Below are 72,089 nucleotides of genomic sequence, written 5' to 3' on the forward strand. Positions count from 1 at the left end.
CCCCTGTTAAAAATACGAATGACAGTTGGTTTTCTGATGACAGTAGTTTTCATAGAAAGAATAAGAAAAGCTAGGTGTGCCATAGTGCTCACTTGCACTTTGCAATTGCCAAGTTTGGAGCTATTTGGAAGAAAGGGGATTGCTATCAAGCCATAAATCCCCAATCAAATATGGGCCTAAGTTTCAAAACCCTCCTTATCGCTATACTAAGGATGGCATATACTAAGGATGGCATCTGAGATACATATCTGTGGCTTACACCCACGATTGGACAGCTCAGTCAGAAGGCAGTTTTATGCTGGGAACAAAGGAATCATACGAGTGGTATTGGGCAAATAACACACGATGTCTAGGATGGCTCACTAGAAATGTGTCCCCAAATAATAGTACTTCAGGCTACTGACTGGTTTGCTACTGACTGGGCAAGGCGACCTGGCATCAGATGGCCAGCTCCAAACGGAACCCACTGGATATGTGGAACCAACTTGTGGCCCTGGCTTCCTCCAGGGTAGATAGGTCGCTGTACTTTAGGATTTCCCTGAATTCATGGGTGCATTACTAAAACCATTACAACCCCAGCTAATCTCCCCAACTTGAAATAAAGATGGACGCGATCTGTTTTTAAATGGTATGATCACTTAGCATCCATTTTTGTTCCATCTGCGGGACTAGAGGATGTCATGTGTCATGTAGAAGCCTTTAATAAATATACTACAAAGGCACTCAATGATTCACTAAATGGCATCTCCCTACTTAATACCGAATTGTCACAGATACGCAAGGCAGTCCTACAAAATAGGATGGCCTTAGATGTCCTGAAAGCAGCCCAGGGTGGCACATGTGCAATTATCAAGACAGAATGTTGTTTGTACATCCCAGACTATCACAAAAGTATCACAGGACTAATTAAGGATATGAATGCCCAGATTAAGGCTCTACAAGGTCCCTCTCTCTCTTTTAGTGATTGGTTAAGTTCCTGGCTTGGAGGAGGGCTATGGCCAAATCTCCTTTTCGGGCTTCTTATTCTTATCGCCTTATTAACCTTAATATGTTGCTTTGTTCCATCTTTCTCTACTTGGTGCCGAGACTCCATTGCTGCAATGACTACACCACGACAGACGATCCTTATTGCACGCGAGGACGCCTCTTCACTGTCAGCGCTGGATTCAGCTGCCTCCACCTTTCGTAACTCCCTTATACATTCCTACCCTGATCAATATTGACCCCAGTAGGTAGGGACAGCTCTACGCCCCCATTCAGCACGAAGAAGTTACAGAAGATGAGACCTTCCACCTTCAACCCCCTTAAAGATTTAAGGGTCAAAATTGTTCAGGGGGGAATGAAGGAGCAGGAGGCTGGCTGAGGACAAAGCAAAAGCTGGCGCCTTGCACCCCCCCTTCACCCGCTCCCCTCCATATGTGTAGCATTCCTCAGGCACCCCTGACTGCCATAAAATGATAAATAGTTAACTTGCAGAAATCACAGTCCTGCAGGGTAGGAGTCTCCCTAGGTTTGCAAATGTCCTTGAAATTTACAACAAAGAAGTTACCTTACCTTTGATAGCCGGAATGTAACATTTCACCAGGAGACTCCCAATTGTCTTTATGTTAGTGCCTCATTAGAGGGAAAGTGGCCTTGGCTTGATAGTAACCAGGCCTTCAATATCCTGATAGTGCTTTTTTTTCCGCATGCGTGGGCTAACCGGCCGGTTCTGCTTCTGTAAGATTGCTTTGTCTGCTTTCGCGTGCGGGTCCCCTGACCCAATCCACTGACGCCAAGTATGCCTGTTCAAACTATCAATCAATCAGCTCAGCCCCACCCGAAACTTGTTTGTATCTGTCTATAAAAATTCTGCACCGACCCAGCTCCGGACCTCTCGGCGTTATTGGCAACGAGCAGCGCAGAGGTCAGGTTCGAACCTGCAATAAACGACACTTGTTGCTTGGCTTTGACTCACGTCTCTGGTGGTCTTTTAAATGGGGGTAATATTCAGTTGGCATTACACCCCCTCTCAAACATTGTTTATTTCTGTGAATGCTTTTCCTAGTTGGTTTCAGGGCAAGAGCACTCTTCATGGGGAAGGGGGGAAGGGCAGGACCCGAAGAGAGACCTAGTGGACTCTGACCTGAACCGAGAGCTAGCCTCAGGGCTCAATCTCAAGAGCCTGAGATCAACCCCTGAGCCAGAACCCAGAGTTGGGCACTTCACTGAAGGTGCCGCCCAGGTGCTCCTCAGCTGTTGTTGACCCATTTCTGGAGACGGGCACCTGCGTGGCTCGGTTAGTTCATCGACTGCCTTGGGATCAGGTCATGACCCCGGGCAGGCAGGATCTCCTACCACCTCCGGCTCCCAGATCCTTGGGGAGTCGGCTTCTCCCACTGACCATCTCCTCTCTCATGCTCTCTCTCACTCATTCTCTCTCCATGAAAGAAAGACAAGCTTTCCAAAGTGTCTGGAGCCTTGTTGGATGGGCTTGAATGTGGTGGATCTCAGGGAGTTTTCTCATCGCATGCAGACACCTTGAGGATAGCCATGTCTTTCTAAAAGGATCCCTTGTTGTTCTGCAATGGTTTCTTTCTCTGTTCACGGATCGGGTGTCTTTCCATTGTCTCTTCTCAAGACCTCGGAAAAGCAGCCTTTGAGGATTCCTTTGGGTACATACGGACTAGCCCTTTTCATCCTTTCTCTTTCCACAAAATCTATACTAGCCTCTGCATCCCCCTATGTAGAGTTTATTTTTCACTGACCTATCCAGGTCTTTTCTTTCAATAGAATTTCAGTCGTTCATTCTGAAGGTCATTGTTGAAAAGTTAAAGATGAAGTCTACTAACTCGCTAGGCGTATTTTCTTTTTCCCATCTATTCCTTCCTCCCTTTCTATCTATACACATAGATATATATAGGAATACATATACACACACACACGTGTGTGTGTGTGTGTGTGTGTGTGTGTGTGTGTGTATGTGTTTATGCATATGAAGTATCCCAGTCCTAAACCCCAGCACCTGGGAGCATGACCTTATTTGGAAATAGGGTCCCTGGAGATGTCACTAGCTAGGATGAGGTCATATTTTTGTAGACTGGGCCTCCAATTCGGGAGGACTTGTGCACTTCTAAGAAGGGAGAGTGCGGATACACAGATATGCACTGAGGGAGAAGGCCCGGTGAAGAAGTCCAAAGCCAGAGCAACGCTTCAAGCTGGAAAAGGGGCCTGGAGTAGATCCATCCACAATACCTACAAAAGGAGCATGTTCTACCAACAATGTAGCCTCTAGAAATGTGACACTGTCCACTTCTGTGGTTTCAGCCTCCAGGCTTCTGGTATCTTGAAATAGCAACCCTAGAAAACTTATATATATATGTATATATATACATATATATATATACATTTATTTATTCATTCTTTTACCTAATAAAATATTTTTTCAGAATCTCAGTCTTCCTTCCTTTCAATAGAATGTTATTCACATTCTTTTGGTGCCTCCTGAACAATTCGACCACGTCTACCTCTTCAATTTGCATGAAAGTTATTCATACCTAACGTCGTGTGCCATTTCTTTAAAAACAGTTGGCACCTTTTTTCAGTTTCCAGTGTTTTTGGTTTGAGTATCTGTTTATAGGCTGATAAAGGTAACTTTCATCCTACTCTTTCCTTCTGTGTTTATTTCTTTCTAGGAAAGTATATTTTCTACTCTTTAAAAAGAAGGACCTAGAAAAGCAAAATGGTTCTTCTTTGTATGTCTACATTCCCTTTCCCCATTTTTTGTTACCTCTCTTTAATGTCTCCCCCTGCTCTGAGGCACTGCATGTTCTAAGCAGCCTCAGGCAGGCATATCTCTTTCTGAACGTCAGACTGACGCTGAGTACACATACGGAATAAGGCATATTTTGAGTCTTTGTATAGAATCGTTCCTCTATTGCTTTGCAATGAATTACCCCCAAACTTAGCAGCCCAACCTATATATTTAAGTACTTATGATCTCACACCGTTTCTGAAGGTCAGGCACCTGGAAGCTGTCGAGCTATGTGTTTCTGCCTTGAGGTATCTCATGAGATTGCCATCAAATAGCCGGCTGCAGCTGTTTGAAGGACATGTGATGATGGACAGACCTCAATTCTGTGCAGGTGGCAGGTGTGGAGGGCTTCAGTTCCTTGCCACCCGGGTATCTACAGGGATACCTGCGTTTCCACAAGAGCTAATGATAAATGAGAAAGAGAGAGAAAGGGAGGGAGTGAGAGGGAAGGAAAGGGGGAATAGAAGAAGAAAGGAGAGAGAGAGAGAGAGAAAAGAAAGAGAGGAAAAGAGACAGAGAACAAAACAGAAGCCTCAGTGTCTTTCATAACCTAATTCTGTAACTGATTTACCCCCAATTCTGCTATATCCTGTTAGTCACACCAGATGTGGGAGGGTACAACACACATGCAGATACTGGGATTTGGAAATCTTCATGGTCCTCCCCGAGGCTGGCTAGCACACTGACTTGTGCTTTTCCCCCCACACAATCTAACATCTTTGAAATTGGGATACATCTTACAATCAAAGGTATAGCATGGTTTGAAAGGCAAAATTCCCATTTAACAGCATTTAAATCGTCGTAAGCCTTATCATCATGATTTGAGAATATGCTATCCTGGGATATTCGGGCTTTCAGGAGGCTTCCTGGCTCCTGGCAGCTTGCCTTGACCCCAGTTTCTCACGGCCCCACCGTGACAGTCCACTTGCCACCTGCCAGATGTGCTCGGCTCCTGTCCTGTGCCCTTGCTCACCACACCACCCCTTGTGATGTGCCCTTTTCACGACTAAATGATCACACCAGGTACTGAAGCCTCCAGAAGATTTCCTGGACCATCCGGAAGCATCACAGTCTTCTCTTGCTATAGGATTGTCTATAGTCCTAGCTACTGCTTCCATCCATTCATCAGTACTTATGCTTCTGGTCTTGTAGACTTGCTGCACTTTCTGTGTAATAAATGTGGCTGCATTTAGCCTTAAAAGCAGAATTTCTGGACTCTTCATAAAACATAAAGTCTTCCTTCCTCAGGTGAAACTGTAAAACTAATCCGGCACACATCAGTAATGGACAGCTATCCAAGAATGCACAAGCTCACTGTTATAAACCGAAGCTGCAAAGACCACTGTTTCCAACGTTCATCAAACTGATGAACATTCTGTTCCCTACAACTTCAACATTCTAAGATTTGCTTAGACAAGGCTTTGAAGTGCACCATCGCATAGGATGGGGAAGGGGTGCCTGCTCTTTTTTACTCGCAAAAATAGGGGTTCTGTCCAGTCACTGTGTTAAGAATAAAAGGTCAGTACTTCGTGACACTCTTGTAAGTGGCTTAATTTGTTGCCCTTTTTTTTTTTTCAGGTTTAATTCCAACAGGTTAATTGATGTTCTCTATAGAAAGCAGGTTGAAAAGGGGGAGTGGATAAAATGCATGAACTTCCATTGAAACCCAGTAGACAAGATTGTTAAATTTGAGGATTTTCTTTCAGTTATTTGACTGCTCTGAAGGAAAGCTGTGCTGGACCATTGCCAGGAAACAGTAGGAAAGACCCAGGCCCATTCTTTTTGGCGGCAGGCTGGAAAGCATTTCTATCATTGCATGTATGTATGGGAAAACAAATCATCACTCTTGCCTCACATTATATCCAAAAATTAACTGGAAATAGATTGTAGACTTAAATGTAAAGGCTAAAACCATAAAACTTTCAAAAGAAAATGCAGGCGGAAATCTTCATATTCTTGGGGTAAGCATGGCTGGATCGGGCCAGGTACACTATTCCCTGAGCACCATTTTTCAATTCAGGGCACAGGAAGATTCAAGACTCTTTTGGTCTTGAATCTAAGCCATGCTGACTCACCTAGCCCTCAATACCTATCACATTTGATTGAACTCGGTTCTTATCTGTTGTCAGTCTAGGTTAGAACCCAGAAGGATGATTCATTGACACCTTCCCTGATCTCTAAGAGCACAGAGTCTAATATTCTTCAGTTTTCCCAGACTTGGGAATAAGTGCCTTGCGGGGACATTGCAAAAAGGTGGATGAGAGGTTGTCTACAAAACACCCAGGTCTCTAGGAGGAAGACACCTCAGATTCACAAGGGTCCACTAGCATACCACTTTTTCCCAAGAATATGTTCTGACCTGTTGCCAAGAACCTGTCTTTGATCTGTCTCAGGATGTCTGTGTTTAGTTGTCTGTGTTTAAACGCCCAGAGTTAATGATTGGGTTGGTGGTTGACATGAGGGGATGGTCACTGAACAAAGGCACCCCACCTATCTTCTACTCTCTGACTTCCTCCCTCTTCTCCAGGTCCCTTATAGCATGTGACAAGCAGAATTAGCTCACATAAAGCTATCAAAGAACTCTCTCATTAACTTAGCCCCCAGGTGTCAAAAGAAACAGCTTAAGTCCCTGAAACATGAAATGAAGATGTGTCCCCACCTTAACGATGTAACACCCCTTCCCTCACATGATGCACACCGTGGGAAGCTCTAATCACATCCATTAGGGACCAAGTTGCTGAGCATATATCAAAGGAATAGGACAGAAGTGAGGAAAGATAATTATGTTTAACAAATGAATTAAAACAATTATACAACCACCCACTGAGTACAGAGCTTTTTGAGCTCTGCTTCAAATAGGATATGAAAAGAATCAGCTGAGAAATCGTATTGCAATCAAAACTGGTCAGCACTTTCAGAGAACTTTTTTCTGCAGGATCAGAATGCAGATATTATTGGTTAGAGAAATCTAAAAGGTGCTCTCTTATCAGATATCTTGTGAACCTACAGTAAATGATTCCCAGTAACATTAAAACCCAATAATAACTGTTTCAAGACATTAAAACCCCACTTCTGATGGTCAGTGGTATCGTTTGTCCTGTTTGTTGTAATTTGAAACAGCCAGCATCCTTTGGACACTCTTCCTACCTCTGAGGAATTTTCCCATGTTGACTTTCTACCCCAAGAGAAGCCAGAAATTACTTTGCAAATGATACAAGGTCTGCCCATCAGATGCACCCACATGAGGCTCTGATGGGAGAAGAAGAAGCAAGCACCAAGTAGGTAGGATCTGTTTCTAAGGATGGATGCAAAAGACTGGAGTTCTCTGAGCAGCCATGCCCACGGTTCCATCCAGGGTCAACTGTTGGGGTATCACTGCACTATCTCCCCTGGGCAGTCCTGTGGTGGTACAGCCCCAGAACCTGGCATTGCCCTCCGGGAATTCTTCAAGGCCCTTGATAATGTTCAATAAAGTTCTTTTCTCTTCAAACTAATTACATCATTGGCTGATACACATTTTGCTTTTCAGAAGTAAAGAATAGGGGAAGAACTCATAAGTGCTTTGAAAACTGTAAAAGACTGTACCGATCTACGGGAGCAACTACAGTGCTTGGCTTTTAAAGGCAAGAAGCAGCAACCTAAGCTTGCAAATAAATAGACCACTCACAAGCTTGTTGAATGTTTGGAATTCTACAAAGTAAAACATGGGTCATGGGATTAATGTTGTAGATGTCCCTTCATAGCCAGATGGATGATGAGTTGGGTTTTCAGAAGTTTCCAAAGCTACTCTTCGTGTAGGAACTAACTGAGGCTATTTCTGTCCCCATGCTCTGACACTGGACATTGTCCTTTGGGGGGCAGATAGCAGGAAACCCCAAGTTGGTGGGACGATGCAGGTTTTCAGTCCGGGCCTGGCTTAGGTCCCAGCCAAGAGCCAGCATGGCCCACCAGGGACATCACCCACACTCCTACCTTTGTTAAGCTGAATAATCTTCCATTGTAATTTATTTATTTATTGCATTGCAATTTTATTTATTTATTTATTTATTTATTTATTGCATTTCATTTATTGATATAATAATATAGCATTATAATAATATTTCATATATTATATGTAATATATCATATCATTGGCTCTCTCCCGTCCCTTCTCATAAGGGCACTAATCCCATTGTTAGGGCCCCACCACCATGACCTAATAATCTCTTAAAGGCCTTATCTGTAAATGTCATTACACTTGGCACTTGGATTAGGGTTCCAACATATGACTTTTTTTTTTAAGATTTTATTTATTTATTTGACAGATAGAGATCACAAGTAGGGAGAGAGTCAGGCAGAGAGAGGGAGGGAAGCGGGCTCCCTGCTGAGCAAAAAGCTCGATGCAGGGCTCGATCCCAGGACCCTGGGATCATGACCTGAGCCAAAGGCAGAGGCTTAGCCCACTGAGCCACCCAGGCGTCCCTCCAACATATGACTTTTGAGAGGGGACACAAACATTCGGACTATAGAAGAGCTATATTTTTTTAAATTATTTTTTAAGAAACAGGAATAATTAACCAAAAACCATTAATGTAAAAAAATGATAAAAGTACATTGTATTACTGTAGACTTATTTTGTAACTGCTAATATTCACTTAATATAATCAATCACCTGGGATGATTAAAAAATGTGGACTCAACAGCCCTGGCTGACAATTTGAGTCGGCATCTAAACTGTATCTGTGTTTTATTTTGTGTGTACGTGTATTTTGTGTCTTGAGAAAAATCTGATTACAGAGATAAGTAACTGTAGATAAAGGCTGACTCGGACAATTTGCCTTAAAATCTCAGAGCACCCCTTAATTTAACCCAAAGTCTTGAAGAAAAGATGAAAAAAGTCTTTGCTTCAAAGTTGAATCACTAAGAAGGTCAAATACGTGTTCAGATTCCCAAACAGAAACATGCACATTTTATTATGGCAGCAGAAATTTACACAGTGATGGGTTAGTCCCTCACTTGCTATTGTATAACACTATCAGGTCCCGGAGGAAATCCCAGGGAGGAACATGAATCAAGCTACACCCATTGGGGCAAAATAGTGCACATTCAGCATCTTCGCCTGACCTTTTAAGGGTTACCAGAAGGAGACACTTTGGGCTAAAAACCAACCTGTGCTTTGCTCCCCAAGCAGTCTCCACAGCACACAGCTGCAACCGTGCAAAGGATGGTGCTTCTTTTCCTAATCCACACCCAGGCACCATACAAAGATAATAAGGCACCATACATTCATCAGTGGGAGGGGTCCTTGTGTAATCAGGCATATTGTTTTGATTTTCTATGCACGGATATTTACAAGCCTCAATTTCTTAAAAGAGCAGTCAGAGTTTAAATTTTCCTGGTTAATTGTGTATTTGGAAGGTCGAAGATAGGCACAATAATGCAGAGAAAAAAACGTATTCAATAATCAGTATGAGGATGAATGAACAATGGCTCTATAAGTGAATGTGATGGTGGAAATTCAGGATATATAGCACACCTCGAGTTTTGTTGTCATCATTTTAATAAAAAAATATGAATAAAAACATTTTTAAGACACGTGAGTAAAGACTAGAAGTGCAGTCTTACAGGCTACCCACATCAAATGAGGTCACACATCCATTACATCGAAATTAAAATGGCTTCAAGTTCTCACCCTCTTCCCTCAAAGGAATCTGAAGGTTGAACATTGCTATGCTATCACTTGGGATGCCATTGTTGGCGCTGTCACCTTGCAAGGACAGAAATATGCACTGGTTATTATGGGATCAGAAGGAAGAATCACAGAAACCTGATTTAGGGGAAGAGGGTGAAAAAAATATCAGGGAAGAATAATTGAACTCTGCATTAGAAACTATTGATACACTTTACATTAACTAAATGAATTTAAATAAAATAAGTTTAAAAAGAAAAAAATCAGGGAAGATGAGTAACCGTCCTTTATTTTCCATATTTTGATACTTTGACCATCATGAGTGCTTGCTGAAGCTGGAAGGACTGCCCCTCCAGGGTTGGTCAGCTCCTAGAGAGAGTTACCCCTCAGCTGGGAGTGAGGTTTTTAAATGCAAAGCAATGAATCTAGAGTCTGAATTCCTGACCACCTTCTCTGTGGAACTGTTACTCAGGGTCCGAATCACACCAGGGCCAAGTACCAGACAACCAGGGACAGCCGTTATACCCCAGCTCCTGCTGAAAGTGTCCAAATCAGCCAGTCACAACTTACCATCCCTACTTCCCCCATTCCTTCCTACAGAAACCACAATAAAGGCTCTTATCCTCAGTCCCATCCTGACGGAACCCGGTGCTCCCCTTTGTCCTCCCCCACCCCTCCCTGGTGGCTGCGCCAGCCCCCTCCTTCTGGGATCTGTGAGTAACCAATTGTCTTTTCAATGGCAGTGATCTCCTGGTCTGTTGGCCTTACTATCCCTAAATGACAATAAAACCCCTAAGTCCAAACAAAGACTTCCTGGAGGAGGTGATTTATGAGGTGTATGATGTGTGAAGAATATCTGGAAGTATTATCTTTGTATAACAAGCCAGAAAATAGGGTTTTAGGCACAGAGAGCAGCAGGTGTGGCCAGATGCAGGTAAGAGAAAGCCAAAGCCATCCACGAATTCACAGGGGCTCATTGTGGTTCAAGCACAGAACCTGCGGAAGGAGCAGGGAAAAGTGGAATCGAAGAGATCATGTAAATGGTGGAAACTGTGGGCTATGTGTTGTGCCTGACCGCTGTACTTCCTCATCTTCCTCTTTCTGGGTACACCAAGCCGTTCACTCTGGATAATTTCCCCTGTGCTTCACAGTATGAAGGTTCCTCAAAGAGGAAAATAGAGTTACCCTAGGACCCAGCAATCCCACTACTGGGTATTTACCTAAAGATACAAATGTAGTGATCCAAAGGGGCCTGTGAACCTGAATGTTTACAGCAGCAATGTCCACAATAGCAAAACTATGGAAAGAACCTAGATGTTCATCAACAGAGGAATGGACAAAGAAGATGTAATAAAAACACACACACACACACACACACACACACACACACACACACACACACACACAGGAATACTATGCAGCCATCAAAAATGAAATCTTACCATTTGAAATGACTTGGATGGAACTAGAGGGTATTATGCTAAGTGAAGTAAGTCAATCAGAGAAAGGCAATTATCATATGATCTCTCTGATATGAGGAATTTGAAAGGCAGGGTAGGGGGTCATGGGAGGTAGGGAGGGAAAAAATGAAACAAGATGGGATGGGGAGAGAGACAAACCATAACAGACTTAATCTCACAAAACAAACTGAGGTTTGCGGGGATGGAGGGGGTATGGAGAGGGTGGCTGGGTTATGAACATTGGGGAGGGTATGTGATATGGTGAGTTCTGTGAAATGTTTAACACAGATGAATCACAGACCTGCACCCTTGGGGCAAATAATACATTATATGGTAATTTAAAAAAAATTACACCGGTGCTTTATGCAGTCTGGGGGAGGATGGGCACACATATAAACCCATATAGTGATTGGTCCACCTGACACCAATAGGACGAATCAGAGTCTCCCTGGGATTGATATGTAAATGACAGGAAGACAAGGTTCTCTCTTTAGGCGAGTGACTGGCCTTGCTGGATGGGATTCAGGAGATGGCAATGGCCATCTTCCTGGACACTTGAAGAGTCTGACCAGAGAAGAAAGCAGCCATATGGAGACAAGTAAACATGAGACATGGACAAAGAGAAAAGTGTTTTGCCGGTTTCCAGTCCCTAGTTCTTGATTCTGAAATTTTAGTTCTGTAGCTCTTCTTTTGATTTTTTTAAAAAGATTTTTTCTTTATTTATCTGACAGAGATCACAAGTAGGCAGAGAGGCAGGCAGAGAGAGAGGAGGAAGCAGGCTACCTGCAGAGCAGGTAGGACTCGATCCCAGGACCCTGGGATCATGACCTGAGCCGAAGGCAGAGGCTTAACCCATTGAGCCACCCAGGTGCCCCGTCTTCTTTTGGATTTTTATGAACTTCTGTGGTATCCACCCCTACAGGAACCTGGACATTCCTTTGTTTTTTGTTTGTTTGCTTGCTTTTCCCTTTTGGTTCCTCCAGTTTTCTTTGGATTGCTGCCACTTGCAAGCAAAGGGTCTTGTAAAAATACCACACCAAGGAAATTCACACGTCCTTAGGAGCTATTGAGTAAGTTCCTGTAGGGGAAGGACACAATGAGATGCACATTTTAGAGTGATCATCTTTGAATAAGTTTAGAGGATGAATTGGTGTGAGGATGGGAGGGAAAGGGGCATATTCCTGAAGATGAGATGACAGGTTGGAAGGCCGTTATGGTCATTCTGTCAAAGTATGGTGAGTGCCTGAAACAGAAGAGAAAAGGGGGCTGAGGAAAGTATACAAGGTGAGAAGACTAATGAGACTTTATGAAATCTGAGTTTGTGAAATAGGAGATTGCTAGGCTTTTAGCACACTTACTTTGGGATCTAATCTTCAAAAATATTTAAATATCTCTGGTGGTGACAACACCATCATCTTTCCAGTGATTAAGAACTCTGAAATCTTAATCTGGCCTGGGCTGTAGAATGTCAGCTGCGGCTTGAGCACAACGAAAAGCCGTTGAAGGGTTTTACACTAGTGGGTGGAGCGTGGTCGTGGGATTCCTTTTGCATTCTTAAAATGTCATTTTTGGCCGCTGTGTAAAAAATGGATAGAGAAAAGGCAAAAATAGAAACAAATCATTCTCCAATATTTACGGAACATCTACTATGTGTCAGGTACTGTTCTAAACCCTAAAGACAGAATAGTTAACAAGAAACAAAATGAATTTGATGTCCTCTTAGAGTTTTCATTTTAGTTGTTGAGTGAGAAATGAAGCAAATAAATATACATACATATCAGGGGTTGATGTGGGGTAGGAAGGAATCTAAGCTGAGTGAGTGGACATGGGGTGTGAGTGTTTAGGGGAGCAGGTTGGAATTTTCTATGGGACTGTGTCAGGGAAGTCTCCCTCATTTGAGGAAAGACCTGGAGGAAATTAAGGAGCGAGCAGTTGTGCTGTTTGAAGAGCATCCCACACAAAGCAAACAGTAAGCCCAAGGTGGGAGCACATCTGGTGTGTTAAAAGAATGACACGGCGACCAATAATGCTGGGCAAAAATGAGCAAGACAGAAAGTGGTAGGAGGTAGGTAAGGAAGGTAGTGGGGTCAGATCACATAAAGTCTTGAAGGCCATTGTAAGGGATTTGCCTTTAACTTTGTGCCAGATGAGAAGAGCTTGGATGGTTTTGAAGAGGCTTGACTTGATTTAGATTAGAAAAGGATCGGGGTGCCTGGGTGGCTCAGTGTGTTAAGCCTCTGCCATCAGTCAGGTCATGGTCTCAGGGTCCTGGCATCGAGCCCTGCATTGGGCTCTCTGCTCATCAGGGAGCCTTATTCTCCCTTTCCCACTGCCTGCCTCTCTGCCTACATGGATCTCTCTCTCGATCTGTCAAATAAATAAATAAAATCATAAAGAGAAAAGAAAAGAATCACTCAGGCTGCTGTGTGCAGAACAGACTTGCGGGGTTGTGGGGTGGGGATGCTACTTGCATTAATGTAGACTGAGATTTCTATACTGCTGGCATTTGGGGCCACATTAATTTTTGCTATGGGGAGCTGTCCTGTGCACTGACCACTAGATCGCAGGAACGCCTTTCCCAATCCCAAGTTGTGACAACGAAAAGTGTGTCCAGGCCCTGTCAAAATCTCCTGGGGGAGAGCAGGTGCACAAAACTCTCCTGGTTGAGGACCACTGATCTAGGTGAGAGGGGGTATTGGCCCAGACCAGAGCAGTAGATGCAGGGGTGGGGAGAAGGGGGGAGATTCTGGGTGTATATTGAAGACAAAACACGCAGGATTTGTTAATATATTAAGTGTGGAGTGTGCGGAAAAGATAAGAGTTGGGATGATTTTACAATTTGGGGGGCCCGAGGCCCTAGAACAGTGACATTACCACTTGCTAAGATGGGAAAGACGACGGGAGAAGCAAGTTTGATGGGCAACAGGTGTTTGTTTCTGGAGATGGTGGCTGAATCCACATGGGGATGCCCAACCAGCAGCTGAACACACGAGTCTGGCATTCATGGGTGAGGTCCAGGCTGGAGGCACAAATATGAGCACCGTTAGGACATAGGGTTCAAGCTGTGAGAAGAAGTGGGCTTACCTACACAGTGAGTATGGACAGAGGTGTGTTTGGCAACATGATAAGTCAGCTTCGTGATATCTGTCCCCCGGTGTTTGTCCTGTGAGTATGGATGGGAGTGTGTATGGGACTTAGGACTTGCTTTTAACCAGTAGAATTTGGCAAGGTAAGAAGATGTCACTATTATGATCTCATTATATTAAATCAGACTGTTTTACGGATTGGAGTGAGAGGCTATCCTGGACTTGAAGAAGCAAAGAGCCAAGTTCGGAATCACCTGTGGAGAGAGTTATATGGCAGGAAACTGCAAGCAGACTCTGGGGGCTGAGGATGGTTTCCAGTTAACAGCCTGGAGAATCTCCCTGGCCCGCCCCAGCATGGGCTGCCCCCCAAATCACACAGCTACAAGGAAATGAGTTCTGCCAACACCCGAGTGAGTTTGGAAGCAGAGCCTTCCATAGTGGAACCTGCAGGTGAGAACACAGCTTGGTGGGCGCCTTCTCTCCTCCTTTGAGTGAGACCCAGAGCCGAGGACCCTGGTTAAGCTGTGTCTGGCCTCCTGACAGCTAGAGATGGTAGGATAGTAAACTGAGCTATTTAAAGTTACTAAACTTGTTATTATTTGTTATGAAGTAACTATTAAAAACAAAACAAGAGGCCCAAAATGGAGTTGCTTATGCTAAGCCCCATGTCCCCCAAATCAGACTTAATTATGATTTCAGCTGTCCCAGAAATGGAATCTGAGCTCAGGCAAGCAGACACCACCTGATCCCCACTCCCTCGGACCCCTGCCATCCTCAGAAGCCAAGTCACCTGGCCATAAACAACCTGCTTTGTTTGCCTGACGTGACTTCCTTGCTCCTCTTCTCTCCTGCCTATAAAAGTCTTTCATTTTGTACTGCTCCTCCGAGTTCCTTTCACTCTGCAAGCAGGATGCTGCCCATTTCGTGAATCATTGAATAAAGCCAATAGGTTCTTTAAAATGTACTCAGCTGAATTTTTTATTTTAACACAACAGAAAACTCAAGCAGAAGTTCCGAGTCCCAGAGCACAGGACTGATGTCTAAAGGTCAGGAAGTTCAAGAAAACCCAGGCAGGAAAGGAGCCATCATCACTGACCAGTGTGGAAGAGGAAGGGAGAGCCAACATCACGATGAAAAAGATAGAATATTTCCAGAGAAGTCGAGGGACTTCTATGTCTATAGGACTGACAGTTTGAGTTATTTGGATCTGAGGGTTAATCATTGGATTTGGCAACTTGGTGGTGATTAGCGATCTTGGAAAATATCTGTGTAGGTGTAGTCATGGGACCAATGACTGTTAACAGTGTCTGAAGTGCAAAAAAAATTTCAGGGTTTGGATTCAAATGGGAGCAGTGGATATAAAGAGCAGTGAGCAAGTCTGACTTCTGTTTTGGAGATCAAATCAGTTGGTTTTGCTGATGGATTAGATACGAGAAAAGGGAAAAGGGGGAATTTATCCCAGGGGCTGAGGCTTTAGCCAGTAGGAGGTGGGGATGCTGTTTACTAAGATGGGGAGACTGGGACAGGAGAAGGTTGAGGAGGGAGCAGGATAGAAATCATGGTGAAAATAAGACTCCTGTTACATATTCATTGAGAAATATGCTGCAGGCAGCTGGCCATGTGAATCTCAGCTCCAAGGGCGGGTTAGGATTAAAGACGTTCACTTCAGAGCCTTCAGCTTCTACAAAGAACTTAAATCAATGATGCTGAATGGAATCGGTTAAAGCAGTGGTTTTTAAACTGGGGCTGGGAGGCAAGGAGTTTTGCTCCCAGGGCCGACTGAACAATATCTGGCAACATTTTTGGTGGTCACCACTTGGGGGGTGCTGCTGGCATCTAGTGGCTAGAGACCAGAGATGCTGCTAACTGTCCTGCAGGGCACAGGACAGCCCCACAGCAGAGAATCACCCACCAGGTATCAATAGTGCTAGGTTGCGAAAGCCTGATCGAGGGAGAGAGAGAGAGAGAGAGAGCGAAAGCATAGCTACAGAAGACCCAGAATCAAGCTCTTCAAAGGGGCGGAGATGAAATAGAGAAGCAAATTGAGAATACAGGTCCAGGATGGTAGGAAGAGAAACCAAGTGATTAAGAGGGCACTAAGGAAGCGGGAACCTAGAGACACCGAGTACATCCACGTTTGCTAGTGATAGGCGTGTATGGTGCATGGACCGCCTATGAGAATTCATACACCTTGCACATTTTTAAGTGGGCATCTGAAACTTTTTAATCATAAACTTTTCATCACAATATATGTATATTTTATTAACTAGGTGTTGAAAATATTAAACATTTAAAAAATGAGATAGAGGGCACCTGGGTGGCTCAGTCACTAAGCAGCAGCCTTTGGCTCAAGTCATGATCCCAGGGGCCTGGGATGAAGGCCCACATTCCTGATCAGCAGGAAGCCTGCTTCTCCCTCCCTGGCTCTCCCTACTTGTGTTGTGTGTGTGTGTGTGTGTGTGTGTGTGTTTGTGTGTGTGTGTCTCTCTCTCTCTACCAAATAAATAAATAAATCTTTAAAAAGAAAATGAGATAGGAAAGGATCGACTTCATTGGAATAACATTTGCTTGCTACAAGTTGATTTTTTTTAAGCAGAACAGTCTCATTTTTTGTTATTTTATTTCCCAAAAGACACTGGAATGGAATGAAACCATTAAAATCCTTACTTGTGCCTTTCCCTATTATGTCCCTAAAAATATGTAGTTTAATTTAAATATGAAGGAATGAGTGTCACTAACCAAAACTGATTGTTATTCTGATGTCAGAGCACTTCCAACATCTGCCCAAATCCCCTTTCCGATGTTAACCTTTACCCTAATAAGGAGAGGAAGCCCTAAAAGCAGAGCCCCAGGACTGCCCACAGAAGGGCATTATTTGAAACAAAACTGGTATTTCAACTTTGGTATCAGCCCAAGTCCTACACTCTAATAAGATCTGAGAGGAGTGTCTTGATCTTCCAGGAAGGAGAGGAGTATCCTGATATCAGACCCAAGAATGGGCATATCATCGATCCTACAGAGCACACATGGAGTTTGGATCTGGAAATGGACTCCCTTAAAATGATCTGCACATAAGGATTCTTTATAGAGATTTTTCAACTACCCTTGGGGACATGGTACCCTACACCCACAGGTGTAGACAAATATTTTACAAGCTATGCTGGGAATGAGGTGGGGAGAGAAATATGGAGGTTGTTATAGGAAGATAGAAGGTTAAAGGAAGTTTTTGTTTTGGGTTTTTTCCTTTTGTTTTTAAGAAAAAGGTCATTTGTCTTCTGACTGGAAGGATCCATTGGAACGAGAACTTGATATTGACCCTGGGAGTGGAGTCCTGGAGAGGGCTGGAGGGAACAAATCCCAGACACAAGGAAGAACAAACCCAATCTGGGGATGTCTGCTCTTCTCAATAAACCTGCTCTGTCTTCAACTCTTTCTGTGTTTCTTGTACATTTCTCCAATTACCATGTAAATTCCATGATGCCAGGGACTTTTCTGTGTCGTTCGCCACAGATTTACAAACACTCAGGGCAGTGTGTAGCACTGACTAAATATTTGTTGAGTAAATGTCTAAAAACAAATTAAAAATGGATACAAATGTAGGTATAGATTTGATTGGGTGGTGGTAAGATAAGGGAATTCCTACACAAAGGGCTTTTATTTTCTTGAAGTGTGACACTAGTCATGAAGTTTTGGAACACAGGTGAGGTTTGGTGGGGTGAGGTCCAGAGCCGATGACCAAGAAAGGATTCTTGAGACGTCTTAGGTGCAAATGGTGGTTTTATTAAAACACAGGGACAGGACCCAAGGGCAGAAAGAGCTGCTCAGACAGAGGCATGGTTGCCTGGGAGATGAGGAAGGTGAGGACAGAGGGGGTGTCCAGAAGGACTGTCATATGCTAAAGAAGAATTTCAGGATAAGGGAGACCTGGTTATTGTAAAGTCAAGGCTGTTTTTGCCTCTAATGAGGGAAAGCATGAAGACAGTCGGGAGTTTCCTGGAGATATGTTACATTCCTCCTATCACACATCCTTGTCAGTGGGCTTTGGGCTTAGAAGAAATTCAGTTTTATTACACTTCCCTCCCCCTTAGCCTCCCAGAATTTTATGGAGGGGAGGGTGATGGTGATGTTAGGGCTTCCAGAAACTGAGGTATGGGTCTCTGGAAGTCAGGGTATTGATGAGAAAGCTTCTTCCTTCCTTGTAAGTCGCTAGGACATTCGTATATGGAGGGAGACTCCTGTCCTGCAGGACTGGGATCTCTATCAGTTAAGCATCGTTTTTCCTTTAGGGCAGCCAGGAGTGCATGAGGAATGTTACACATATGGCATGGGGAGAGGGTGTAGGGTGCCAGTTTCTGCTTTGTCCTAAGCTTGCCTTCTGCTCCCTCATCCCTAGGACAGGAGCTGGGAGTGAGGTGACATAGTTCAGAAGAAGTGGGGGTAGGAATTGTTGAGGCAAGTCTTGAAGGTGTGAAACGGTCATCCATTAGAGGGAAAGCAAACTCACCAGAGAGACAAGGGAATTTGAAGCCAGGGTTGAGTATCCACTGGAGAATTGTGGTCAAGTGTTTTAAAGTACAGCAGGTTGGCTCAGCTGTATGATTCCTTCCTGGTTTCTGGTGCATGCCGCTGGCATTGGTAGAATCATTTCTAAAGAAACAAAGCAAAAGAGGATAAGCCTTTCTTTCACAAACGATGATGAATCAAGTTTTGAACATGCTGGGTTTTGAGGCACAGGTGGGACATCAGTGAAATAGCATGAGTAGGTAGTCAGTTACATGGGCCTGGTGGGTAGGAAAGAAACAGATGGTCATATATCAGTGGGAGAGATGTTGGCTAGGGAATGGGAGCTGAAACCAAGGGCACAGTTGATATCACTACAAGAGAGGGTAGCTTGGAAGAGAAAGGTTAACTGAACCCCCGGGGAGACCCTGATGGGAATGTCACATGCATTTCTCAGGCATGCCAATGTTGACACAGATTACTGTAACTCCTGGGGGCCAGAAGCCATGTCTTTGAGATTCATTCATTCTCTGCCTCTGGCATAGCGTGGGCCACATTGAAGGTAATTCTAAAATTCATTCCGATTTGATTTCATTGCACTTTTCATTTACCAGAATCTTGTCATGGTTTGCTAGTGTATCATTTTCTCGAAAAGATTAAATAAGGACCATTTTACAAATATGAGATGGATGCCTGAAGGGATTTTGTTTAATTCATTCATTAGCTCGGGAACCACTAAGATGTTACCACCACTTCAAGCAAGAATCTCAAGGCAGACACATATACAATCAGTAATACTTAAACGAATTTGCTTTGATAGATGCAAATAGATATGCAAATAGAATGCAAATGGATGCAAAACTGCCTTCTACCAAAGGAAAGGGGGTCAACTGTACTTCCAGTGGACAAAATTCATTTACATATAGCTAGACAAGATCATCTGCATCCACATCAATTATGTACAATCTATAGAGTTGCAAAATAGCTCAAAGACAAGAAAGGCACAGAATATCCCATAGAATTGGTCAGCCCAGAAGGGTACATGAGACAACACCTGTTTTCCCTTGGAAGACACTATAATCTTTTAGGTTCATTTCAATGTCTTTCGTGATTTTGCCTATGCTTTAAAAGAAAAAAAAGTTACCCTTATCATTCTTATTAGTTTGAAAAAAAACTAATAAAATACTAGTCTGTTATAAAATACACATGGAAGAATGTTCTGGCACTATCATACCCAATTTGGGGTACTAATTGATTAGGAAGATGAGGCAGAATTTGGGAGCCCCTAGAATGAGTCTGTTTCCGGTTGGAATGGGAAACATTTAAGAATCAAACTAAATGATCTCAAATCCACTCTGGAATGAAACAGGTTATAAGGAAAATACAGAATATGTTGAAATGGACCTGTTGGCTCATTGTGAGCTTTGCTGGTCAAATGGAGACCTCTACCATGATGCTTGTCCTCCATGTCCCACCCATCCCATACCTGCTATCCTGGCACCAAAGGGCCACCAGACTTTAGGCTCGGTCTTCAGTTCCAAATGGAAACCCTCTGTTCCCACAGTAGTGGACAGGATGACTCTGGTTGCTGGTGGAAGCGTCAGCTGCTTTAGTCCAACAGTTCAAGAGAGGATCAGAAGAGCATAAGGACGATATTGGAAAAAAATGCTCAGAAGAATTTCCAGAACACAATATTTCTCTTTGCAATTTTTGAGTGTTCTGTAGCCAACCTGCCAAAAAAAAAAAAAAGTGAAAACTATAAATAGAGAGGAGTGGGAAGAAGAAATGAGGACCTGTCACAGTGCCAGCAAAAATAGGGAACTGAGAATTTTCCAGAGATTCAGAGTCAAAGGGGGTTAATATTTATTTAGAAAAGAAGTCGTGGGCACAAGCTCTAGGATGAAATGAAGGCAAGAGAGGCAAGTTAGGGAATCGAGAGAGAGAGAGAGACTTCAAGATAAAAAAAAGTCAACTTAAAGTCTCATTCCTCATTAAGGAAAGTACAGATCAGAGAAGAGGGGAGAGACTGGGATATAGTTGATCGCCGATTGTGTCTGGCTCTGATTAGAAGCTTTGTATCCACTTTTTAATTTCATCTTCCAGCCTGTTTCCTGGATTCCAGCTTCTATTTCCTATGAAATAGGTACCATCACCAAAGACGAGAGTCAAACATGTAACAGTAGTCAAATCTTTAACAGCGCGGACAACTAACTAACCAAAAGCTAGCCCGGGGACCCCTGCAGAGTCAAGTGTTACATGCCCAGTGCCTGGATCGCGAGGCCATGGTAGGGTCCAGGGTAGGGAGACACACAGCAGGTTCTGGCCAGAGGCTAGTCACCAAACTTTGTGTGGCTGAAGGGGTGTGTACCAGCTGAATGTCAGCTCCCAGATGAAACTGAGAGAAATGTCCTTTGGGAAGGTTTACGCTGACTCTCTGCCTTTCCTTCATCCTCCCCAGGGTGTTCCATTAGCATTTGGGGTCTGGGGTCTTGCCTGTTGCTCCTGGCTTTTGTGGGCCACGCCACTGCCACAGCCAGGGCTCCAAGGGGCAGTGCACTGTATGGGCTCTTGACTGTTCCCTCCTGACTCTCGGAAGGAGAACAGGCAGCAGGGGTTTTCATTCTTTGTTGGCATCTACTCTCTTCAGCAACCCCAAGATCAGTACCCCAGGCTGCACAAGCTCAGGTTCATGTCTTTACCAAAGGCCAGCAATAATTTCAGAAAGGAATGACAATGAAGGTAAAAAACAGTTCAACTACTCGCTCATCTGGACTTCTAGAGCAGGTGGGGTTCCCAGACAACTTTGTTCCATCGGTCTGGCACCCTTGCCCCCCCTCTCGGTGCCTTGGTGATGAGTGTGGACCTTGCTGTTTGTGCTGCCTGAATTTGCCCTTGTCGCTTATTAGCACTGTGGCCCTAAAAGTCTGAGAGGCTAAAAGTCATGCCTCTCAGAGCCAATCGGAATAGCTTATTAGACCTATTGATTCTGGCATAGTGGGCCTGTGTGGAAATCTCTCTTCTTCATCCCTCCTCCTTCTCAGTCTTCCCCTCCTCCACCTCTTCCTCCTTCTTCTTTGATGTGTAATCCAAGGTATTTGGGGAGCAGGGAATGATGTGATGTTTGGGATTTACTTTAAAATATATTCCAGACCTCCCCTCTCCCCAAAAAACAAAAATACAGGCACTTTGGGGGCAGTAGAAGGAGGAGGGCCTATGAAACAGTTGGGGAAGCAGAGTGATAAGTACGCGGAAGGGCCGGGATCCTTCTGCTCTACACACTTTGGTGTATGCTTGAGAATTTTCATAATAAGAGTAAACAAACAAAGACCAAATAATGAGGCTTTCATTCTCTACATCCAAATGACCACAACAGGGCATAGAATGCACTTTCATAGTTGCTCCCCTGGCAATTTTTTCTGATTCTCCAAATAAGATTCCAGCTCTCATCCTACCTGTCATAGTCTCTGGATATTGACTGGGCACGTTTTCCTCAACAAGGCCTTGCCAGGCCCACTGCTAGGGAATGTATTGTTTCAGATTCTGTACTCAGGTTTTAAAGATTTTTATTTATTTATTTATCAGAGAGAGAGGGGGGAGAGAGCGAGCACAGGCAGACAGAATGGCAGGCAAAGGCAGAGGGAGAAACAGGCTCCCTGCTGAGCAAGGAGCCTGATGTGGGACTCGATCTGAGGACCCTGTTATCATGACCTGAGCCGAAGGCAGCTGCTTAACCAAGTGAGCCACCCAGGCGTCCCTGTACTTTCGTTTAAAAAAAAAAAGTGACCAGTTTCCCGTTTGGAGTGACTCGAATGCAAGACTCACAGTAAGCCATTGTCTTGCTGTGTCCCATCCCTTTCTAAGGACTGCTCCTGCTATCTCTGGGAGATCACAGCATTCGGAGGGGCAGCCCAGTCCTGGGCCATTACAGCAAAGCTGCAGCCTGAAGGGCACGGGTGAGATCTGTGGTTTGAGCTGTCCGAGTCTCACAGAGAAAAAAAAAAGAGAAATTAATCATCATTTGACCATGACATTCCCACTAAAAAGGAGGACTGTGGGAGAAAGAGCAAGGGAAGAGGAAAGAAAAATCTCAAAATAAAAGTGGGGTGGATGGCAGGAGGAGGAGAGGGTCTCGGAAATTGGGGGCGGTGTGGCGATCGAACCAACGCTAGCCACAAACACAGGATTCCGCCCATTAGTCTAGAGCGGACTGGACATAAACATGCTCGCACATCTACTTGTCGGCTGCGTTTTGTCGGCCGGCCCGGTAGCGAAGTGATTCTTTAAGAGCTCTGAGAACCCAAACTTGTGGCCGCCCCGCAGCTGAGCTGAAGTGGAGCTGGGAGCTGCCCAGACGACCCGAGGCTGCCAGCTGACCACCTTCCTCCCTAGAGATTGCTGGAGCCAAACTCAGCGGGGGAGAAGCCACACTCGCGGGTGGGTCCCGGGGCTAAGGGCGGAAGCCGGGTTCCCACAGAGGCCTCCGCGCCCAGGTGGCTGCAGCGGCGGCGCCCGGGACCATAGGCCTGACACCCGGACGCGCCCCCCTCTCTGGACAACCGGCCGCAAAAGTAAAAGGCCAGCATCCCGCCACGGCTAAGCAATCTCGGGAGAAGGTCCTGGAAGAGGTTCGCAGGCCGATTTTCCGAGGGAAAGGGCGAGGTGGGGAAGGAGGGCCCCTGACCCTCCCCGCCCTCCCTTCTCCCGCTCACCCGGCATCAACAGCGGCGGGGCTGCCCTGCAGAAACGTAGGCGAGGTTGTAGTGTCGCCCTCCGCCGCTCGGGGGCAGGACCACCTGCTGGCTCGACCGCAGCGGCCCGCAGGAGAAGCCGGAGGAGAGGCGCCGGAGGGCCAAGGAGGCAGGCGGAGGCAGGCAGAGGCGAGGCTGCGGCGTCCTCTTTCATTGGCCCGGCGGGGGCGCTGCCATGTTGGAGCAAGCGGTGCCTTCTGTGCGGTGGAAACGCCATGGCTTCACCGGTACCGTCCGGGAGCGCAGCCTCCTACCTTTCCTCCTCGCTCGAGTGTTGGTACTGAGAGGCGGCGGCCGGCGGGATGGAGAGAAGTAAGATGAACCTGCCCAAGGGGCCGGACACGCTCTGCTTCGACAAGGACGAGTTCATGAAGGTGCACGCCTGGGCTCTGCTCCCCGGAGCCGGGCCGTGGGTGGCCTGCCCTCCTTGGCCCTCCAGGGCCTCTCCTCGGGCTTCTCCTGCGGGCTTCCTGGGCTGTCCCCGCCCCGGACGGGTCCTCGGCGGGGACCTCACTGCACTTCGCAGTGAGTCTCTTGGCCTCGGGTGGGCTAGGTGCAGCCTGGAGAAAGCACTCCTGTGAAATCGTGCACATTGAATGAAAAGGCCTGAAAGTTCAGGGCAAAACGCATCTCTGAACACACGTACTTACCAGGAATTGGGTCAAAATGCACTTAACCTAACGTTTATGCCTGACTTTCGTCTTAAGCTCCCGGAATGAGAAATCTGAAAGACTGTACTGTCCTTACTGGTTCTGGTCCAGTACTACAAAGCATACCAAGCTCCTTTTCTAAAGTTGCCCTACTTCTCTTGGTGAGGTCAGCCTGAAGTTGGCAGCAGATAACTGTAGGACATAAACTTACAGAATAGAAATTTAAACTGAAAAGACTTTACTGACAGGAAAGGTTCATCAGACATAGCCTTGAAAATGTCCCAAGATTTGAATTAGAGCCAGGAGGAGCTTTATCTGTTTTCTGTATCCCTCTGGGTCTGTACTTAAACTATCAAAACGTATATGTTTAATTTCTAAGGATTGGGATTTAGTAGCTGGTTTCAGTGTTAAAAAGTTTTGGCTTTGTAGGTACCTAAAATTATGAAAAGAGTTTGAATTTCTTACTTTTTTATGGCTTCAAGTCACAATATGTTTTTTTCTTTTTTGGGTTAACCAGCTAGTTCCTTTTTGATATTTGCATTCAGATCACATCTCCCAAACTCTGGCTTTAAAAGTGCTTATGTCTGGATCCTCTGCGGTGTGGCCATATCATTTTTAATATGTAGGGATGTCTAGACGAAGGTATATTGTACTCTTGTTCTTGTATGGTGATGTTAAGCCACTGTAATAAAAGGTGTAAATTGAATGGAGTGTCTGAAGGAGAGCACAGAGTGAATTCTCTGATCCAGAAACCTCTTGTTAATGAAGGACACGTGATGAGGAGAGAGGTCATTGGAAGAAGAAAAGGCACACACACAGACTTAAAGAATGTCAAATTACGGAAGTCTCTTTAGCTTGTCTGTCTTTGGACTTCGTCAGGCTTTCTTTGGGCCTAACACTAGCATTTTCTCGCACTTCCTCGCCCCGCCATCTTTCTCACTCTGAGCTGACAGAATGCCTTTGGTCAAAGCAGCTTTGAAAATAGAAATCTCAAAATAGCAGTTATAAAGTAGGACTTAGAGGTAGGAAGAGAGCAAACTGGGAAAGTGGCTAGAATGCCAGCAATTCCATATTCTTTCAAGGCTCTGACATTTCAGAATATAATGTATAATTTGTAGTGTTAATGAACGTGACCCCTTCATACATAGAAGGAAAATACATGGAACAGCTGTTCTGTGTAAAGTGGTATTGATCTTCTATGTGGGAGCTGGAGATAAAGGTTATATGCAATTTGTGTTTCCGTCAGAGAGATGTTAAGTTACAGTTCCGAGGCAGAAATGAGTGAAGAGCTTGCTGTCGGGGTTGTATTTCTACATAGGTGTCTTGTTTGGCACATTTTGGAATGAGACTGGGATGGTAGAAAGGGAGATGGGGTGGGGCTGCGGGTTGCACCTTGGACACTGCATACATTGAGGGGTCCACGTTGATGCAGTCTTCATGGTAGAGCTGCAGTCAGGTTTACAGCAGGAAGTTGCATGTTCATATCTGTTGAGTTTGAGCTGACTGGTGGCAAGAGACTACTTAAAAAGTCATGTTTATGAGATCTAATGAGAAATAGAAGGGGAAAGGTATGCAAAAGAGGTAGGTGATCAAAGTGCAGGAATGGCAGATGGGGAAGGGTCACCTGGGGCAGAGGCACTGGCAACATCATACTTTGTCGGCTTAGAAATACGAAAATCCTTTGGGTTGACAGCCAAATAATAGATGAGCAGGACATAAGGTATTGGTAGTAGGGGGAGAAAGTGGCATAACAGATAAATTAGACCATTTACATGGGTGTGCTATTGACATCACATGTAGCCTTCCTCTTCCATCTCAACATATGACTTCATCTCCAGTCGTACAGAAAAATTAGCAGCCATCCCACGGGACCTCCTCCATCCTGCTGATCATGAGCCCATTCTTGTATTTGTCCCCTTCTCCTCCTCGCCTGGTACGGGGAGGGGCTCTCCTTCCTCCTCGGGTTCAGTCTCCACTCTGGCACGGAGTCCATGCCCTCCCACCCTTCCAGGAGCCTGCGAGGATCCTCTCCCCTGCACTCCTTCCCATCATGCGCTCCTGTTTGTTTCTCTCCCACTTGACTGCCCCACCTCTAGGTATTGCCCTGTCACTGTCGTGCATCACAGCCAGTGCTCAGGGGTTGACTTGACTTTCCCACCTTCCACCATTCAGGCCCTGTCATTCCACTAAAGAGTTCTTACCAAAACTGTTTCTAAGTCAGCACACCCGACCTTTCTCTGTCTCCTTACTCGACATCGCAGTAGACCAAATGCTCTGCATTGTTTCCTGTCTTTCTTCTACCTGTCTGATGTGTCTCCTGTGCAAAGTCATGCTCCTGGTAGCCACTGAATGCTAATTATGGGCTCAGCCCCGTGTTCCTTTCTTTCCCTAGATGACCTTTTGTGCAGCTTCATGACCACCTATCAGCAGGTAAGGCAGATTCCTGTCTCTGGCCCACACGCCTCCTGAGCACCAGTTCTGTGTATCGGACTTGCTGACCTTTCTTCTCGGATGTGTCTGTGGCCCCTCAGACTCATCAGGTTCAAGAAGGAATTCATGAGCACCTCCTCCACTGAAAACCACCTTTCTTATTCTATTGCCTCTCTCAGTAAACACTTCATCCGTTTAGCCTGGAGTCGGGAAACCAGAAGTCAACTCCTACTCTGTCACCTTTCCAAAATCTAGTCTGTCACACCAAGTCCTGTGGATTTCGCTTCCTAAACCTCTTGAGTCCATATACTTCTTTCCATCTCTTCTTGTACCTTTGCAGTGCGCCCTTGCCATCACACCGTAGAAGCTTCTCACCCAGTCTCCATGCACCTTCCTTGTCTTCCTGGCCCCTAGTCTACACTGCAGGCAAGCCACTCTTGTCAGAATGCGGATGTGATCTTGTATGTACCAGGTGACTGGTCAGTCCACCAGCTCTTGAAAAACCATTTTCCCACGCACTCGAACGTATTTCAAAGAGAATCAGTCCCCCATGGGGTAGTTTTCCTTGGTAGACAGTTTGTTTCTGTGCTGAGCCAGTCTGCCTCCTTCGAACTTCTCTGTGTCAGTTACTCTCTGGAACCTGTGGCTTCGTAGGCACATGAAGACCTTTTCCATGAGAAGTGAAGGCAGGAGCCCTCTGGACGGTGAATGTATGTACCCTCATGTTCCATAGGTAAAAGAACCGTGTGTGGGGGTTGGGGGGTAAGTCCTTGAGGCTCCTCTGTGTTCTAATTGGGTGAACTGGGAATTTTGAGACAGGCAGCAGGTCCTGTGTGTCCTTGTTTGCAGGGAGCATGCATTCTGATGGACAAAACGGAAAAGGGGAAGAATGAGCAGCTGCTCAGATCTGTTTGTACTGTGCTGGCTGATTAGCTGTGACCTGCAGATGTGGGTCCCATCCTCGGCTCTGCTCTTTGCCTGCTTATGTCTGACTTGGGGCAAATCACTCGCCTCCGGCCTTCTGTTTGCTTGTTAGTATAATGAGGTGGTGCTTATCTATGTGATCTTTGCCGGCTCCTCTGAAAAGACTCCAGTCCATCCTGGCTTGCAGATAAGGAAACTGAGGCCTGAGGTGTGATGACTTCCTTTAAAGCCACACAGCTACTTGGGGCCAATCACAGGCCATATCTCCTGACCCCCCACGCATCAGTCCTTGGAAATCCTACTGTAATATGTTCCTATCCAGAGGCCACAGGTGGGAACTGAGGGAAGTGGGACAATCAAAACATTAAGAATAGCGCAGAAGATGGCACAATGTCCGCATGCCTTGGCACCTGCATTTCACCAATAGGGCCACCTCTTACCTTAGAAGAAGTTCCCACAGGGCTGGTGATCTGGATGCCTGGCCTGGAGCTTAGCTACGGTAAATGGGACCAGAGGGAAGTGATGGCTGTTTGAGGTGGACTTTGTTGACGGCGGCTGGAGATAGCAGCTGACTAGCAGCTGACAGAGGAGGAAGAGGGAAGAGTAACAGACAGCAGATAGCCGCAGGCCCGCATGTCAGCTACTGTTGCCCAGGGCCGCCCATCCCCAGGAGCTGTCTTCGTATCACAGGAGCTGAGTGCTTACCCTGTGGGTTCTTAGTTTGATGTCACGTCTTGATGACAAGATTCCATTCTCTCCTGCATCAGTTTGAGACAGACATCGTAATGAAATTCTAATTAGCCAAATATGGAATGTAAGCGTGGAACTCATTTTATAGAGAAATTTTCTTATGTGAACTACTTTCCCTGATGATAGAGGGGTTGTGACGATGTAACATCAGATATAGTTTATCTGATTGGCACTTGTAAGAAGGGTTCCCGGCAAAAAAGAACTGTTTTTTTGTTGTTGTTGTCCTCCCGTTTGATCTTTCCTTTCCATTCCTTTTTTTTTTTTTTTTTTTTTTTTTTGTGAGCGGTCATCTGATTTATAAAAAGATGCAACAAAAAGTAAAATGGTACAAGATAATCAGTTTCAAAACATAAAAAAATGAGTGTCTTTAGCCATAGCTCAGAACAGAGGAACTGGGTAAGGAGAATTGCTTGTATGAACTGGCAACAGGAAAAGTTGGTAACGGAGAGCTGAGGAACTCTATTAAGATATAGGAGTGAGGGGCTCCATCCTCATCTGGCATTTGCTCAGTGTCATCTATATGGTTAGAGATGTCCATGATGGGAACTCCAGCAATCTTCTGGGTCTGGGTCAGCTGATGCCACAGTGTAACACTCTGAATTTCTTCCATACTGAGCAGTCATCTGCATAGTTTGTCTTGTGTGTACGTGGTAATCATTTGAATATTGGCTCTTTCTCAATCCTTAGAGCCTCTTGATACTTTCACCCCGGTTTCTCAGTTTCAGCCATTACACAGTCAGTTGTACAACTGGTACACTTGGCACACAGCCCGTCCATCATTGACCGGTCAAGTTTGGCTTAAATAGAAAAGTTGATAAAGTCAGTACCAACCAGGATGTGGTAAGTCGGCCCAGCTGTGTGTTTATATTGGAAAAAGCAGGAGGGATGTTGGGGGACTTCTCTTTCCTTGAGTGCATGGGATCCTTCTTTTCTTTCTTTTTAGGTTTTAATCTGTCTTTCTCTCAGAGAAGGATCTCAGAGCTAAGCATTCGCTTCCCGGTCACATACTTTCTTGCTTTCTCTTGCTTCCCCGTGTTCACACCATGCCCATTTATCCTTGCTTTTGATTTTCTAATTCAGTCTTTGTAGTACCATAAAACTTATTTAAATAAAATGTTGGCCTACTAAGTTATTGATTATTAGTAAGTTCTTTGTTCAAAATTTGAGAGCAAGAAGTATTATGTAAATACATCTTTTTGTTATTTAACTAGTCTTACAACATTTAGCATCAAATTTCTTGAAACATTTAAACAAATTAATCACAAACTGGGGCTTGGGCTCGCTCTTTCTTTCTTTTTTTTTTAAGTAATCTCTATACCCAACATGGGACTTGAACTCACAACCCTGAGATCAAGACCTGCACGCTCCAGTGACTGAATGAGCCAGGTGCCCTTTGGGCTTTTTGTTTTTAAGTTCCTCAGGTGAGGGGCTGCCTTAGTGGCTCAGAGGGTTAAGCTTCTGTCTTCAGCTCAGGTCATGGTCTCAGGGTCCTGGGATCGAGCCCTGCATGGGACACTCTGCTCAGCATGGAGCATGATTCCCTCCCTCTCTGCCTACTTGTGATCTCTCTGTGTGTCAAATAAATAAATAATATCTTAAAAAAAAAAAGTTCCTTAAGTGATTCTAATGTGTGACCAGTGTCGAGAACTCTAGCACTGGATAATTCCTTTAAATAGCTCAAGAAATTAATTTTGAAAAGCGAACTAAAAGCCTACATAGATTATGATTGGTGTTAAATTGAGGGGAAAAAAGAGATAAAGAGAAGACATCAGCTGGAACAGAGTGTAATTAGGTACTCAAATATTTGTTAGATGGATAAATACATTTACGGAATGTAGGGTTTTTTTTTTTTTGTCTCTTCATAAATATGTCAAATGGGTATATAAATTCAACAAAGGAGTTTGATATAAAATTGATTAAAATGTTAGAACAGAAGTTTTTTAGAATTTCAGTGTTACTATTTCATGATGCTTTTAAGATGATCTCTCTGTAGATGGTGGGAAGATCTTGTTAGCATATGTTTTTAATTTCTCAAGCTTGAATAATTTAGTCACCGAACAAAGATTTAGAATGAGTTTTGGAAGACACAAGTCCTAGATTATGTCCCCACCTAGCTGGGTCAGAGATTTGAGAGCAGGGGCTGGAGGGATGAGCTCCAAGGACATTTTTGTATACATGCTGATACCTTGGGCGGGAACACTCTTCCCACACTTCCTGTGGCTAGCTCCTTTGTGTCATTTGGATTCAACTCATTGTTCTATATTTCCTGGTTCATCCAAGTTAAAATACATCCCATTTGTCACTCAGACCTTTACTATGTCCTGTTTTCTTTTTAGCTGTGATCACTATTCATTAATCACTATTTGATCACTGTTCATTAATATAATGTTTGTTTACATATTTATTTTCTCATTTCTGCATTAGAATATCTGCTCCTTAAAAGCAGAGACCTTGTCTTTTCTTTTCATGACTGTGTCCCCAGGTCTTAGAGCAGAGCTGGAGTTGCATGATAAATATTTGAGGAATATTTATGGGATATACAGGGACATTTATTCATCTCTGTTGTCCATTGTTTTTCAAGAATGGTTGGAAACACACACATACGTGAGCTCGCACAAACTTTCTATGTCTTTCAACCCCTATGTAGTGTGCAGATTAGTGCTTAACTATTTGGTTTTTTGTCTCGATGAAATGGGACATGTTTCAGGGAAGAGCTCATAAATTTCATATGCCCTCTTAGTACTTCTCATCATTACAGAGTGATGGTTCTGGGGGATTCTGCTTCTCGTGGAGATAGTATATAGTGATTTTATAAGTCCATGTATCTGGGAAGGAGTGTTTTACTTCTTGGCAGCTTAGAGAACTTCAATCTTTCCAAATTCCATGTAATTTTCATAGCATTAAAGCTACTAATTTCAGATTATTGGTAAGTTTTAAATGATTAATTCCCAGGTTACTTTGAATTAGTCTTTGTTTGCCATCCCTGATTGCAGCTAGTTAGTAAAGTAGCTAAAGTTTTAAACTCTACTTGGTTTTAATTTTGAGTGATGTCACTGCTTCTCTCATGGTTAATGGTTCTTAATTACCTGCAGCTTGTCTGGTTAGCTCATTTATTTTCCTGTGTTCCAACATCTCTTGTGATCTCCCAACTTCTGGCCTTTTGGGGGATTTGTACTTGAACTGGGTTCAGATAGGAAATACCCCTGAGTACAAAGAGAAGATATCTTTTCTTCAAGACTTTGGGTTAAATTAAGGGGTGCTCTGAGATTTTAAGGCAAATTGTCACGAGTCAGCCTTTATCTACAGTTACTTATCTCTGTAATCAGATTTTTCTCAAGACACAAAATACACGTACACACAAAATAAAACACAGATACAGTTTAGATGCCGACTCAAATTGTCAGCCAGGGCTGTTGAGTCCACATTTTTTAATCATCCCAGGTGATTGATTATATTAAGTGAATATTAGCAGTTACAAAATAAGTCTACAGTAATACAATGTACTTTTATCATTTTTTTTTACATTAATGGTTTTTGGTTAATTATTCCTGTTTCTTAAAAAATAATTTAAAAATGAAACAAGATGGGATTGGGAGGGAGACAAACCATAAGTGACTCTTAATCTCACAAAACAAACTGAGGGTAGCCGGGGGGAGGGGGTTTGGGAGAAGGGGGTGGGATTATGGAAATTGGGGAGGGTATGTGATTTGGTGAGTGCTGTGAAGTGTGTAAACCTGGTGATTCACAGACCTGTACCCCTGGGAATAAAAATATATGTTTATAAAAAATAAAAAATTAAAAAAAAATAATAATTTAAAAAAATATAGCTCTTCTGTAGTCCAAATGTTTGTGTCCCCTCTCAAAAGTCATATATTGGAGGGACGCCTGGGTGGCTCAGTTGGCTAAGCCTCTGCCTTTGGCTCAGGTCATGATCCCAGGGTCCTGGGATCGAGCCCTGCATCGAGCTTTTTGCTCAGCAGGGAGCCCGCTTCCCTCCCTCTCTCTGCCTGACTCTCTCCCTACTTGTGATCTCTATCTGTCAAATAAATAAATAAAATCTTAAAAAAAAAAGTCATATGTTGGAACCCTAATCCAAGTGCCAAGTGTAATGACATTTACAGATAAGGCCTTTAAGAGATTATTAGGTCATGGTGGTGGGGCCCTAACAATGGGATTAGTGCCCTTATGAGAAGAGACGGGAGAGAGCCAATGATATGATATATTACATATAATATATAAAATATTATTATAATGCTATATTATTATATCAATAAATGAAATGCAATAAATAAATAAATAAAATTGCAATGCAATAAATAAATAAATTACAATGGAAGATTATTCAGCTTAACAAAGGAAGGAGTGTGGGTGATGTCCCTGGTGGGCCATGCTGGCTCTTGGCTGGGACCTAAGCCAGGCCCGGACTGAAAACCTGCATCGTCCCACCAACTTGGGGTTTCCTGCTATCTGCCCCCCAAAGGACAATGTCCAGTGTCAGAGCATGGGGACAGAAATAGCCTCAGTTAGTTCCTACACGAAGAGTAGCTTTGGAAACTTCTGAAAACCCAACTCATCATCCATCTGTCTATGAAGGGACATCTACAACATTAATCCCATGACGCATGTTTTACTTTGTAGAATTCCAAACATTCAACAAGCTTGTGAGTGGTCTATTTATTTGCAAGCTTAGGTTGCTGCTTCTTGCCTTTAAAAGCCAAGCACTGTAGTTGCTCCCGTAGATCGGTACAGTCTTTTACAGTTTTCAAAGCACTTATGAGTTCTTCCCCTATTCTTTACTTCTGAAAAGCAAAATGTGTATCAGCCAATGATGTAATTAGTTTGAAGAGAAAAGAACTTTATTGAACATTATCAAGGGCCTTGAAGAATGCCCGGAGGGCCAATGCCAGGTTCTGGGGCTGTACCACCGCAGGACTGCCCAGGGGAGATAGTGCAGTGATACCCCAACAGTTGACCCTGGATGGAACCGTGGGCATGGCTGCTCAGAGAACTCCAGTCTTTTGCATCCATCCTTAGAAACAGATCCTACCTACTTGGTGCTTGCTTCTTCTTCTCCCATCAGAGCCTCATGTGGGTGCATCTGATGGGCAGACCTTGTATCATTTGCAAAGTAATTTCTGGCTTCTCTTGGGGTAGAAAGTCAACATGGGAAAATTCCTCAGAGGTAGGAAGAGTGTCCAAAGGATGCTGGCTGTTTCAAATTACAACAAACAGGACAAACGATACCACTGACCATCAGAAGTGGGGTTTTAATGTCTTGAAACAGTTATTATTGGGTTTTAATGTTACTGGGAATCATTTACTGTAGGTTCACAAGATATCTGATAAGAGAGCACCTTTTAGATTTCTCTAACCAATAATATCTGCATTCTGATCCTGCAGAAAAAAGTTCTCTGAAAGTGCTGACCAGTTTTGATTGCAATACGATTTCTCAGCTGATTCTTTTCATATCCTATTTGAAGCAGAGCTCAAAAAGCTCTGTACTCAGTGGGTGGTTGTATAATTGTTTTAATTCATTTGTTAAACATAATTATCTTTCCTCACTTCTGTCCTATTCCTTTGATATATGCTCAGCAACTTGGTCCCTAATGGATGTGATTAGAGCTTCCCACGGTGTGCATCATGTGAGGGAAGGGGTGTTACATCGTTAAGGTGGGGACACATCTTCATTTCATGTTTCAGGGACTTAAGCTGTTTCTTTTGACACCTGGGGGCTAAGTTAATGAGAGAGTTCTTTGATAGCTTTATGTGAGCTAATTCTGCTTGTCACATGCTATAAGGGACCTGGAGAAGAGGGAGGAAGTCAGAGAGTAGAAGATAGGTGGGGTGCCTTTGTTCAGTGACCATCCCCTCATGTCAACCACCAACCCAATCATTAACTCTGGGCGTTTAAACACAGACAACTAAACACAGACATCCTGAGACAGATCAAAGACAGGTTCTTGGCAACAGGTCAGAACATATTCTTGGGAAAAAGAGGTATGCTAGTGGACCCTTGTGAATCTGAGGTGTCTTCCTCCTAGAGACCTGGGTGTTTTGTAGACAACCTCTCATCCACCTTTTTGCAATGTCCCCGCAAGGCACTTATTCCCAAGTCTGGGAAAACTGAAGAATATTAGACTCTGTGCTCTTAGAGATCAGGGAAGGTGTCAATGAATCATCCTTCTGGGTTCTAACCTAGACTGACAACAGATAAGAACCGAGTTCAATCAAATGTGATAGGTATTGAGGGCTAGGTGAGTCAGCATGGCTTAGATTCAAGACCAAAAGAGTCTTGAATCTTCCTGTGCCCTGAATTGAAAAATGGTGCTCAGGGAATAGTGTACCTGGCCCGATCCAGCCATGCTTACCCCAAGAATATGAAGATTTCCGCCTGCATTTTCTTTTGAAAGTTTTATGGTTTTAGCCTTTACATTTAAGTCTACAATCTATTTCCAGTTAATTTTTGGATATAATGTGAGGCAAGAGTGATGATTTGTTTTCCCATACATACATGCAATGATAGAAATGCTTTCCAGCCTGCCGCCAAAAAGAATGGGCCTGGGTCTTTCCTACTGTTTCCTGGCAATGGTCCAGCACAGCTTTCCTTCAGAGCAGTCAAATAACTGAAAGAAAATCCTCAAATTTAACAATCTTGTCTACTGGGTTTCAATGGAAGTTCATGCATTTTATCCACTCCCCCTTTTCAACCTGCTTTCTATAGAGAACATCAATTCACCTGTTGGAATTAAACCTGAAAAAAAAAAAAAAAGGGCAACAAATTAAGCCACTTACAAGAGTGTCACGAAGTACTGACCTTTTATTCTTAACACAGTGACTGGACAGAACCCCTATTTTTGCGAGTAAAAAAGAGCAGGCACCCCTTCCCCATCCTATGCGATGGTGCACTTCAAAGCCTTGTCTAAGCAAATCTTAGAATGTTGAAGTTGTAGGGAACAGAATGTTCATCAGTTTGATGAACGTTGGAAACAGTGGTCTTTGCAGCTTCGGTTTATAACAGTGAGCTTGTGCATTCTTGGATAGCTGTCCATTACTGATGTGTGCCGGATTAGTTTTACAGTTTCACCTGAGGAAGGAAGACTTTATGTTTTATGAAGAGTCCAGAAATTCTGCTTTTAAGGCTAAATGCATACAGCCACATTTATTACACAGAAAGTGCAGCAAGTCTACAAGACCAGAAGCATAAGTACTGATGAATGGATGGAAGCAGTAGCTAGGACTATAGACAATCCTATAGCAAGAGAAGACTGTGATGCTTCCGGATGGTCCAGGAAATCTTCTGGAGGCTTCAGTACCTGGTGTGATCATTTAGTCGTGAAAAGGGCACATCAGAAGGGGTGGTGTGGTGAGCAAGGGCACAGGACAGGAGCCGAGCACATCTGGCAGGTGGCAAGTGGACTGTCACGGTGGGGCCGTGAGAGACTGGGGTCAAGGCAAGCTGCCAGGAGCCAGGAAGCCTCCTGAAAGCCCGAATATCCCAGGATAGCATATTCTCAAATCATGATGATAAGGCTTACGACGATTTAAATGCTGTTAAATGGGAATTTTGCCTTTCAAACCATGCTATACCTTTGATTGTAAGATGTATCCCAATTTCAAAGATGTTAGATTGTGTGGGGGGAAAAGCACAAGTCAGTGTGCTAGCCAGCCTCGGGGAGGACCACGAAGATTTCCACATCCCAGTATCTGCATGTGTGTTGTACCCTCCCACATCTGGTGTGACTAACAGGATATAGCAGAATTGGGGGTAAATCAGTTACAGAATTAGGTTATGAAAGACACTGAGGCTTCTGTTTTGTTCTCTCTCTCTTTTCCTCTCTTTCTTTTCTCTCTCTCTCTCTCTCCTTTCTTCTTCTATTCCCCCTTTCCTTCCCTCTCACTCCCACCCTTTCTCTCTCTTTCTCATTTATCATTAGCTCTTGTGGAAACGCAGGTATCCCTGTAGATACCCGGGTGGCAAGGAACTGAAGCCCTCCACACCTGCCACCTGCACAGAATTGAGGTCTGTCCATCATCACTTGTCCTTCAAACAGCTGCAGCCGGCTATTTGATGGCAATCTCATGAGATACCTCAAGGCAGAAACACATAGCTCGACAGCTTCCAGGTGCCTGACCTCAGAAACGGTGTGAGATCATAAGTACTTAAATATATAGGTTGGGCTGCTAAGTTTGGGGGTAATTCATTGCAAAGCAATAGAGGAACGATTCTATACAAAGACTCAAAATATGCCTTATTCCGTATGTGTACTCAGCGTCAGTCTGACGTTCAGAAAGAGATATGCCTGCCTGAGGCTGCTTAGAACATGCAGTGCCTCAGAGCAGGGGGAGACATTAAAGAGAGTTAACAAAAAATGGGGAAAGGGAATGTAGACATACAAAGAAGAACCATTTTGCTTTTCTAGGTCCTTCTTTTTAAAGAGTAGAAAATATAATTTCCTAGAAAGAAATAAACACAGAAGGAAAGAGTAGGATGAAAGTTACCTTTATCAGCCTATAAACAGATACTCAAACCAAAAACACTGGAAACTGAAAAAAGGTGCCAACTGTTTTTAAAGAAATGGCACACGACGTTAGGTATGAATAACTTTCATGCAAATTGAAGAGGTAGACGTGGTCGAATTGTTCAGGAGGCACCAAAAGAATGTGAATAACATTCTATTGAAAGGAAGGAAGACTGAGATTCTGAAAAAATATTTTATTAGGTAAAAGAATGAATAAATAAATGTATATATATATGTATATATATACATATATATAAGTTTTCTAGGGTTGCTATTTCAAGATACCAGAAGCCTGGAGGCTGAAACCACAGAAGTGGACAGTGTCACATTTCTAGAGGCTACAGTGTTGGTAGAACATGCTCCTTTTGTAGGTATTGTGGATGGATCTACTCCAGGCCCCTTTTCCAGCTTGAAGCGTTGCTCTGGCTTTGGACTTCTTCACCGGGCCTTCTCCCTCAGTGCATATCTGTGTATCCGCACTCTCCCTTCTTAGAAGTGCACAAGTCCTCCCGAATTGGAGGCCCAGTCTACAAAAATATGACCTCATCCTAGCTAGTGACATCTCCAGGGACCCTATTTCCAAATAAGGTCATGCTCCCAGGTGCTGGGGTTTAGGACTGGGATACTTCATATGCATAAACACATACACACACACACACACACACACACACACACGTGTGTGTGTGTAGATGTATTCCTATATATATCTATGTGTATAGATAGAAAGGGAGGAAGGAATAGATGGGAAAAAGAAAATACGCCTAGCGAGTTAGTAGACTTCATCTTTAACTTTTCAACAATGACCTTCAGAATGAACGACTGAAATTCTATTGAAAGAAAAGACCTGGATAGGTCAGTGAAAAATAAACTCTACATAGGGGGATGCAGAGGCTAGTATAGATTTTGTGGAAAGAGAAAGGATGAAAAGGGCTAGTCCGTATGTACCCAAAGGAATCCTCAAAGGCTGCTTTTCCGAGGTCTTGAGAAGAGACAATGGAAAGACACCCGATCCGTGAACAGAGAAAGAAACCATTGCAGAACAACAAGGGATCCTTTTAGAAAGACATGGCTATCCTCAAGGTGTCTGCATGCGATGAGAAAACTCCCTGAGATCCACCACATTCAAGCCCATCCAACAAGGCTCCAGACACTTTGGAAAGCTTGTCTTTCTTTCATGGAGAGAGAATGAGTGAGAGAGAGCATGAGAGAGGAGATGGTCAGTGGGAGAAGCCGACTCCCCAAGGATCTGGGAGCGGGAGGTGGTAGGAGATCCTGCCTGCCCGGGGTCATGACCTGATCCCAAGGCAGTCGATGAACTAACCGAGCCACGCAGGCGCCCGTCTCCAGAAATGGGTCAACAACAGCTGAGGAGCACCTGGGCGGCACCTTCAGTGAAGTGCCCAACTCTGGGTTCTGGCTCAGGGGTTGATCTCAGGCTCTTGAGATTGAGCCCTGAGGCTAGCTCTCGGTTCAGGTCAGAGTCCACTAGGTCTCTCTTCGGGTCCTGCCCTTCCCCCCTTCCCCATGAAGAGTGCTCTTGCCCTGAAACCAACTAGGAAAAGCATTCACAGAAATAAACAATGTTTGAGAGGGGGTGTAATGCCAACTGAATATTACCCCCATTTAAAAGACCACCAGAGACGTGAGTCAAAGCCAAGCAACAAGTGTCGTTTATTGCAGGTTCGAACCTGACCTCTGCGCTGCTCCTTGCCAATAACGCCGAGAGGTCCGGAGCTGGGTCGGTGCAGGATTTTTATAGACAGATACAAACAAGTTTCGGGTGGGGCTGAGCTGATTGATTGATAGTTTGAACAGGCATACTTGGCGTCAGTGGATTGGGTCAGGGGACCCGCACGCGAAAGCAGACAAAGCAATCTTACAGAAGCAGAACCGGCCGGTTAGCCCACGCATGCGGAAAAAAAAGCACTATCAGGATATTGAAGGCCTGGTTACTATCAAGCCAAGGCCACTTTCCCTCTAATGAGGCACTAACATAAAGACAATTGGGAGTCTCCTGGTGAAATGTTACATTCCGGCTATCAAAGGTAAGGTAACTTCTTTGTTGTAAATTTCAAGGACATTTGCAAACCTAGGGAGACTCCTACCCTGCAGGACTGTGATTTCTGCAAGTTAACTATTTATCATTTTATGGCAGTCAGGGGTGCCTGAGGAATGCTACACATATGGAGGGGAGCGGGTGAAGGGGGGGTGCAAGGCGCCAGCTTTTGCTTTGTCCTCAGCCAGCCTCCTGCTCCTTCATTCCCCCCTGAACAATTTTGACCCTTAAATCTTTAAGGGGGTTGAAGGTGGAAGGTCTCATCTTCTGTAACTTCTTCGTGCTGAATGGGGGCGTAGAGCTGTCCCTACCTACTGGGGTCAATATTGATCAGGGTAGGAATGTATAAGGGAGTTACGAAAGGTGGAGGCAGCTGAATCCAGCGCTGACAGTGAAGAGGCGTCCTCGCGTGCAATAAGGATCGTCTGTCGTGGTGTAGTCATTGCAGCAATGGAGTCTCGGCACCAAGTAGAGAAAGATGGAACAAAGCAACATATTAAGGTTAATAAGGCGATAAGAATAAGAAGCCCGAAAAGGAGATTTGGCCATAGCCCTCCTCCAAGCCAGGAACTTAACCAATCACTAAAAGAGAGAGAGGGACCTTGTAGAGCCTTAATCTGGGCATTCATATCCTTAATTAGTCCTGTGATACTTTTGTGATAGTCTGGGATGTACAAACAACATTCTGTCTTGATAATTGCACATGTGCCACCCTGGGCTGCTTTCAGGACATCTAAGGCCATCCTATTTTGTAGGACTGCCTTGCGTATCTGTGACAATTCGGTATTAAGTAGGGAGATGCCATTTAGTGAATCATTGAGTGCCTTTGTAGTATATTTATTAAAGGCTTCTACATGACACATGACATCCTCTAGTCCCGCAGATGGAACAAAAATGGATGCTAAGTGATCATACCATTTAAAAACAGATCGCGTCCATCTTTATTTCAAGTTGGGGAGATTAGCTGGGGTTGTAATGGTTTTAGTAATGCACCCATGAATTCAGGGAAATCCTAAAGTACAGCGACCTATCTACCCTGGAGGAAGCCAGGGCCACAAGTTGGTTCCACATATCCAGTGGGTTCCGTTTGGAGCTGGCCATCTGATGCCAGGTCGCCTTGCCCAGTCAGTAGCAAACCAGTCAGTAGCCTGAAGTACTATTATTTGGGGACACATTTCTAGTGAGCCATCCTAGACATCGTGTGTTATTTGCCCAATACCACTCGTATGATTCCTTTGTTCCCAGCATAAAACTGCCTTCTGACTGAGCTGTCCAATCGTGGGTGTAAGCCACAGATATGTATCTCAGATGCCATCCTTAGTATATGCCATCCTTAGTATAGCGATAAGGAGGGTTTTGAAACTTAGGCCCATATTTGATTGGGGATTTATGGCTTGATAGCAATCCCCTTTCTTCCAAATAGCTCCATGGGCATGTAGCATATTTGGAGTCAGTATAAATGTTAATTCTTAGGCTTTGGCAATTGCAAAGTGCAAGTGAGCACTATGGCACACCTAGCTTTTCTTATTCTTTCTATGAAAACTACTGTCATCAGAAAACCAACTGTCATTCGTATTTTTAACAGGGGCATCTTAAATCTGGACAAATAGAGTAAGTAAGATCAATAACCTCTGAACATTTTTGCTCTATAGAGAAAGAAGTACAATGGTCAAGTTCAGGCATACAGGTAACTAGGTTTAAAGTTTGACAAATTTTAAGTATTATTTCTGGCATATCTATAAGCATAGTCCAATATTTAATTAGATGGCCTCTATAATCCATTGGTGGCCTTTGGCTTCTAAGACAAATCTGGACCTGATGTGAAGTTATTACAGTCAGGGACTGTTCCATAGTGAGCTTTGAGGTGCCTTTTATGAGGGCTGTTCTATGCTTAGCTAAAGCATCTGTTTGCAATCGCACCTCAACAGAGGTGGCCTCTAGGATAAATATGACTAAGGGATGAAACCAATAAGAAGACCTTTGAGTGGTCCAGCCTTAACAATATCCTGATTACAGAGGATCACTGGCAAGTGAGAATACTTGTCAAGAGATAAGGGGAGTCCCCCATGCATCATACAATCCACTCATAAACAAAGTGGGGTCATCCATTGTCTCCACAAGTCCATAATTAATCCTATGGAGTGCAATAGGCTGGCTTTTAGGCAATTTCATTATCCCAGCCACACATAAGGTGTTAGTTAAGTTATACAATTGTAAGGGAATCAATCCCATTTTCCAGTTGTTTAATCATGTGTGAGGGGGTTCTACTAATATCCCCACAAAATAAAAAAGCAAGAAGATCATCTAAATGAGCTATTGTGTAACTTCTCTGAAATTTACCGCAAATTGTTTAGCTTAGGTAAACAAACATTTAAAGACAATCAAATCTAGAATTTAACATCCATAAAGATGTGTTACTAAAACAATTTTTCTCTCTAAAATAACCCTCATTTACAGAGATAGCCAAATCAGGACTAATACACTTGTGAAACATGTCCAGTTTTAACAAACTTGGCCCATTATTTACATAAGCTCCGCAAGAACAGTTGAGTGTGATCATATAGATCTTTTAGAATCTGCTTTGCTGGAACTTCTTATAAGGAATCTCTGGGTTGAACTTTTAGTAGCCTCTCCGGGCCAGAAGCCAAGCCCTGTACTTGCCATCAGGCATGCCTGCAATACCTGTTGATTTGGGCGAGTTCCTCTTCTGAGTTTCCGCACCTACCAAAGAGTGACATTCTTTACTCACCTGGTGAGGCTGCTGGGAACTCTGTAAGCAAGGTATCAGGCCAACAGTCCCAAGGGGCTTTATGGCTCCAGGTTTCATAAAGTCAACGTTAGTTCCTTAAAGCTGTCTGGTCATATCTGAGTCTATGCATGTCTTTCTCAAATATGACATTCCAGTCAAAGCCTTGGTAAAATAACCAGTTCTCAATGGTGTCCTGTTAAAGGAGAGCAGATTCTTATTGAACTTATGCAAATGACTGATTGCCATGGAAGAAAGAATACTTACTGAGACCTTTTGGTTTCAGAGGGTTCATATAGAGAGAAAATTTGAATGCCTTGAGCACTTTTACAACTCTATAAGTTACAGATAACTTAAGAAAAAGTATCCCTAGTCTGGAAGAGCAAACATTAGAGAGAACCAGCAATGTTTAAAGTAAGACAAAACATTAAGAGACACAACATTATAATCTTTTAGTTCATTTAGTCCCATGTTACTAAATCTGGTGAATGCGGCTTTAGTTAGTTTTGGAAATTCTTACCCATTTCAGTTTTAGGATTTTCAAGTATATCAAATATCTGTATTTGTCCTGAAAGTCCTTTATAGGAATCTCCTTGAAGATAAAACTCATTTTACAAGAGAATTAAAACAATTATAAATGACAAAAACTCAGAATGGATATGGTTAGATCTAAAGAGACACGGGAGTTTACAATTTAGCTGCAAGTAAATCAGGTTATTTCTGTGATACATAACATTTCCATAATTACAATATCAAGCGATGATCTCTCTAAACATTAAAACTTTAGGAAGTGCATAGAATCTCTAGAATAGTTATAGTATTTTCCCAAATGTAATCCAAGGTTTATCATTGGTTCAGTAGTATTTCACGATAAACTTCACATACCAAGGAAAAGCCCGAGTTAAAGAGATTTACAATTTAAATCTTGTCAACATTTGCTAAAATCTTAGAAAGTTTTGAAGCAAATGCCTAAATATAATTAGGGATGTTAAACACCTGATAAAACAAAACATAGAAACTGCTTTTTCTGGGCAGGCAAAGAGAAAATCACTTACATTCTCGTAACAGGAGATCAATTAATCTAATAAAACTTTATCCTTTGAACAGAGAATTTCAGTCTTGTACTAATGTAATGTACCTTTAAAACCCATTCATTTAGGACAAAATTACCTTCCCTTACCTTCAACAAAATGTATTCCCATTCCTTAAATCTTTCTTACATATCTGCAACTTTCTTACATACAGAGTTTCCCTTATTTCCATCAGTCTTAGTTACACTAAGCAGAACTTTGTATTCTTAGAAACACCTTTAGTTATTAACCAATTGTGAACTGTTACACAACAGAATTCTTCAGGTGGCAAATTTATGAATCAGTTAAGTGGCAAACATGTTTACCAACAGATTTAAATACTCTTAGTTTCTTTGCAGTAAGAAGTCAAAAGCACAAACCTACATCCAATAATTAACGACTTAGCATTTTATCCTGTTTGGTAAAGACCTAGATGTCCACAATTTAATTCCATTTGTCATCCAAGCAAAACTTTAAAACTTTCAGATTACCAAAGACTTTGAAAGCTACTTCAGCAATTACCCATTAGAACTTTGAGACAGACAATTAACCTTCAGTTTAGTTATTTCTTTGCTAACAAATTTTAATAAATAACATGAGCTTATTTGACCTTCAGTAAACCTCGAAGTTTCACATTTACTGCTGATAACTTAAAAGACAGGTCTTATCTTAATTAAACCAACAAACTTAACTTAGTTCCAACACTGATTTACTTTCCACCTGGGCCCACTCCACTTTGAATGTTTACCTGAGACATGCGTGGGAAGATCTGGAGTGGGGCGTGTTAGGTCCAGGGGGTGCTCTTCTTGCTCCTTGACACTGAAGAGAGAAGGAGCTGTGGTGCATGATCTAGAGGCCAGTCATGCAGGCTGCACACACGTTGGTACAGAAACACGTAAGGGGGAAACAGAAGAAACAAAGCGCTGCCAGGAGGCAGAGAAAAGATTCCCGGTTTTAGAGCTCATAAGGCCCAACAGAGGAGAAGACACCATGCTTTCCCATCAGCCAGGGGGGAGGGGTTAGGCAGTCCAAGTCAGGCCAGAGAACACAGGGAAACTTCCCCGAAACAAAGAGAGTTTCGGCAGCTGCTTGGGAATATTCCTTATAGTCTCTGTCTCGAGTTAGACCAACCCCAGTTGGCTCCAGTTATAGCCATTAACATGGGAAGTGAGTGAGGGAGAAGCCCCCACATCTATTAGGAGTAACAGAGAGAAATAAATCCAGAGTCCCCTTTGCTAGGGATGGCCCAGCAACCTGGGTTTACTAGAAGAAGGCTTATTTACATAATTATCATCCAATATGTCAGGAGGAAACTTACTAGCTGACTCATTGAATCTGGTTTTAGCTCTTAATACCTATCTCTTATATTCCCTCCCGATATGTACGATGTTGCAGACAAGGGGAGAGGGATCTTTCAGGTGCTGTCCTGCTCGCGTCCCTCGCGGGAACTTAGGAGCGTCTTAGCTAAGGTCTATCTGTATAAACCCCGGACCAGGCTACTCCATGGAGTAGATGACCGTTATGCTGTATGACGCTCCACGAGACTCAGGGTGCTGTCCACTCAGACTCCGAAGCCGAAGGCGGTGGAGCCACACAAACACATTCATACAGTCAGGCATTCCTCAGATTCAAATGGGTTAGACACCCTCCCGTTAAACAGAATGTAACCTTCATGACCAGTACAAGGAACATATATCCACATTTAAAGACATAACATGGAGACATACATGAAGACATACATTGTTGGCCTCCGAGGTGGGGCTCGAACCCACGATCTCTGCGAGGCCCTCCTGGCCCCCGAGGTGGGACTCGAACCCACGATCTCTGAGAAGCCATTCCCGCCGGGCACGAGGGACGCCTCCCCATTGGCCCACTGGCAACCCTATAGTGCATCCGCCAGGGTGTATTTGCCAGCCACCGTCCTGGGACTCTAACCCAGGTCCTGGGACTCTAACCCAGGAAAAATCACAGAAAGGACAAGACACACAAGACATACATAAGAACAAAGCATACGAAAAACATAGAGACAAAAGACAAAGCCCGCTTTCTTACCGATCGGTTGCAGTGACCCATTGACCAGTTGTCTGGTGGGCTTGAAGGGGAGATCTCGGTGGGACCTCCAAATGTATTGCCAACTGAATATTACCCCCACCTTAAAAGACCACCAGAGACATGAGTCAAAGCCAAGCAGCAAGGGTCGTTTATTGCAGGTTCGAACCTGGACTTCTGCGCCGCTCGTTGCCGATAACGCCGAGAGGTCCGGAGCTGGGTCACTGCAGGATTTTTATAGACAGATACAAACAAGTTTCGGGTGGGGCTGAGCTGATTGATTGATAGTTTGAACAGGCATACTTGGCGTCCGTGGATTGGGTCAGGGGACACGCGTGCGAAAGCAGACAAAGCAATCTTACAGAAGCAGAACTGGCCGGTTAGCCCACGCATGCGAAAAAAAAAGCACTATCAGGATATTGAAGGCCTGGTTACTATCAAGCCAAGGCCACTTTCCCTCTAATGAGGCACTAACATAAAGACAATTGGGAGTCTCCTGGTGAAATGTTACATTCCAGCTATCAAAGGTAAGGTAACTTCTTTGTTGTAAATCTCAAGGACATTTGCAAACCAAGGAAGATTCCTACCCTGCAAGACTGTGATTTTTGCAAGTTAACTATTTATCATTTTATGGCAGTCAGGGGTGCCTGAGGAATGCTACACATATGGAGGGGAGCGGGTGAAGGGGGCGGTGCAAGGCGCCAGCTTTTGCTTTGTACTCAGGCAGTCTCCTGCTCCTTCACTTCACATCAGCACCTACTGCTCTCCTCTCCTGGTGGTCTCTCGGGAAGGGGTCTTCTCTAGGTCTTCTAGCAGGAGATGGGCACTTCCCCTCTACCCCTGTTGCCGGACCAACCTTAACTATCCTGCAGGGTCAGGTCGGACTGGCCTTCTTTTATCTGTTGTTCTCTTCTGAATGGTTAGTTTTTCATAGATACCATGCTTTGCTTTTGTCAGGATTTACCCTGGACTATCAAAACCCTTTTCTTGTGCCAGTGAAGCCTAAGAAACACCCTGATGAGAGAACCAGGAACTCGAACAGATCATATTTATCCTGAATGTTCCATCCAAAATGAAAAATACATTTCTGAGGAGCCTCAGGATCTCTGAGAAGGGAAGTTTCACCAACTCTGTCATGTAGGGGCATCAATTCCGATTCTGTGTCAGTTTTCCTACTTTCCCAGCTAGTAATTCTCTACCTCAGAAAGCCCACTCTCAACCGTTTCCTCTCTCAAAGGCAGTTGCTCTTAGAGTCTGCACATGGCACTTGGGGCCTGCTGGTCGTTGGCTACTGCCCTCTGTACCTTGGGTCTAACAGCTGCGGGGCATCAAGATGAGAACGTCTCTTGTTCTAAGACTTAATATAGTTTGGGGCACATGGTAAGCAATAATCTCTCTTTTGGTTGATCCAAGTGTTCGACCTTTCTTAATTATTCTAGTACCACAGTTTACTTGTTCTAAGAGTTGTCCTCCCCCAGCAATTTTAATATCTCTTAAGGTGGCACTCACCTTGCACTTGATGACATATCCTAGTTTAACTGACAGCATTTCTCTTTCTTAGTCGAGCATAAACTATAGTGCATGTTACCCTTGATGAAAGCTAGGATGCAATTAAATCCTCTATTATGGTTACGATTCTGATATTTGAAATCCTCTGGTAGCTCCCTGTGCCCCCACAGTGTAGTACCTCACCTCCTAGGCATAGTGTACAAACCATCTCACCCCCAGTGTTAACCCCGGGGCTCAGCCTCCATCCTCAGGTGATGCTGCCAGATCAGCTGTCGGTTGTCAGGAACTTGCTGTAGTTTCCTGAATGCACTGTGCTGCCTCCTGGCACTTTGAAACTTGACACACTCATCCTCATTCTTCGCTTTGCCCTTGTCTATCAGCTCCCCTGAAAATCTGTTCCTAAGTGGCTTTTCCCAGCTCCAACCTACCCTTGGCAGTCTTTTCTCTCCCTGTGGTAAAGCCTGTCACACTGCACCATGGACATGCCGGTTGTCCTCCTGAGAAGAGAAAGGGGACAGTGAGGTTCCCCCAGCATTTGCAGCTCTAGTGCAGAGCCCCATGCCTGGCTTGCAGGAAATGCCAAATCATGAAGACAAACGGAGATCATCCTCTGGCTAAAACCAGCTCTTCTTTGCCTACCGCAGGATCTGGATCAATAAAGAGCAGCCAGTTATTATTGCTGTTTTTCTAGGGATTTTTTCCCCATATATTTCCCAGGTCTTTACTCTTTTTATAGCACTTTAATTCAGGTTTCAACCACTTCCTAGTCAGATCAGGTGAAATCATTTTCCTTCCCATACCCTCGATGCATTTCACACCTAGTAATTCTTTTTTTAAAGATCTTATTTACCCATTTGACAGACAGATCACAAGTAGGTAGAGAGGCAGACAGAAAGAGAGGGGGTAAGCAGGCTCGCCACTGAGCAGAGAGCCCAATGTGGGGATCCATCGCAGGACGCTGAAATCATGAACTGAGCCGAAGGCAGAAGCCTAAACCACTGAGCCACCCAGGAGCCCCATATCTGGTAATTTTTAATCAACGTGGATTTGCTGCATCAAATAGTTCCTCCTTCTTTAAATATAAATATATAAATATATTGATCAAATCACACGCATGTCTTAGGAGAATGTCATACCTTTAGTAGCAAACTTGAAATCTTGGCCATTGGTTTTGATTTTTGTTTTGGTTTGATTTGGTTCGGTTTTTGTAATTTTAAAAATCGTTCCAGCCCTTGGCTCTGTCTGACCTGATTGCTTTCAGCTGTTTCTGCCACAAATTTATCCCGGCAGCGAAAGCTCTCATTGTTTACAGTGGCGTCCCCTTCTGAACACTTTGTTAATAAAAAACTTTTTTTTCTTTTTTCTTTTTTTTCTTTTTTTTTTTTTTTGGCTATGGTAAAGTGGAACAACAATGAGGTATTTCAAAGAGGTGAACCACAGATAAATTTCTCTAAGGGTGGGATGAGGGTTACTCAAAAGGAACTTGACAAGGCTTTTAAAGATATCGACAATCAGCAACATCTTCCTAGGAACAACGCAAAAGGCAAGGGAAGCAAAGGAAAAAATGAACTATTGGGATTTCATCAAGATCAAAAGCTTTTGCACAGCAAAGGAAACAGTTAACAAAATCAAAAGACAACTGACAGAATGGGAGAAGATATTTGCAAACGACATATCAGATAAAGGACTAGTGTCCAGAATCTATAAAGAACTTAGCAAACTCAACACCCAAAGAACAAATAATCCAATCAAGAAATGGGCAGAGGACATGAACAGACATTTCTGCAAAGAAGACATCCAGATGGCCAACAGACACATGAAAAAGTGCTCCATATCACTCGGCATCAGGGAAATACAAATCAAAACCACAATGCGATATCACCTCACACCAGTCAGAATGGCTAAAATCAACAAGTCAGGAAATGACAGATGCTGGCGAGGATGCGGAGAAAGGGGAACCCTCCGACACTGTTGGTGGGAATGCAAGCTGGTGCAACCACTCTGGAAAACAGCATGGAGGTTCCTCAAAATGTTGAAAATAGAACTGCCCTATGACCCAGCAATTGCACTATTGGGTATTTACCCTAAAGATACAAATGTAGTGATCCACAGGGGCACATGCACCCGAATGTTTATAGCAGCAATGTCTACAATAGCCAAACTATGGAAAGAACCTAGATGTCCGTCAACAGATGAATGGATCAAGAAGATGTGGTATATATACACAATGGAATACTATGCAGCCATCAAAAGAAATGAAATCTTGCCATTTGCGACAACATGGATGGAACTAGAGCGTATCATGCTTAGCGAAATAAGTCAAGCAGAGAAAGACAACTATCATATGATCTCCCTGATATGAGGAAGTGGTGATGCAACATGGGGGCTTAAGTGGGTACGAGAAGAATAAATGAAAGAAGATGGAATTGGGAGGGAGACAAACCATAAGTGACTCTTAATCTCACAAAACAAACTGAGGGTTGCTGGGGGGAGGGCGTTAGGGAGAAGGGGGTGGGATTATGGACATTGGGGAGGGTATGTGCTTTGGTGAGTGCTGTGAAGTGTGTAAACCTGGTGATTCACAGACCTGTACCCCTGGGGATAAAAATATATGTTTATAAAAAATAAAAAATTGGGGGGAGGAGTCAAGATGGCGGAGAAGTAGCAAGCTGAGACTGCTTCAGCTAGCCGGAGATCAGCTAGATAGCTTATCTAAAGATTGCAAACACCTGAAAATCCATCGGCAGATCGAAGAGAAGAAGAACAGCAATTCTGGAAACAGAAAAACAACCACTTTCTGAAAGGTAGGACCGGCGGAGAAGTGAATCCAAAGCGACGGGAAGATAGACCCCGGGGGGAGGGGCCGGCTCCCGGCAAGCGGCGGAGCAACCGCGCACAAAATCAGGACTTTTAAAAGTCTGTTCCGCTGAGGGACATCGCTCCAGAGGCTAAACCGGGGCGAAGCCCACGCGGGGTCAGCGTGGCCTCAGGTCCCGCAGGGTCACAGAAGGATCGGGGGTGTCTGAGTGTCGCAGAGCTTGCGGGTATTGGAACGGGAAAGCCGGCTGCAGAGACAGAGCTGACAGTAAGCTCGCAGCTCCGTGTTACCTTGAACCGGTCGCAGGCTCGGTGAGCTCGGAGCGCGGCCGGAGGTCAGGCAGACGGGAGTAACTGGGCGCTGTTCTCTGAGGGCGCACTGAGGAGTGGGGCCCTGGGCTCTCGGCTCCTCCGGGCCGGAGACCAGGAGGCCGCCATTTGTATTCCCGTCCTCTGGAACTCTACGGAAAGCGCTCAGGGAACAAAAGCTCCTGAAAGCAAACCCGAGCGGATTACTCACCCCGGCCCCGGGTAAGGGCGGTGTAATTCCGCCTGGGGCAAAGACACTTGAGAATCACTACAACAGGCCCCTCCCCCAGAAGATCAACAAGAAATCCAGCCGAGACCAAGTTCACCTACCAAGGAGTGCGGTTTCAATACCAAGGAGAGCAGCAGAATTCCAGAGGAGGAGAAAGCCAAGCACGGAACTCATGGCTTTTTTCCTGTGATTTTTTTTAGTCTTGCAGTTAATTTAATTTTTTCTTTTTCTTTTTTTTTTTTTTTTTTTTCTCGCCTTCGGGTAAAATTTTTTTTTTAACTGTTACCTTTTTCTTTTTTAACGACTTTTTACTAGTTTATCTAATATATATATATTTTTTTTTACATTTTTCTTAGGTGTTTTCTTTTTTTAAAAATTCTTTTCTTTTCTTTTCTTTTTTTTTTTCTTTTTCTTTTCTTTTTGTTTTTTTTTTCTTTCTTCCTTTTTGAACCTCTTTTTATCCCCTTTCTCCCCACTCACGATTTTGGATCTCTTCTAATTTGGTTAAAGCATATTTTCCTGGGGTTGTTGCCACCCTTTTAGTATTTTACTTGCCCCTTCATTTACTCTTATCTGGACAAAATGACAAGACGTAAAAATTCAACACAAAAAAAAGAACAAGAGGCAGTACCGAAGGCTAGGGACCTAATCAATACAGACATCGGTAATATGTCAGATCTAGAGTTCAGAATGACAATTCTCAAGGTTCTAGCCGGGCTCGAAAAAGGCATGGAAGATATTAGAGAAACCCTCTCGAGAGATATAAAAGCCCTTTCTGGAGAAATAAAAGAACTAAAATCTAACCAAGGTGAAATCAAAAAAGCTATTAATGAGGTGCAATCAAAAATGGAGGCTCTAACTGCTAGGATAAATGAGGCAGAAGAAAGAATTAGTGATATAGAAGACCAAATGACAGAGAATAAAGAAGCTGAGCAAAAGAGGGACAAACAGCTACTGGACCACGAGGGGAGAATTCGAGAGATAAGTGACACCATAAGACGAAACAACATTAGAATAATTGGGATTCCAGAAGAAGAAGAAAGTGAGAGGGGAGCAGAAGGTATACTGGAGAGAATTATTGGGGAGAATTTCCCCAATATGGCAAAGGGAACGAGCATCAAAATTCAGGAGGTTCAGAGAATGCCCCTCAAAATCAATAAGAATAGGCCCACACCCCGTCACCTAATAGTAAAATTTACAAGTCTCAATGACAAAGAGAAAATCCTGAAAGCAGCCCGGGAAAAGAAGTCTGTAACATACAATGGTAAAAATATTAGATTGGCAGCTGACTTATCCACAGAGACCTGGCAGGCCAGAAAGAGCTGGCATGATATTTTCAGAGCAATAAACGAGAAAAACATGCAGCCAAGAATACTATATCCAGCTAGGCTATCATTGAAAATAGAAGGAGAGATTAAAAGCTTCCAGGACAAACAACAACTGAAAGAATTTGCAAATACCAAACCAGCTCTACAGGAAATCTTGAAAGGGGTCCTCTAAGCAAAGAGAGAGCCTACAAGTGGTAGATCAGAAAGGAAGAGAGACCATATACAGTAACAGTCACCTTACAGGCAATACAATGGCACTAAATTCATATCTCTCAATAGTTACCCTGAATGTGAATGGGCTAAATGCCCCTGTCAAAAGACACAGGGTATCAGAATGGATAAAAAAACAAAACCCATCTATATGTTGCCTCCAAGAAACACATTTTAAGCCCGAAGACACCTCCAGATTTAAAGTGAGGGGGTGGAAAAGAATTTACCATGCTAATGGACATCAGAAGAAAGCAGGAGTGGCAATCCTTATATCAGATCAATTAGATTTTAAGCCAAAGACTATAATAAGAGATGAGGAAGGACACTATATCATACTCAAAGGGTCTGTCCAACAAGAAGATTTAACAATTTTAAATATCTATGCCCCCAATGTGGGAGCAGCCAACTATATAAACCAATTAATAACAAAATCAAAGAAACACATCAACAATAATACAATAATAGTAGGGGACTTTAACACTCCCCTCACTGAAATGGACAGGTCATCCAAGCAAAAGATCAGCAAGGAAATAAAGGCCTTAAACGACACACTGGACCAGATGGACATCACAGATATATTCAGAATATTTCATCCCAAAGCAACAGAATACACATTCTTCTCTAGTGCACATGGAACATTCTCCAGAATAGATCACATCCTCGGTCCTAAATCAGGACTCAACCGGTATCAAAAGATTGGGATCATTCCCTGCATATTTTCAGACCACAATGCTCTAAAGCTAGAACTCAACCACAAAAGGAAGTTTGGAAAGAACCCAAATACATGGAGACTAAACAGTATCCTTCTAAAGAATGAATGGGTCAACCGGGAAATTAAAGAAGAATTGAAAAAAATCATGGAAACAAATGATAATGAAAATACAACGGTTCAAAATCTGTGGGACACAACAAAGGCAGTCCTGAGAGGAAAATATATAGCGGTACAAGCCTTTCTCAAGAAACAAGAAAGGTCTCAGGTACACAACCTAACCCTACACCTAAAGGAGCTGGAGAAAGAACAAGAAAGAAACCCTAAGCCCAGCAGGAGAAGAGAAATCATAAAGATCAGAGCAGAAATCAATGAAATAGAAACCAAAAAAACAATAGAACAAATCAACGAAACTAGGAGCTGGTTCTTTGAAAGAATTAATAAAATTGATAAACCCCTGGCCCGACTTATCAAAAAGAAAAGAGAAAGGACCCAAATAAATAAAATCATGAATGAAAGAGGAGAGATCACAACTAACACCAAAGAAATACAAACTATTATAAGAACATACTATGAGCAACTCTACGGCAATAAATTTGACAATCTGGAAGAAATGGATGCATTCCTAGAAACATATAAACTACCACAACTGAACCAGGAAGAAATAGAAAGCCTGAACAGACCCATAACCAGTAAGGAGATTGAAACAGTCATTAAAAATCTCCAAACAAACAAAAGCCCAGGGCCAGACGGCTTCCCGGGGGAATTCTACCAAACATTTAAAGAAGAACTAATTCCTATTCTCCTGAAACTGTTCCAAAAAATAGAAATGGAAGGAAAACTTCCAAACTCATTTTATGAGGCCAGCATCACCTTGATCCCAAAACCAGACAAGGATCTCACCAAAAAAGAGAGCTATAGACCGATATCCTTGATGAACACAGATGCGAAAATACTCAACAAAATACTAGCCAATAGGATTCAACAGTACATTAAAAAGATTATTCACCACGACCAAGTGGGATTTATTCCAGGGCTGCAAGGTTGGTTCAACATCCGCAAATCAGTCAATGTGATACAACACATCAATAAAAGAAAGAACAAGAACCATATGATACTCTCAATAGATGCTGAAAAAGCATTTGACAAAGTACAACATCCCTTCCTGATCAAAACTCTTCAAAGTGTAGGGATAGAGGGCACAAACCTCAATATCATCAAAGCCATCTATGAAAAACCCACCGCAAATATCATTCTCAATGGAGAAAAACTGAAAGCTTTTCCGCTAAGGTCAGGAACACGGCAGGGATGTCCATTATCACCACTGCTATTCAACATAGTACTAGAGGTCCTAGCCTCAGCAATCAGACAACAAAAGGAAATTAAAGGCATCCAAATCGGCAAAGAAGAAGTCAAATTATCACTCTTTGCAGATGATATGATACTATATGTGGAAAACCCAAAAGACTCCACTCCAAAACTGCTAGAACTTATACAGGAATTCAGTAAAGTGTCAGGATATAAAATCAATGCACAGAAATCAGTTGCATTTCTCTACACCAACAGCAAGACAGAAGAAAGAGATATCAAGGAGTCAATCCCATTTACAATTGCATCCAAAACCATAAGATACCTAGGAATAAACCTAACCAAAGAGACACAGAATCTATACTCAGAAAACTATAAAGTACTCATGAAAGAAATTGAGGAAGACACAAAGAAATGGAAAAATGTTCCATGCTCCTGGATTGGAAGAATAAATATTGTGAAAATGTCCATGCTACCTAAAGCAATCTACACATTTAATGCAATACCTATCAAAGTACCATCCATCTTTTTCAAAGAAATGGAACAAATAATTCTAAAATTTATATGGAACCAGAAAAGACCTCGAATAGCCAAAGGGATATTGAAAAAGAAAGCCAACGTTGGTGGCATCACAATTCCGGACTTCAAGCTCTATTACAAAGCTGTCATCATCAAGACAGCATGGTACTGGCACAAAAACAGACACATAGATCAATGGAGCAGAATAGAGAGCCCAGAAATAGACCCTCAAATCTATGGTCAACTAATCTTCGACAAAGCAGGAAAGAATGTCCAATGGAAAAAAGACAGCCTTTTCAATAAATGGTGCTGGGAAAATTGGACAGCCACATGCAGAAAAATGAAATTGGACCATTTCCTTACACCACACACAAAAATAGACTCAAAATGGATGAAGGACCTCAATGTACGAAAGGAATCCATCAAAATCCTTGAGGAGAACACGGGCAGCAACCTCTTCGACCTCTGCCGCAGCAACATCTTCCTAGGAACAACGCAAAAGGCAAGGGAAGCAAGGGAAAAAATGAACTACTGGGATTTCATCAAGATCAAAAGCTTTTGCACAGCAAAGGAAACAGTTAACAAAATCAAAAGACAACTGACAGAATGGGAGAAGATATTTGCAAACGACATATCAGATAAAGGACTAGTGTCCAGAATCTATAAAGAACTTAGCAAACTCAACACCCAAAGAACAAATAATCCAATCAAGAAATGGGCAGAGGACATGAACAGACATTTCTGCAAAGAAGACATCCAGATGGCCAACAGACACATGAAAAAGTGCTCCATATCACTCGGCATCAGGGAAATACAAATCAAAACCACAATGAGATATCACCTCACACCAGTCAGAATGGCTAAAATCAACAAGTCAGGAAATGACAGATGCTGGCGAGGATGCGGAGAAAGGGGAACCCTCCTACACTGTTGGTGGGAATGCAAGCTGGTGCAGCCACTCTGGAAAACAGCATGGAGGTTCCTCAAAATGTTGAAAATAGAACTGCCCTATGACCCAGCAATTGCACTATTGGGTATTTACCCTAAAGATACAAATGTAGTGATCCAAAGGGACACATGCACCCGAATGTTTATAGCAGCAATGTCCACAATAGCCAAACTATGGAAAGAACCTAGATGTCCATCAACAGATGAATGGATCAAGAAGATGTGGTATATATACACAATGGAGTACTATGCAGCCATCAAAAGAAATGAAATCTTGCCATTTGCAACAACATGGATGGAACTAGAGCGTATCATGCTTAGCGAAATAAGTCAAGCAGAGAAAGACAACTATCATATGATCTCCCTGATATGAGGAAGTGGTGATGCAACATGGAGGCTTAAGTGGGTAGAAGAAGAATAAATGAAACAAGATGGGATTGGGAGGGAGACAAACCATAAGTGACTCTTAATCTCACAAAACAAACTGAGGGTTGCCGGGGGGAGGGGGTTTGGGAGAAGGGGGTGGGATTATGGACATTGGGGAGGGTATGTGATTTAGTGAGTGCTGTGAAGTGTGTAAACCTGGTGATTCACAGACCTGTACCCCTGGGGATAAAAATATATGTTTATAAAAAATAAAAAATTAAAAAAAAAAAAAATAAATAAAAAAAAATAAAAAAAAAAAAAAAATTAAAAAAAATTAAAAAAATTAAAAATAAAAAAAATAATAAAAGCAACATACAATGAAAAAAAAAAGATATCGACAATCATTATAACATAACGTGACTGATTATTACCCTGCTCTTAACTGGGCAAACACTTGTTGGCTTCCAAGAAAGACTAACATTGTTGAGATGGTTCTTGCGGCCTTCTAGCACAGGGTCTCATGAGCCAGGGATTCTAGCCACTGGCTGTGCAAGGCATGAGTCCTGTTAGTGATTCTATTTTTTCCTCGCAGAATGGGCCTTTCTACATTCCAGGTCCTTTCTACCCCAATAAATAATGCGGTGATTCTCTCAGTGAGTTATACTTTTGGCTTAAATAGCCAACTGTCTCTTTAAAAGGACTTTTGTTTAAAGTCCTTTAAAAAAAAGTTCTTTCAAAAAAATCTTTTTTTAAATTTTTTTATTTTTTAATCCCATATGTTTACTCTGATCCTGGAACTTTGTCATTTTGACCTTCTCTGCTGATTAAAATATTCTTCATCATCAGCATCTACTGCTCTCCTCTCCTGGTGGTAATCTCCGAAAGGGGTCTTCTCTAGCTCTTCTAGCAGGAGATGGGTACTTCCCCTCTACCCCTGTTGCTGGACCAACCTTACCTGAAAGACCGTAGAGGACCCGCACCCAAGGACGCACTCAGAGACCTCTGGATGCAATAAGCAAGAGGATTTTATTCGGGCATGCTTGGACTCCCAGGGACACTTGACCATGAAATCCGTGAAGGATGGGTCAGTGTCTGAGAGCTCTGATCTGTTTCGGGAGTGACTTAATATAGAATTTTACAGTCCATTACATCAGAGCTCTCACTTTTCTAGCCAGTAATTTCAAAGCATTACAGTAAGGCCTACACACAGGTAGCCAATCCTTTAAAATCAACCATCCATTCTGGCCTGTCACCGTTCAGGTAGTGTACAGTAGAGGGTACGTGTTGAATTGCACGTTTCTAACCTTTATCTGTATACGTGCTGAACCGCACGTCTCCAGCTAGCGTACGTGCTGAACCGCTCGTCTCGGCCTTGGTACGGGAGACAACCCTTATCAATTTTATTTAGTAGTAGGGGAAATTCTTAACAGGGGAAGGGTATAACTTTATTTGATTACACAGCGAGCGAGGGTTTAAGCAATTTTTCATTTCTTAGCAAAGCATTAGAAGCATTATTATACAGAAACCAGAAACAACTGGGTTAAACACAGATTTTTGCTATTTGTTATCCTATTATGCTGCTTGCTGACTCCCTTATCTATGGTCAGCTGGCCACAGTTTCTTAGTTAGCATGAGCTGGTTATAAAAAGAATGTTAAAACTTATAGGCTATACTATAGTTCTGACCTGGGGTCCTTCATTCCCCCCTTTTTCTTTATCATGGATATAATCTTATATCCATCTGTTTTGTTCTTCAATTGAGTCCTTTTGGGACTCTACTTGTTTAAGTAGTTGGTATTGCTGAGTCAAGACCATAGTCTGAACAACAGACAGGCGATCTTTAATGAATTGTATTAACCTGTTTAAGACAAAGGACCAAAAGTTAGAATTAATAACAGAATGATGAGAGGGCCCGTTATAGATGACAACAAAGTAGTAAGCCAAGGTGATCTGTTGAACCAGTTTTCGAACCATCCCTGCTGGGACTGAAAATCCCTTTTTCTTTGAGCAAGTCTTTCTCTGAGTTTATCCATAGTTTTTCTGACTACTCCAGTTTGATCTGCATAAAAGCAACATTCTTCTTTTAAGGCAGTCAGGGGTGCCTGTGGAATGTCACACATATTACCAAGGGATGTGGGTGGAGAGGGGCTGCAAGGCATCAGCCCCTTTTCCATCTTCAGCCAGCCTCCTGCTCCCTCATTATTTCCCCCTGAACAATTTTGACCCTTATAGCTTTAAGGTGGTTGAAGGTGGAAGGTCTCATCTTCTGTAACCTCTTCCTGCTGAATAGGGGCGTAGAGCTGTCACTACCTACTGGGGTCAATATTGATCAGGGTAGGAATGTATAAGGGAGTTACGAAAGGTGGAGGCAGCTGAATCCAGCGCTGACAGTGAAGAGGCGTCCTCTCACGCGACAAGGATCGTCAGTTGTGGTGAAGTCATTGCAGCAATGGAGTCTCGGCACCAAGTAGAGAAACACTGAACAAAGCAACATGTTAAGGTTAATAAGGTGATAAGAATGAAAAGCCCGAGAAGGAGATTTGGCCATAGTCCTCCTTCAAAGCAGGAACTTAACCATTCACTGAGAGAGAGAGAAGGATCTTGTAGGGCCTTAATTTGGGTATTCATATATTTTATGGTATACTTTTTTTGTTTTATTTATTTATTTGACAGAGAGAGAGATCACAAATAGGCAGAGAGACAGACAGAGAGAGAGATGAGGAGAAGCAGGCTCCCTGCTGAGCAGAGAGCCCTATGCGGGACTCGATCCCAGGCCCCTGGCATCATGACCTGAGCCGAAGGCGGAGGCTTAACACACTGAGCCACCCAGGCGCTCCGTATTCATATATTTTATTAGTCCTGTGACATTTTTGTGATAGTCTGGGATGTACACACAACATTCTGTCTTGATAATTGTACATGTGCCATCCTGGGCTGCTGTCAGGACATCTAAGGCCATCCTATTTTGTAGGACTGTCTATAGAGCAAAAATGTTCAGAGGTTATTGATTATAGAATAAGCAAGATCAACAACCTTTGAACACCTCCGCTCCACAGAGAAAGAAGTACAGTGGTCAGGTTCAGGCATACAGGTAACTACGTTTAAAGTTTGACAAATTGTAAGTATTATTTCTGGCATATCTATAGGTATAGTCCAATATTTAATTAGTTGGCCTCTATCATCCATTGGTGGCCTTTGGCTTCTAAGACAAATCTGGACCTGATGTGAAGTCATTACAATCAGGGACTGTTCCATAGTGAACTTTGAGGCTCCTTTTATGAGGGCTGTTCTATGCTTAGCTAAAGTATCTGTTTGCAATTGCACCTCAACAGAGGTGGCCTCTAGGATAAATATTACTAAGGGATGAAACCCATAAGAAGACCTTTGAGTGGTCCAGCCTTAACAATATCCTGATTACAGAGGATCATTGTCAAGTGGGAGAAAACTTGTCAAGAGATAAGGGGAGTCCCCCATGCATCATACAATCCACTCATAAACAAAGTGGGGTCATCCATTGTCTCCACAAGTCCATAGTTAATCCTATGGAGTGCAATAGGCTGGCTTTTAGGCAATTTCATTATCCCAGCCACACATAAGGTGTTAGTTAAGTTATACAATTGTACGAGAATTAATCCCATTTTCCAGTTGTTTAATCATGTGTGAGGGGGTTCTACTAATATCCCCACAAAATAAAAAAAAAAGCAAGAAGATCATCTAAATGAGCTAATGTGTAACTTCTCTGAAGTTTACCTCAAATTGTTTAGCTTAGGTAATCATTTAAAGACAATCAAATCTAGAATTTAACATCCATAAAGATGTGTTACTAAAATATAATTTTTCTCTCTAAAATAACCCTCATTTACAAAGATAGCCAAATCAGGACTAATTCACTTGTGAAACAAGTCCAGTTTTAACAAACTTGGCCCATTATTTACATAAGCTCAGCAAGAACAGTTGAGTGTGATCATATAGATCTTTTAGAATCTGCTTTGCTGGAACTTCTTATAAGGAATCTCTGGGTTGAACTTTTAGTAGCCTCTCCGGGCCAGAAGCCAAGCCCTGTACTTGCCATCAGGCATGCCTGCAATAACTGTTGATTTGGGCGAGTTCCTCTTCTGAGTTTTCGCACCTACCAAAGAGTGACATTCTTTACTCACCTGGTGAGGCTGCTGGGAACTCTGTAAGCAAGGTATCAGGCCAACAGTCCCAAGGGGCTTTATGGCTCCAGGTTTCATAAAGTCAACGTTAGTTCCTTAAAGCTGTCTGGTCATATCTGAGTCTATGCATGTCTTTCTCAAATATGACATTCCAGTCAAAGCCTTGGTAAAATAACCAGTTCTTAATGGTGTCCTGTTAAAGGAGAACAGATTCTTATTGAACTTATGCAAATGACTGATTGCCATGGAAGAAAGAATACTTACTGAGACCTTTTGGTTTCAGAGGGTTCATATAGAGAGAAAATTTGAATGCCTTGAGCACTTTCACATCTCTCTAAGTTACAGATAACTAGGAGGAAGTATCCCTGGTCTGGAAGAGCAAACATTAGAGAGAACCAGCAATGTTTAAAGTAAGACAAAACATTAAGAGACACAACATTATAATCTTTTAGTTCATTTAGTTCCATATTACTAAATCTGGTGAATGCAGCTTTAGTTAGTTCTGGAAATTCTTACCCATTTCAGTTTTAGGATTTCAAGTATATTAAATATCTGTATTTGTCCTGAAAGTCCTTTATAGGAATCTCCTTGAAGATAAAACTCATTTTACAAGAGAATTAAAACAATTATAAATGACAAAAACTCAGAATGGATATGGTTAGAGCTAAAGAGACACGGGAGTTTACAATTTAGCTGCAAGAAAATCAGGTTACAGTTTCTGTGACATATAACATTCCCATAATTACAATATCAAGCGATGATCTCTCAAAACATTAAAACTTTAGGAAGTGCATAGAATCTCTAGAATAGTTATAGCATTTTCCCAAATGTAACCCAAGGTTTATCATTGGTTTAAATCTTGTCAACAATTGCTAAAACCTTAGAAAGTTTAAAAACACATGCCTAAATATAATTAGGGATGTTTAACACCTGATAAAACAAAACATAGGAACTGAATTTTCCAGGCAGGCAAAGAGAAAACCATTTACACTCTTTAACAGATCAATTAGCTAAGAAAACTTTGCCCCTTTTAAACAGAAAGAAAACCAGCTTTTTATACCAGTGTCTTTCCCTTTTTTATTTTATTTCTAAGTGTGCAGTCTTAAGATAGGAGTTTCCTGGGTTTCCCTCCCATCATGAATGATGTCGCAGACAAAGGAGGGGGATCTTTCCCCTGCTGTCCTGTTCCCATCCCTCATGGGAATTTAGGAGCGTCTTAGCTAAGGCCTGTCCGTATAAACCCCGGACCAGGCTACTCCGTGGAGTAGATGACCGTTATGCCATATGACGCCCTGCGAGACTCAAGGTGCAGCCCACTCAGACTCCGTAGCAGAAGTGGTGGAGCCATACAGACACATTCACACAGTCAGGCACTCTTCAGATTCAAACAGGTTGGATACCCTCCCCTTCTGGGCATCTCTGGCTAATGGGAGGTGATCAGTCTCCCCTTTCACTCAGATACAGGGTTGTCCATAGACTGAAAGGTGAAGCAAAAGGACTAGGTTTGGATAATAGGTAAGGACAGTGAAAAAAATGATCAAATTTTTGGGCAAAATAAATTCTTAGGTGTCCTTTCAATGGAGTCCTGGGCATTATGTAGCAGAAACTCTGGAGATGATCTCAATCCATTGGAGTCACCCCGTTTATTAGCTTGCTATTGACAAAGTTATTTACAAACAGTAGAGCAAGAAGTTATAATGTTATAATGTAGAAAACTGATGGTAATGCACAAGATTCTTGTTAACAATAATGCAAATTAGTGATATTTCATTAGAAAACATAAATGCTATATCCCAAATTATGGGCCCAGAGCACTTCTGCTGCACAACTCTGCTTATATCCCAAATAACCATGTGAACTAGTTTTAATATCTGCTTCTTTTATTAATTTTTGAATAAAAATTCTTGACACAAGTATTTTATAATTGCGTGATAATCATGCATTTAATTTCTTGGAGAACAAAACACACTTTAGCATAACTATGTTCTTTCACAGAACCAGCCTTGATAACACACTTCTATATGTTAGAAATGATGTAATAAATGTAGAATATTGGGCACTCGTTTGGTATTCTTTGCCATGTTTTGCACTATCTAAAAAGAGATCAGTGAACTTGGACTGGAGTTAGTAGACATGGAAGAAAATAAAATATTACAGAGAAGAATACTCTGTGGTCCACAACCTAAACGGGCTGGGATTCCCATCATTTGAATCCCTGTAGCTTTACAAAAGTCAATTAAATTTTTGTGCCTCCTATTAAAGTTGATTCCCCAGTACTTTTTCAAACATCTCTTGTAAAGTATTGTTTCCCAGAAAGAAAGGGATTTTGCACATGTATCTGCCTTTGTCTCTGGTCATGATCTCAGTCAGGACCCTGGGATCGAGCTCCATATCGGGCTTCCTGCTCATTAGGGAGTATACTTCACAGTCTCTCTCTGCAGCTACCTCCCCCTGCCCCACTCATGCTCTCTCTCTCAAATAAATAAATACAATCTTTAATTTTTTAATTAAAAATAAGATAAATGAAATAAAATAAAAAGTCTGGTCTTACTGCCCCACTTAGCTCCTTTTTTTTTGAGTTGTATTTAAAGCAGCATGAGAGAAGATGAGGCTTTTTTTAAAAAAAAAAAAAAAAAGGAAATAATTGAGTTTCGTTAGGATTTAAGATCTTGTCTGCTAGAAAAAAACGTTGGCTTTGTTAACATGTGAAAATTAACAAAAGAGAATAAGATAGAATTCTAATAATTTTTGTAGAAATTAAAAATTTCCTCCCACCCAATTACATACAGACCCATTAAGTAAATTCATTCCAATGTCCCAAACCAACCTTTTCTAATAGTAATGCATCTGTGTAAACAGGGTCAACCCAAGGAATAAATAAATATTATTATTTTTTTCCTGTCTCTTCCACAGTCACATCTGGGTATATTGGTAGCAAGCCAATTATCTATCTTATAAGACATGATATCATAAGGAAGCGTATTCTGTCCATTTGGAACAACTGAAAATCATTGTAATTTTATCTTGGTGCAGTAACTTGAGATCGCACAGTGTGGGTTATGAATATATATATTTTTTTTTACTGGGAAGAAGAGATTATAGAGATATTGGTTATCCAAGAGAGACTGACAGGTGTTGATAGTTGCCAGGTCAATATCCATCTACTTTTTCCTTTAATATCAGAAAGCACTGAGGGATTGACAACAAGGAAACTTAAAACAACATCAAATATTTTATTGTCTCTTTTCTAGTGATATTGTAACCATATGACAAAGTATCAGTCGTACAAGCTATCATGCTCTTTTACCTCTATCTTTCTGCCAGAAATGTGGGCTTAATAGTGAGAACTCCAACAGCAGTTTTTGCAACTGTGAATAAAAAGCCATGAAAACCTCTAAGATAGTTCACTTGACTTTCTTAAGACTCTGAACCAACACCAGAAAACACTCTCTGTAATCTTCTTGTTAAATGAAAAAATATGGTTAAACCACTTTTGAAAGTCTACTACATACAGCAAAATGTGAATCTTAATTGAAATATGTCCTCTCAGCTGTGCTTAAGCAATTGAGTCCTGAGCTTTTCAGGTTTTCAGTCTGAAAGAGTACACCTCTGGTGCTCTGAAAGGGAAGAGAAAGGACACCCTGTTCTCCATATAAATTAAAGAAGAGAAATCTGTGCATTTACGTGGGCCATATAAAATTTATCAAGCAATTATCTCCTAACTCCTTCCTATCCAAATTACCTGATATGCTCTCCCTACTCCTTTATTCCACGTTACTGCCTTTTCCAGGATTCTGTCTCACATCACAACATGTCTTCTGTTATTTCCTTCTTGCAAGCTAGTTTTGTTTTCTCCATCTAAACAAAATCAACAATCATTGTGTATTTCAATTCCCACTTTCCTCAAATGCATTGATTCTTCTTATCTATTACTCTTTTCTCATACTGAGTGTCTTTGTCTTTATGGGGTTTGTACTTTGCTTTTGCCCATCGTTTACTGCCATTAGATAATCAAATCTAATAACTTATTAGAGAAAGTTAAAAATTCCTGCATAGCCACACATGAACTCAAAGTCACTGAGTTTTAGCAAACCTATAAGATTGTCAGACATCCATTCAATTTCTTTTTTTTTAAGATTTTATTTATTTATTTGACAGAGAGAGATGACAAGCAGGCAGAGAGGCAGGCAGAGAGAGAGGAGGAAGCAGGCTTCCTGCTGAGCAGAGAGCCCGATTTGGGGCTCATTCCCAGGACCCTGGGATCATGACCTGAGCCAAAGACAGTGGCTTAACCCACTGAGCCACCCAGGCGTCCCTCCATTCAATTTCTTAACTGAGTCTCCAATGCATCCTGAGTTTTAACCTAAACCTAAGTTCTACTTCTTACACGTTGTTATATGACCAAATTCTTTCAGTTCAGTATTTTGTAACATTTAAATATTAATCAATTGATGCGTTGTCTGTGTATTTCTATGAAAATAATTTGAATACTGTAGATTTAATGATATATTTATAGATTTATAATCAAAGTTTCATCAGTTGAAGTTTTTGGAAATTTCAGATATAATGATTAACCTAATGATTCTGCCTCAAATCCCTCTGATATCAAGGCCCAACACCTGATTATAGCCAAACCTGTGGTGGATAGTTCCATGGGAAATTGCAGTTACTTAACACTGATAGCATCTCATGTTCTCTCTCTCATTTTAGAATGTGTCTGTCCAACACAAACCCAAAGTGTAGGAGAGTTAATGTCCTCTGAGGACAGCTCTCAGTGAAGTGGAAATAAGAACCATAGATAAAATTGTCAGTTTTCAATTCTTCATGAGGACAATTAAAGAAGTTTCTCAGGACCTTTCAGTAAAAGCAAGCCTTCATTTTCTTTCAACAACAATTATATCAACAACGTACCTCTTTGACAAATTTGCTTCTTCACTGTATCACTTTCCCATTCTTTTCTACCTTGGATAATCTCCCAGATAAACTAACAGTACTCAAATCCTTTGTCCTACTCTTTGCCCTCAGGATAAATGGAGCCAAAAGACTTAGATTAATAGCAAGTTCTGAATGGGATCTTAGAGCTATTTCTGTCCAGATTTTCATAAACATAGGGACCTTTGAATTATCAGGCTATAAATAAGTTCTAAATGGAGGGGGCAAAAGCAAAAAGTAGAAATTTTTATGTTTGTTTTTTAATCATGATTAATTGACTTTACTGATTATTACAAATACTAACATTATAAAAGTGTGCATCTTTGTAAAACAATGTCATAATGTAAGAAATAAGTTGCATAGTCCTTTGGAGAATATTAAACCAAGTGTTCAGGTGCCATCTAATTTCTTGTTTAATCCAGAACTTTGGTGTGCATTATCTTGAGGAATAGGATTTTGAAGTCCAGACAGACTAACAGAAAACTGATCCAAATGTGTGTGTTTATATTTCTGCTTTTGTTGTAAAAATCAAAGTGTGATTGCTGGTTTAAAATGGTAAAACTAATAATGTTCATGGACTCTATTATAAATTTTCTAATTGTATGGGAAGAATCCAATAAACATAGAATTAATTGATTTGCAAATCCTCAAAGAGCTACAGGATCAGGTAGTGGTATGTTCTGATTCAACAGCATCATAATGAAGCATTTTATATGTGTGGCTAATGGATATTTTCATGAATGTTTGCTAGCTAGTCAGCCAATACAGAGAAATATTAGGTAGGGTAATTACTCACAGTTGTGTTTACTAAAATGAGAGAAAATTATCAAATGACACTACTAATAATAATCCTATAGCAGGCTAAATAATTCAATGATAATTACAAGTATTAATCTAGCTTTCTTCCCTGATTATGACTCTTCTCTCCTTTATCATAATGGGAGTAGCAGATTGTCTGCAATGAATTGTGAAAACCCAGCAGTGACTTTGGCAGTGAAGGCCTCCCATCAATTTTGATAGGTTAAAATGATTCTGGTTGGTCTTGTGCAAATGTGTCAATTTTTTTTTCTGTGTGTGTCATAAAAGAAAGAAGCAATAGTAAATTCTTGCTGTTATTCCATGGAGCCAATAAAATCATACTGCCAACAAGAGGCTGTTGACACCATAAGTGTAGTTAACTGTCTTGAAATACTACGCCTCGAAATAAAATTCCAATATTTCACATAACCTCTTTTTTTTAAAGAAAAAAACAAAACTAAACAAAACAAAACAAGTATACTGCTTACATTTAGGGCCCTGCTGTTGTGTAACTATTTTTGAACATGTCTACTGTAAGTGTATATATATATATTTTTTTCTGTGCAATAAAGTCATTTAGAGATAAATTTGGATTGCAAATTATTTTGGGAGAGGCATGGTATTTGTGGCTAGTCTTACAAGTAAAAAGGACTAAAAGAAAGAAGAAAAACATTTTTTATTACAGCATACTTACATCTGTCCAAAGTACTTATTTACTATAGTACTGAGTAATGTATAATACTGTACACAAAGAAAGAAGTTAAATGAGTTATAATTCAGTCGAAGTATAGCTGGCCATTTTAAAACTTACCACTGAATCTTTCTGGTATGAAAAGTGATATCTGGCAATCTGGTCCAGTTCATTACATCAGGTCATTTGTATGTTCTTATTACCATTTTGCTAGCATAGCACATTTTATAACCCAGACATTTTACAATGGAACTATGATGCATGTATTTTCAAAAGTATAGACATACACGAAGCTATGAGGTCAAAAAAGATGAATGTCCATAGTAACATATAGACTCAACAAATAAAAGTGTCCAAGGCTCTGAGTGAGATTTATGAATATTGTGTAAGATTAGGCCAACATGTGGTTTTGATATAAATAATCTGTTCTTAAATTAGAATTACAGTCGTTGAGTACAGTGTTGAAAATGGCAGATAGATTTTAGCTATCTTTGCTCACTAGGGAAAATGGAAAAATGTTTAGTTTGGTCAGATTTTCACTTAACTTCTAAAAATCTTACATTTGAGAGAACCCTTCTGAAATAAGAATCCTTAAAGACATAACCCCTTTGGCACAAGTTTTCAAGAAACTTGTTTGATGTTGTAGACAATTATATGGCACACGTACTGTTCTAGATGTTTCATGCCAATAATATGTAAGCCATACCAAGGCTACATATACATATAGAGATGTTCCTCAGCTTACAAGGGGGCTATGTACAGAGAAACACATAAAAAATTGAAAATGCATTTAATACCCCTAAACTATCAAATATCATAGCTTACCTTAAGCTTATTTAAACATACTCAGAACACTTACATTTGCCTGCATTTGGGCAAAATCATCTTAAGCAAAGCCTATTTTATAACAAAGTATCAAATATCACATGCAATTTATTAAATATTACACTAAAAAAAAGAAGAATGTTTATATATAGAATGGTTGTAAGAATATCAGGTGTTCACCCCTGTAATCTTCTTGCTGACTGGGAGCTGTGGCTCACTGCCCCTGCCCAGCATCACAAGACGGCACCATATCATATGTCACTGGCCCTTTTTATAAAGACCCAAATTCAAAATTCAAAGTACAGTTTCTACTGAATCACTTTCACTTTCACATCATTGCCAAATATATCATAAGTTGAATCATTGTAAATCAGGAGCCATCTGATTTGAAAGTTAAATCACAGTCACCCTTATACACACAAAAAAAGGCCTTCATGTAGGGCCATCTATGGATCTCTAAACAACATAGCATGACATATCAACGGCAAAAAATGGAGGTGAAGGGGACAATTGCTTTGTGTCAGTACTCTGAGCAGTAACATACATGGCCTTACTCACCTAGCAGAACTCCAGAGCCAGCTGATGGCAAGGAATTTTGCAAATGTTTGCTGCAGCTTAAGCACTATTATTTTAAAATTAGTGTGCATATCTGTTTTCTGAAGATATGTTAATTTATTTTATTGACTTATTACAAAACCAAATAATTTCCTCTTATTTAAGTGGCAGGTAAATAGAATTCTTTTTAATTAAATCAAATGGCTTTTTAGGGAAAATATACTAAAAATTCTGAAACTTGTATTGCTTATGAATCTTTTATTGGAATCCTTATCAAGTTGTATTTTTCAAGTTTTTCCTAAATAATCTTCAATGAATTGAAAATATTTTTTGGATTTTATTCAAGGCTATTAACACACAATTTCACTTTGTTAAATATAGTGCTAAACGTTTAACCAAAACGTTGTGTCTTTTTTTTTCCAACACTACATCCTCCATCTACTGACTGGATTGTCTCCCCAACTAGCACATATATACCATTGTCTATCTTTAGGATAACTAAGGGTCATCTTTTATCTTTATTCTATTCCTTGTATGCTTCTGAACTTGTTGAATTTTAATATAGTCACACCATAAGTATCACATATTTGATTCCCCTTTCAATAGTAAAGAGTGCACAACCAGAGCATACCTTCAAAGCTATCAATATACTTACTCTGATATATTATTTTTGTATTTTTGTAAATTAAAATAATTAAATTATAGAACAAGAGTTTCAGGTGGTAGGTGTTGTAAGTTTTACCCAAACTGACTTTTGTCAAACTCGTTTTTGTCATCATGTATGTCAAATAGTTTTCTCAGGTTTATTTTTAGAATATCCTTGTATAATGAATATTTACACTGATATCTAGTATAAAAATCTTGCAATTTATTTTAGAAACATTAGGATATTGAAAATCAATCTATTTCTTTAATTCATTAAAGACATTTTTGGCTTGTTTCCAGTACTTTCTTACTGGTTAAAAAATGAATTTGAAGTAGTCTGAATTTCATTATTATATGGCACTTTCCCTTTGATGAATACAAAGATGATATTCTATATTAGCTATCTGAGAAGAATTCATTTTTTAAATTTTATTTATTTGTAATAGAGAGAGTGAGAGAGAGCACAAGCATGGGGAGCAGCAGGGGGAGGGAGAAGCAAACTCCCGGCTAAGCAGGGAATCTGTTGCAGAACTGAGTCCCAGGACCCTAAGAACATGACCTGAGCTAAAGGCTCAGGCGTTTAACTGACTGAGCCACCCAGGTGTCCCAATCTGTGAAGAGTTCTGTATGTTATTCCTATTCATATGAAGTTTAAAGTCTAGGTAATTAACTTAATATTTTAGTGGCTATTACATAGATAGCACTATGTTCCAGGCAGAGAGTAAGAAACAAATATTAAATCAACCATATTCTATGCATTCTAAATGAAAATAATTAATCAATCATAATAAATCCTTCTATTTATGAAATATCAACTTATAAGCTTTCCTCCATATGAACAATGCCAAATACCAGAATAAAGGGTCATCTAATACAAATAAAGGATAGAATTAAAGAATTCTGGTAAGCCATTGAATTTTGAAAAATGGTTCTATATTGTTGCTGAGTTGTGGTTTTCAGTTACATAATATCTGATAAGTGTAGAAGTAACATGAGTGTTACGTGAGATGAGAAATGGTATATAATTAAGATATTTTTAAAGGTACAGATAAATACAAATTTGTAAACATAGCATTATGGAGGAATAAAAATAAATGATAGCTACACCCTCTAAAGTGAATAAATCTTGGAAAGTTAATAGAGAATTTAAACAAGGACAGTGCAAAAAGTATGGTACATTTTTATGAAGTTCAAACAAATTCTGTGAAACCGTAGATGGACTTAAAGATACTATTATGTATCAAATATTGTAAAAATTAAGCAAGGAAGTAGCAAACATGAAATAACCAAAGCATACAAACTTGGGTAGATACAATAGGTGTGATCATGTTCTACTTCATAAAGAGATGAGTTAATAGATAAATAAAAGTAACTAGACTTTTTAGAAGTTAATAAAACTTTGCCTGTTATTTCTTAGCAATATAAAATATATGGTTTTCTAACAAAAACGCTTATCTTAAAAATATTTAAAAATAAATTCCTGGGTACTCATAAGGTTATATTTACTTTTCCACTGAAGGAAAAGCTGGTTGTTGTAGTTGTAGTTGTTTGTTTGTTTTAGTCTCCTCCTAGTTTTTATTATTTTAATGTAGAATGAGGAAAGTTAGGTTGAAAAGTGAATTATTTTATAGACAAAAATCATTACTTGATTCACCTCCTGGTACAGCAAATGGAACTCCTGAAAATATGCCCTTTTGCCTTATGGAAGAGTAACAGTTATGCTTACTTCTGAAACATACTTGGTGGTTGCCCTAAATAGTGGCACCATAGTAAACATTTTGAATATTTGCAATTAATTTTTATAGTCATAGGGCTCCAAAAGGCACTGCTAGTATCTTCGCAGGTATTTCAATAAAGCTAAAAGTTGCCTGACTGTTTAAAAATATTAACAAGGCACAAAACATGGCAGAAGTACTGTCCTCAGATATTATTTTTTTCCATATGCTCCTGATTCCAGACATGAAAGTTATTTTTTAAAATTTTTGTTATAAAAGATTTTATTTATTTATTTGACAGAGATCACAAGTAGGCAGAGTCAGGCAGAGAGAGAGGAGGAATCAGGCTCCCTGTTGAGCTGAGAGCCCGATGTGGGACTTGATACAAGGATCCTGGGATCATGACCTGAGCCGAAGGCAGAGGCTTTAACCCACTGAGCCACCCTGCGCCCCCATGACAAGTTATTTTTGATAGATATATATACAATGTATTTTCCAGTTATAAGAAAAATGGTTCTGCTATTTTTAACCTTTTTAAAAAATTACATAACTTTTTTATTTTTTATTTTTTTTTTAATTTTTTATTTTTTATAAACATATATTTTTATCCCCAGGGGTACAGGTCTGTGAATCACCAGGTTTACACACTTCACAGCACTCACCAAATCACATACCCTCCCCAATGTCCATAATCCCACCCCCTTCTCCCAAACCCCCTCCCCCCGGCAACCCTCAGTTTGTTTCGTGAGATTAAGAGTCACTTATGGTTTGTCTCCCTCCCAATCCCATCTTGTTTCATTTATTCTTCTTCTACCCACTTAAGCCTCCATGTTGTATCACCACTTCCTCATATCAGGGAGATCATATGATAGTTGTCTTTCTCTGCTTGACTTATTTCGCTAAGCATGATACGCTCTAGTTCCATCCATGTTGTCGCAAATGGCAAGATTTCATTTCTTTTGATGGCTGCATAGTATTCCATTGTGTATATATACCACATCTTCTTGATCCATTCATCTGTTGATGGACATCTAGGTTCTTTCCATAGTTTGGCTATTGTGGACATTGCTGCTATAAACATTCGGGTGCATGTGCCCCTTTGGATCACTACATTTGTATCTTTAGGGTAAATACCCAATAGTGCAATTGCTGGGTCATAGGGCAGTTCTATTTTCAACATTTTGAGGAACCTCCATGCTGTTTTCCAGAGTGGCTGCACCAGCTTGCATTCCCACCAACAGTGTAGGAGGGTTCCCCTTTCTCCGCATCCTCGCCAGCATCTGTCATTTCCTGATTTGTTGATTTTAGCCATTCTGACTGGTGTGAGGTGATATCTCATTGTGGTTTTGATTTGTATTTCCCTGATGCCGAGTGATATGGAGCACTTTTTCATGTGTCTGTTCGCCATCTGGATGTCTTCTTTGCAGAAATGTCTGTTCATGTCTTCTGCCCATTTCTTGATTGGATTATTTGTTCTTTGGGTGTTGAGTTTGCTAAGTTCTTTATAGATTCTGGACACTAGTCCTTTATCTGATATGTCGTTTGCAAATATCTTCTCCCATTCTGTCAGTTGTCTTTTGATTTTGTTAACTGTTTCCTTTGCTGTGCAAAAGCTTTTGATCTTGATGAAATCCCAGTAGTTCATTTTTTCCCTTGCTTCCCTTGCCTTTTGCGTAGTTCCTAGGAAGATGTTGCTGCGGCAGAGGTCGAAGAGGTTGCTGCCCGTGTTCTCCTCAAGGATTTTGATGGATTCCTTTCGTACATTGAGATCCTTCATCCATTTTGAGTCTATTTTTGTGTGTGGTGTAAGGAAATGGTCCAATTTCATTTTTCTGCATGTGGCTGTCCAATTTTCCCAACACCATTTATTGAAAAGGCTGTCTTTTTTCCATTGGACATTCTTTCCTGCTTTGTCGAAGATTAGTTGACCATAGATTTGAGGGTCTATTTCTGGGCTCTCTATTCTGTTCCATTGATCTATGTGTCTGTTTTTGTGCCAGTACCATGCTGTCTTGATGATGACAGCTTTGTAATAGAGCCTGAAGTCCGGAATTGTGATGCCACCAACGTTGGCTTTCTTTTTCAATATCCCTTTGGCTATTCGAGGTCTTTTCTGGTTCCATATAAATTTTAGAATTATTTGTTCCATTTCTTTGAAAAAGATGGATGGTACTTTGATAGGTATTGCATTAAATGTGTAGATTGCTTTAGGTAGCATGGACATTTTCACAATATTTATTCTTCCAATCCAGGAGCATGGAACATTTTTCCATTTGTTTGTGTCTTCCTCAATTTCTTTCATGAGAACTTTATAGTTTTCTGAGTATAGATTCTGTGTCTCTTTGGTTAGGTTTATTCCTAGGTATCTTATGGTTTTGGATGCAATTGTGAATGGGATTGACTCCTTAATATCTCTTTCTTCTGTCTTGCTGTTGGTGTAGAGAAATGCAACTGATTTCTGTGCATTGATTTTATATCCTGACACTTTACTGAATTCCTGTATAAGTTCTAGCAGTTTTGGAGTGGAGTCTTTTGGGTTTTCCACATATAGTATCATATCATCTGCGAAGAGTGATAATTTGACTTCTTCTTTGCCGATTTGGATGCCTTTAATTTCCTTTTGTTGTCTGATTGCTGAGGCTAGGACCTCTAGTACAATGTTGAATAGCAGTGGTGATAATGGACATCCCTGCCGTGTTCCTGACCTTAGCGGAAAAGCTTTCAGTTTTTCTCCATTGAGAATGATATTTGCGGTGGGTTTTTCATAGATGGCTTTGATGATATTGAGGTATGTGCCCTCTATCCCTACACTTTGAAAATCTCCAAACAAACAAAAGCCCAGGGCCAGACGGCTTCCCGGGGAAATTCTACCGAACATTTAAAGAAGAACTAATTCCTATTCTCCTGAAACTGTTCCAAAAAATAGAAATGGAAGGAAAACTTCCAAACTCATTTTATGAGGCCAGCATCACCTTGATCCCAAAACCAGACAAGGATCCCACCAAAAAAGAGAGCTATAGACCGATATCCTTGATGAACACAGATGCGAAAATACTCAACAAAATACTAGC

The 72,089-nt window shown here is 41.8% G+C and overlaps 1 long non-coding RNA gene and 1 pseudogene across 1 annotated transcript; both read right to left on the reverse strand.

Moving 5' to 3' along the window:
- Window positions 1-17,974: 17,974 nt before the first annotated feature.
- LOC131826864 (uncharacterized) lies at window positions 17,975-23,310 on the reverse strand. Its single transcript, XR_009351786.1, has 3 exons — window positions 23,217-23,310; window positions 19,994-20,237; window positions 17,975-18,654 (listed from the first exon to the last, which is right to left on the reverse strand). It is a non-coding gene; the product is annotated as an uncharacterized LOC131826864 (long non-coding RNA).
- Window positions 23,311-27,899: 4,589 nt separating this feature from the next.
- On the reverse strand, window positions 27,900-44,473 carry LOC131827880 (rRNA-processing protein FCF1 homolog; annotated as a pseudogene).
- Between the last annotated feature and the right edge of the window lie 27,616 nt (window positions 44,474-72,089).

Source organism: Mustela lutreola, chromosome 3 (assembly GCF_030435805.1).
Source record: "Mustela lutreola isolate mMusLut2 chromosome 3, mMusLut2.pri, whole genome shotgun sequence".
In the NCBI taxonomy this organism is placed as follows: domain Eukaryota; kingdom Metazoa; phylum Chordata; class Mammalia; order Carnivora; family Mustelidae; genus Mustela; species Mustela lutreola.